The sequence below is a fragment of the Elephantulus edwardii genome, unplaced genomic scaffold (assembly GCF_000299155.1).
Source record: "Elephantulus edwardii isolate Elephantulus edwardi_28Jun2011 unplaced genomic scaffold, EleEdw1.0 scaffold00210, whole genome shotgun sequence".
NCBI lineage: Eukaryota > Metazoa > Chordata > Mammalia > Macroscelidea > Macroscelididae > Elephantulus > Elephantulus edwardii.
Window position 1 is genome coordinate 4,367,249 of NW_006399960.1, and position 71,551 is coordinate 4,438,799.

General features: G+C 47.1%; 1 protein-coding gene across 3 annotated transcripts; it reads right to left on the reverse strand.

Moving 5' to 3' along the window:
* Positions 1-26,346: 26,346 nt before the first annotated feature.
* Positions 26,347-51,984, reverse strand: BCOR (BCL6 corepressor). 3 transcript variants are annotated; one of them, XM_006897517.1, is made up of 14 exons: positions 51,859-51,984; positions 50,624-50,702; positions 46,863-49,712; positions 46,134-46,187; positions 45,455-45,641; positions 38,134-38,394; positions 37,379-37,621; positions 36,465-36,790; positions 35,906-36,160; positions 30,629-30,795; positions 28,827-28,972; positions 28,314-28,391; positions 27,934-28,090; positions 26,347-26,936 (listed from the first exon to the last, which is right to left on the reverse strand). In XM_006897517.1, exons 1-14 carry the CDS (start codon positions 51,942-51,944, stop codon positions 26,645-26,647), a joined length of 5,181 nt encoding a protein of 1,726 aa, XP_006897579.1. In that variant the 5' UTR covers positions 51,945-51,984; the 3' UTR covers positions 26,347-26,644. The 3 variants fall into 3 exon arrangements, with proteins under 3 accessions (XP_006897579.1, XP_006897578.1, XP_006897580.1); XM_006897516.1 differs by having other exon boundaries at positions 37,379-37,723; XM_006897518.1 differs by lacking the exon at positions 46,134-46,187 and having other exon boundaries at positions 26,645-26,936; positions 51,859-51,944.
* Between the last annotated feature and the right edge of the window lie 19,567 nt (positions 51,985-71,551).

A 71,551-nucleotide genomic window follows, 5' to 3' on the forward strand; every position in this document is an offset into this window, starting at 1 on the left:
CAGCTCATCTGGGAGGCTGAGCTCTATAAGGAGGAAAGTAGCATCACGACTGGATGAAGACTCATCAACAATAGACATTATGCAGATGACACAACCCTGCTTGCTGAAACTGAGGAGGACCTGAAGTGCTTGTTGCAGAAGGTCAAGGACTGCAGCCTTCAATATGGATTGAATCTCAACATCAAGAAAACCAAGATTCTCACCATTGGGCTGATTGCAGTATCATGATAGACGATGAAGAGATTGAGATTGTTAACAGCTTTAGTTTGCTGGACTCCACCATCAACACTCGTGGTACCAGCAGCCAGGAAATGAAAAGATAAATTGAATTGGGAAAATCTACTGTCAGGGACCTCTCCAGAGTACTGAAGAGCAACAATGTCAGTCTGGAGACTAAGGTGTGCTTGATCCAGGTCATGGTCTTTGCAATTACTTGCTATGCATCAGAAAACTGGACAAGGACTAGGGATGATTGAAGGAGAATTGATATCTTTGAGCTGTGGTGCTGGAGAAGAGTGTTTAATATACCATGGCCTGCCAGGAGAACAAACAGGTTAATCCTAGAGAGAGTGAAACTAGGCTGCTCCTTGGAGGCAAGGATTCTGAAGCTTGGTCTGACATACTTTGGGCATGTTGCAAAGAGGAACCAGTCCTTGGAGCAGGACATCATGCTTGGGATGGTGAAGGGACAGCACAAGAGAGAAAGACCCTCGATGAGATGGATTGACTCTTTGACTGGGGTAATGAGGGAAGGTATGTTGGAGACAATGTGACTGGCTCAGGATAGAGCAGTTACAGAGGATTGCTGAGTCACAAGTGACTCAATGGCACATAACAACAACAACAACAACGACATTTTACTTGGATCCACATTCAGCATCCTTGGTATCAGAAGTCAAGAAATCAAAAGATGTGTGGCATTAGGGAAATGTGCTGTCAGGGACCTCTTTTTTTATTATTTTGCTTTTTCTTGTTGTGTACCATTGAGTTGTATCCAACTGGCACAGGAGAAGATTGTCCCTCCATCTCCAGCGGAGTATCTGGTGGATTCCAACCGCATGCCTTTCGGATTGCAGTGCAGCTTCTAGACACTAGGCTACCAGAGCTCCCTCAGGGACCTCTTTAAAATGTTAACGAGCAAACAACAAATGCTGGCGAGGTTGTGGAGAAACTGGAACCCTTATTAACTGTTGATGGGAGTGTAAAATGGTGTAACCACTATGGAAGGCAGTATGGTGCTTTCTCAAAAAGTTGCAAATAGAAATACCATTTGACCCAGCAATTGTGCTACTGAAAATATACCCTAAAGAAACCATAACTGTCACCCAAACAGATACATGCACACCTATGTTTATTTCGGCTTTGTTCACAATAGCAAAGAGAAACAATCCAAGAGCCCATCAACAAACAAATGGCTAGAGAAGCTCTGGTATATTCACACAATTGAATACTATGTGGCATTGAAAAACAAGGAACTCATGAAATATTACACAAAATGGGTGACCCTGGAGGACATTATGCTGAGTGAAATATCTTAGTCACCAAAGGACAAATATTGCTTAGTGCCACTGTTGTAGAGTGGGACTGCCATAGGGGTTGAGGGGAAACTAAGATGGGATAAAAAATGTATACTGCATTGAAACAGATGATGGAGAGAACTGTTTAGGAGGAATATATGATTAGGTATTATTTCATGACAGGAGTCCAGAATGAAAGCTACATAGTGGAGTGGACTGGGGGGCAAGGGAGATTGCATAACAATGAAATAATTTTTTTTTTTACTTTTCAAAGAGAAAAGTGAACTGGGGGGAGGGGTTGGCAGGGGAGAAAATGTGTAACAACGAATGAATGGAAATGCAAAGTCTCTGTAAACTTTCGTCAAAATTTAAAAAAATTAAGATAATTTTTTAAATAGTGCTAATGGACAGTGATATCACTTTAAAGATTAAGGTGCACCTGATTCAAGCCTGGTTTTCTCAATTACTTCCTATGCATGTGAAAGTTGAACAATGATTAAGAATGATAGAAGAAACAATGTCTTTGAGCTATGTTGTTGGTGAATGTACTGAATATCCCAATTAATTGTCAAATGAACAAACAAATATGTCTTGGAGAAAGGGCAACCAGGATGCTTCTTAGAGGTAAGGCTGGTGAAACTTTGTCTCATATATTTCAGGTATGTAGTTAGGAGGGGTCAGTCCATGGAAAGGGACATCATATTGGGAAAGGAGGAAGAGTTGGCAAAAGAAAGGAAAACCCTTAGCAAGAAGTATCAACACAGTGATTGTAACAATGGGCTCACGTGTATCAGAGATGATGAGGAAGGCACCTAAGGTCAACAGCGGTATGCCATCTTTGTGGTTGTTCATGTTTGAGTCCACTGTCATGGCTATTACGGTTCCCTTTGTTTTAACTCACCCTCTACTTTACCAGGCGTGGTTTCCCGTTCTGCAAGTGGTCTTTCCTGATGGCATGTCCAAAGTAAATGAGCCTAAGTCTGTCATCTTCCCTTCTAAAGAACATTCTTTTAGGTGGATTTCTTCATTCATTTGGCTGTCACCAACACCACAGTTTGAATACATCAATCCTGTCTTCCTTTTCCATTGTCCATCTTTGTTGTTGTTTGGTTTTCCATTGCCCAACGTTTAGATGCCTATGAAGTTATTAAAAAGACCAGAAATTCAGTCACAAAGTGGAGAAGTTTTTGCATGTGCATAGGGATTTGATTCTTAGAAGGTCCCATTCATCTATTTTAGCCTCTCCTGGTTTCAGATTTTTCAGGATGCTTGGAAGACTGTTTATGTTGTGGATTAGGACTTCTAGAGTTCTTCCAAGCTTTTATTTAATGAAGTTTCTAGTCCTTGGTTTTAGCCCTAGGTCCGTAATCCACTTTTAATTGGGTTTTGTATATGGAGTGAGGTGTGGATCTTGCTTGAGTTTTCTGCACATAGTTTTCCAATTTTGCCAGCACCATTTGTTAAAAAGGCTGTGGTTTCACCACTTAACTGATTTCATCTCCTTGTCAAAAATCAGTTGACCATAGGGATGATTTCTGGGTTCTCAATTCAATTCCATTGATCTATGTGTCTGTCTTTGTACCAGTACCACGCTGTCTTCACCACCATGACAATGTAATAGGATATGAAATCAGGGAGTGAGATGCCTCCTACCTTGTTTCTCGTCTTTTTTTTTAAATTTTATTTTATTAATTTTTGTGCATGTACCATCAAATCAGATCTGACAGGTACAGGAGGAGATTGTCCCTCCTCCGGCAGATCATCTGGTGGATTCGAACAGTGTACCTTTGGGATTGCAGTACAAATTCTTGCTACTAGGCCACCAGAGCTCCCCCTTTTTTCTCTTCTTAAGGAGTGCTTTGCTTATTTGGGGCCTCTTTCCATCCCAAATGAAATTGGAGATTGCTTTTTTCATCCCATTGAAGAATGGAATTGATATTTGTATTGGGATTGCATTGAACGTGTAAATTATCTTTGGTAGTATTGTCATTTTCATAATATTGAGTCTTCCTATCCATGAACAAGGGATATTCTTCCACTTCTCCAGGTCTCTTTTTGTTTCTTGTAGTCTAGACACTGTTGTGGGCCATCAGGAAGTTGTGACTCTTTTTGTAATGTTGATGATCACTGTTTATTCGTTGATGTAGTTATTGTTAGCCATTGAGGCAGAACTGAACCATGAGATGCTCCAGATGGTTTTCGGAGGCAGTAAATTGCATGGAGGAGATTGCCCATCCTTCTCTCTGAAAGTAGCTTGTGAATTTGAACCATGTCGCTTTGGGATTGCAGCACAGTTTCTTACCACTAGGCTACCAGAGCTCCATTAACATTTCATCGTTGTTGTTGTTGTTAGCTATTGCCCAGCCAGAACCCAGAACCCTGGTGACCTCATGCATAACTCAGTGAAACGCTACCTGGTCCACTGCCATCCCCATGACTGATTGTGGATCCACAGAGTTTTTACTGGCTGATTGTTGAAGGTAGGTCACCAGGCCTTTCTTCCTATTCAATATTCACCTGGAAGCAACACTAAAACCTTTTCCGAGACAGACAGGTTTTAGCTGTACATGAGATGTGTAGGGCAGGATTCACACCCAGGAAAGGTGAGAATAATGCCAGTGAACAACTAACCACCTCCAATTCCATTGTTGTTGTTGTTGTTGTTGTGAAGTGCCAGACTCACAGCAACCCTATGAATAGCCAACCTGAATCCTGCCCTGTCTTGAACCATTCTCATCATCTCTGACACACTCGAGCCCATTGCTGTTACTGTGTCAATCCTTCTCATTGGAGATCTTCCCCTCCTTTGTTAACATTCCATCTTTCCAAGCATGATGTCTGTCCCTTTCCAAGCAATAGCCTTGCTAGCCACATGTCTAAAGTATAAAAGATGAGGCTTCACCATCTTTGCCTCCAAAGAGCACTCTGGTTGCACTTTCCCCCAAGACATATCTGTTTGTTCTTTTGGCAGTCCATAGGGGATTCAGTACTCTTCTCCAGCACCACAACTCAAAGGCATCAATTCTTCTTCTGTCATCCTTTATTCATTGTTTAGCTCTCTAATACATAACAAGTAATTCTGAAGACCAAGCTCTGAGTCATACACACCTTAGTCTTCAAACTGACATCATTGTTCTTCAGCATTTTTGAGAGATTCCTGACAGCAGATTTGCCCAATGCAGTGTCTCCTGATTTCCTGATTGCTGGTATCAACTGCACTGATTGTTGATCCCAGTTTCATTATGGGCAGCAAATGTATGACATACGATCATTTATTCTTCATATATTAGCTAGAACACATATATAAAGGAAAACGTTTCCTCATCAATTATTTGGTTGTCCTAACTGAGGAGAATCTGAAGCATTTGCTGGAGAAGATAAAGGACTGCAGCCTTCAGTATGGACTGCGTTTCAACATCAAGAAAACAAAGATTCTCAACCACAGACCAATAGACAGCTTCATGATAGAGGAAGAAAAGATTGAGGTTGTGAATTATTTTATCCACCCATGAACACCCTTGGCACCAGCAGTCAGGAAATCAAAAGTTGTGCTACATTGGGCAAATCTACTGTCAAGGACCTATCCAGAGTGCTAAAGAGCAACGACGTCAGTCCAAGTTGTGCCTGATCTAGGCCATGATCTTTTCAATTGCTTGCTATGCATCTGAGAGCTAGACAATCAATACGAATGACAGAAAGAGAATCAATGCCTTTGAGTTGTGGTGCTGGAGAAGCATATTGAACATACAGTGAACTGCCAAGATAACAGAAAGGTCTGTTGTGGAAAGGGTGAAACCAAGTTGCTCCTTGGAGGTAAGGATTTTGAGGCTCCATCACCCATGCTTAGGGCATGTTACCAGGAGGGGCCAGCCCTTGGAGAAGAATATCATGTTTGGAAGGGTGGAGAGTCAGTGAAGGCAAGGAAGACCCTAGATGAGATGGATTGACCTAGTGACTGTGGTAATGGGGTTGGGTGTGTCAGAGACAGTGATGTTGACTCAGAATAGGGCAAGGTTCAGAGCCGTTGTTAGCAGAGTCCCTATGCATCGTAGTCAGCTCAATGGCTCATAACATTAACAATCATTTGGTGTCAGTTTAAGTAAGGAATGCCTGATCTTTTCAGTCACCTTCCATGGTTTTTCCAACCACTTGCTGATCATCTGAAAGTTGGACAATGACAGAAGAAGAATCAATACCTTTGAGTTGTGGTGTTGGAGAAGAGTGCTTAATATTCCAAGAGCTGTCAAAAGAATTAACAAGTTTGTCTTAGAAGAAGTGTGACCAAGTTGTTCCTTGGAGGCAAAGATGTGAAATGGCATCTCACATAATTTGGACATATTGTTAGGAAAGGCCAGTCCTTGGAGAAGGACATCATGCTTGGAAAGGTGGAGGGTCAGAGAGATAGAGGAAAACCCTTAACAGGATGTATTGACACAGTGACAGCCCAACAGTGGGCTCGAGCATATGAGAGATCACGAGGGTGGCATATGATAGTGCAAAGTTCAAATCTGTTGTTCATAGAGTCTGTTGTTCATTGAGTAATCTGGTAGATGGCATCTAGCAATAACAACAACCCTTTGGTCATTCTCAGCAAGGGACAGATAAATGCTTGATTCTCTTCCTTTATCAGCCAGTTTTTAAAATAATAAACTTGTTACCAAGTTTCTTTATTTCTCTCTTCTTTTTAGATATCAATCATGAAATTGAGCATCCACAATATGTTTTGAACCTCTGCAGTTACTTATTTTGATGCTTGAATTATCCCATCTTTGGTGGGTGGTTGCCCCTGTGGACACGTGGCAGTGTCAAACTTTGAAAGTTTTCTTTCTTTCTAATGTAAAGAACTGAATTTCTAGTTTCAGGCTCTACTTGTACTTTTTCTGTCTCAGATCTAAAACTAGCCATTTCTGCAAAACCCTCTATTATTTCTTATGGAAAATGGTGTTTGATGGTTAGAACTTAAGCACTAGTATTTTCAAGTGGACACATGACACAGGCACTCAGTTTGAATCCACCAGATGATCCACTGGAGAAGGAGGAGCAATCTCCCTCCTCCTGTGCCAGTTGGATCTGATTCGACGGTACACAACAAGAAAAGAAAAAAAATCAGAGAGAGTAATAAACAGGACACAGACATATTGATGTGGAAAGATACTTTTACTGCACTGTTAACCCAAAGGTCTTGCTTGAGTCTCCAGTAGTTCAAATCCACAAACAGCTCTATGGCAGAATGACAGGTAGTCTCCTCTCTTTGTGGTTACAATTCCATGTGTGAATAATCCAGACTAAAGTCCAGCACTATTCTGGAACCTTCATTCCTTATTTTAGAGTGTGTGAATAAACCCCCAAGGATTTCTATTTGGTTTTGCAAACAGATAGGCCAACAGAGATTTGATCTAATTTGGGGATGATTTGCTTTGGCCTGATATTGTTAGTTGCCCTTGAATAGGTTCAGTGACCCTTTGTATAAGTAAGAGCTCCCCACATTAATTTAGGGCTCCTGACACGAGATGGTGCCTGTGCTAAAGTCTGAGGCAAAGAATCTTTTTTGAATGGAGAGTAGCTGCAGCATCAGAAACAGAGCCTATTGTTTCTGTGCCTCTGCACTATACCTGAGAAAATGACTCAAACAACAGCCAAGTACGGCAGAAGAAGAACCAGTGTCTTTGAGCTGGGGTGTTGGAGAAGAATACTGAATATCCCGTGACCTGTTGAAAGAAAGAAAGAAGGAAGGAAGGAAGGAAGGAAGGAAGGAAGGAAGGAAGGAAGGAAGAAAGAAAGAAAGAAAGAAAGAAAGAAAGAAAGAAAGAAAGAAAGAAAGAAAGAAAGAAAGAAAGAAAAGAAAAGAAAAACTACTTTAGAGAGAGTGTAGCTAGAGTGCTCCTTGGAAGCAAGGATGTGATACTCCATCTTTCATACTTTGAGCATGTTGTTAGGAGGGGCCAGCCCCTGGAGAAGGCCATCATGCTTCGAAAATTGGAGGGTCATTGTAAGAGAGGAAGACTCTCAACAAGATGGGCTGATACAGTGACTGGAACAACAGGTTCAAGAACGATGGATTGCGAATATGACACAGGATAGGGCAGATTTCAGATCCCTTGTTCATAGAATCACTGTGAGTAATAGTTGACTTGAGGGCACGTGACTACAATTTCAGAAAGCAATTTCATTTTGTTTGCTTACAGCTACAATTCTCAGAACAGATACTTCAAGGAAACATTAGAATGGAGCAAAGAGGGCCGCATGGCTTGTTCTCAGGCCAGGTGTACCCGATTCAAGAACTACTTTGTAAATAAAAAAATTAAAAAAATTCAAAACAATCAAACTTTAGAAGCTTATATCATCTCTTACCAATCAGATGTACCATCCACCAATTTTGTAACAATTACCTGAACATCAGCTAATCACTGAATTATTGCTAAATTCCCCTGTGTTCTATGATTCAAACTCTCAGAACAATCTCCTCCTTGGAGCCCTTGGTTCTGTAGCCTCTGGTCCCTTTGATTCTCATGTAACAAGTTACCTTGGCCCCCAACAAAACCTCTCACTGCAACCAGGTTCTGTTGTTTTGTGTTCTAATGTGTACAACAGAACAAGACGTTGCCTGAGCCATCGCCATCTCCAAGTCATCCCCATATTTAAGCCCTTTGTTGTAGCCACCAGCTCAGTCCTTTCAAGGAGTGTTTCCCATCCCTCATTTTTGCTGATTCTTCACTTTCCCAGACAGGAGGGGGACCTTTTCGAGCAATTGATCTTACCTCATGATGTATTGCTTGGGTTATGCAGGGTTTTTATTTCTAAATCTTTTTTGTTCTTATAATTTTTTTTATGGTGATTGGAGAGAAAATTTATAGAGTAAATAGATTTTTTTTCCATTCAGTCATCTGTATACATTTTGTTTTACTATATGAATTACAACACATTGTAACCAAACTCTACCCACCTCCTTCCTGTGATTCTTTCTCACATTCATCCTTCTAGCCTCTCCCTTCCTGTCTTCTGAGCTTTATCTCTGGGCAAATGTTTGCCCTTTTGTTTTTTAGGTTTGTTTTTGTTTTTGTTGGGTTGTTTTGGTGGGGTGTGTGTGTGTGTGTGTGTGTGTGTGTGTGTGTGCTTTAACTTGTTGTGTGCCTTCAAATCGTATCTGATAGGCACAGGAGGAGATTTCTCCTCCTTCTCCAGTGGAGCATCTGGTGTATTTGAACTGCACACCTTCGGAACTGTAGCACAGCTTTGCCCTTTTGATCTTGTATGTTTGGTTATTCTAAGGAGTATTATTGTTCACTTCACAGTGAACAACATTCTGTGGATGAAAGCTGAGCTACAGGGCTGAGGTTAGTTCCAGGCTCTTGAGGTGACTAAGGGCCATAGTGTGTCTCAGACTAGCAAGTGTGGCTAGTTATATGATGCTGAGTTTTGTTGCATATTTCTCTCCCACACTGCCCAGAATTTTTTACTGTGCTTTAGAGTGGTCACTACTGGCAGCTGGGCACCATCTAGTTCTTCTGTCTTCAGGGTCAGGGAAGTTGAAGTTCACATAATCCATTAGTTTTTTTTTGACTGATTGTTTCTATGTAGCTTTGTTTTTCTTCCATCTTTGTTCTGGACAGGAAGAGACTAACAGTTGCATCTTACATGGCTGCTAGCAAGCTTTTAAGACCCCCACTGCTTACTCATCAAAATAGGAATATTGTCCTTGTGGAATATGGTATGCCAATTGACTTTAATATCCCCTTGTCCTTGTGGAATATGGTATGCCAATTGACTTTAATATCCCCAGTGACTATGGTCCCCAGGCCTTAGGGTCCACATCAACGTCCCTTGGAGTGGTTGATTATGATGAAGTTTGTATCACTTTGCCCCATACACAGGGTTTGTTCAATGCCAGGAATGACTGAGAGTGTTCAGATAAAAATCATGACTACTGAATTCTCCTCTGAACGGTTGAAAAAGCTGATAGACTGGAGTCACACTGAAGCGATAGGCATCACAACCATGGGCACTTTAGGCAGGGTGCATGCTAAGCAGTTCCATACTACCCCTGTCAGTCACTCTCAGGAACTGTACAGAGATGTGCGAGCACGTGATCTCTGCCTCGCTTCTCCACTGTAAAGATCTGAACAGGGGTGGGGAGGTCGGGGGCCTAAACCCAGGTCTGAAAATTCTTTGACACTCTTCCCACAAATTGTTGTTGTTGGATGCCTTCGAATCAACTACAACTCGTAGGAACACTAGGAACAGTATATCAAAACCCTGCCCCCTAGGCAGCTCTGGTGACCTAATGGCAAGAAGCTTCACTGTAATCCCAAAGGCGTGCAGTTCAAATCCACCAGATGATCCGCTGGAGAAGGAGGAGCAATCTCCTCCTGTGCCAGTTGGATCCTGTTTGAAGGTACACAACAAGGAAACAAAAACAAAAACAAAAACCAACCTGCCGTAGCCTGTGCCACCCACTCTCTGCTTGACCAGGCTCATTGTTGCAGATACTGTGTCAGTCTCTCTCAAATGTTGTTGTTATGTACCACAAAGTCAGAACAGGCCCATAACTGACCCATACCTGAGGGTTTTCGGAGGCAAGAAATCACACAAACGTTGATTGCCCATCTTTATTCCGCAGAGCACCTCATAGATTCAAATCATGTACTTTTGCCTTGGCAGTGCAATTCCTTCCCATTAAGCCACTAGAGTTCAAACCGTTAAGATCTAATTGTCCTCCTCTTGAGTATGGGCTAAGGAGCTCTGGTGGCCTAGGCTGTAGGGAGTTGTACTGCCAACCCAAATGGGCTCGTTCAAATCCACCAACTGCTCCTTAAGAAAAAGATGGGCAATCTCCTTTCTTGTGGTGTACAGCCCACCCAAAACCCACTGGAGAGTTAGCTGTGAGTCTGTTCCGACTGAACAACATAGGGTTTGAATTGAGTATGGACTAGGCTTAAATTGTTATTGTGTGCTATTGAGTCAGATTGACAGGGGGGTTTCTGAGGCTCTTTTTCCATGGAGCAGCTGGTGGATTCAAACTGCATGTCTTTGGGTTGGCAGCCAACTCCTTACCACTAGGCCACCAGAGCTTCCTAATGGTGACATCTGATTCTCGCTGGGCTGGGTCCATTTCTTCACTGCTAATGATTAGAATGTGGATAAAGCAACAACGGCTGACTTCTGAAGATTGGTCATAAAGATATATACAGCCTTGGGGATGTGGTAAAATCTTTCACTTAGTGAAGACGCCTGGGCCACCCACAGAGTGGAGATGCCCCAGCCAACAGCCAGCCAGCGTCAAATTCCAGACACATGAGTAGGAGGAGTCTCCGAATGATTCAACTCCAGCCCCCAAATATCATTGAGTGAGGCAGAAGGGAGCTGTATTGACTGAGGTCTGTTCAGATTCCAAGTTCATAAGCAAAGGAAATGATGTTTGAAAATCATGAAGGTTTTAAAAATGTATCTTTGTATAGAATTCACATATCATTTGAACCCATTACAAGTTGCAAAGTTTTGGTATTTTCAGGGTGGTGTAACCACTATCACAACCCATTTTAGAATATTTGTATCGATCCTAAAAAAGAAAACCTGTTCTTATTGCCACTCACTACCTACACTTTCCGTGCCCTGTTGTTATTGTCAAGTCTGAACTGACTCATAGCTGACCCTCAGCAGGATTGCATGGAAGGAGTTTGTCCATCTTTCCTCAAGCAGAACAGCTGGTAGATTTGAACCACGTGCCTTTGGGTTGACAATGCGGCTCCTTACCACTAGGCCATGCCAGCTCCCTTTCTATGCCCTGGCAATCACTGATTCACTTTCTGACTCTATGGTTTTCCTATTTGGGACATTTACTAGCAAAGGAAATATACACTATGTAGTCTTTTCTCAAGTTTCTTCAATTCAGCATGTGATGAAAGTTAGTCCATGTTGTAGTACTCCATTTTTGTTTATGGCTGGGTAATATTCCATTATATGGACATACTATAATTTTTTTATCCATTCATCTGTTCTTGGGTACTTGGATTATTTCCGTATTTTTTTCTGTTATGAATAATGTTGCAATGAACATTGGTGGGCAATTCTTTGTGTGAATAGATATTTCCCTCTCATTTGGATATATACCTAGGTGTAAGATTTCTGGCATTTGATACATATGTGGACTATATGGAAGTATATGGAATCAAGAGCCAATGGTAATGAATGAAGAAGTTCAAGCTGCACCAGAGGCATTGGCAAAAAAATAAGGCTCCAGGAATCAATGGGATACCAACTGACATATTTCAACTAAGAGACACAGCCTTGGACATGCTCACCAGTCTATGCAAGGAAATTTGGAGGGCAGCTGCCTGGCTGACTGATTGGAAAAGAGAAACAAACATAACATAAAGCAAAAAAACTTCCAGAAGTTCAAGCTGGATTTAGAAGAGGCTATGGCACCAGGGATATAATTGCTGATGTCAGATGGATCCTGGCTGAAAGTAAAGAATATCCTAAGAATGCCTATTTGTACTTAATTAACTGTGCAAAGATATTTGACTTTGTGGACCATAGGAAATGATGGCTAACACTGAGAAGGATGAGCGTCCCAGAACACTTAGCTGTGCTCATTCAAAGTCTATATTAGACCAAGAGGTTGTTGTGTGAACAGAGCAAGGAAACACCGAATGGCTTTAAAATTAGGAAAGGTGTGTGTCAGTGTTGTATCTTTTCTCCAAACCAATTCAATTGCTGAGCAAATTATTAGAGAAGCTGGACTCCATGAAGAAGAATGTGGCATCAAGATTGGAGAAAGACTCATCAGTAACCTTTGTTATGCAGATGACACAGCCTTGCTTGCAGAAAGTGAGGAGGACTTGAAGCATTTGTAGCAGAAGGTCAAAAACTATAGCCTTCAGTATGGATTGCATCTCAACAACAAGAAAACAAAAATTCTCACCACTGGACCGATAGGTAACATAATGATAGATAGAGAAAAGATTGAAACTGTCAATAACTTTATCTTACTTGAATACACAATGAATACACTTGGTACCAGCAGGAGATCAGCAGATGTATTGTACTGGGTAAGTCTGCACTGGGTAAGTTAGGGAGCCCTCCAAATTATTGGGGAGCAATGATGTTGGCTTGTGGGCTAAGACCACGGTCTTTTCAATCACTTGCTACACTGCTGAGAGCTGGGCAGTGAATAAAGATGAACTGTAGTTTTGGAGAAGAATACTGAATGGACAAGAAAAAACAAGCAGATATGTCTTGGAGAAGGTGCAGCTAGAGTGTGTCTTGGAGACAGAGAGGATAATGCTTTGTCTCACATATTTTAGGCATGTTGTTAGGAGAATTTATTCATTGAAGAGGACCGTCATGCTTGGGAAGGTGGAGGGACAGCAAAAGAGAGGAAGACCCTCAACCAGATGGATTGATACGGTGACTGCAGCAATAGGCTCAATTGTGTCAGAGATTGTGAGGATGGCACAGGATAGGACAAGGTTCAGATCTGTTGTTCATAGGGTCACTATGATTTGTACTTGACCTGAAGCCACCTAAGAACAACAAAATAGAAAAACAGGATCATATAATAACTCCATGCTTAACATTTGAAAGTACTACCAACTGTATTCCAAAGTGGCCACATCATTTTACATTCCCACCAGCAATATTTGTAGATTTGAATTTCTCCATTTTCTTACCAACTCTTGTCTTTCCTTCGCACTATAGGTGACATCTCATTATGTGTGTATTCACTATGTTTTTTCTTTAAAGTTTGTTCTTGTTTGTTTGTTTGTTTTTCTTTGTTATGTATTATCTAGTCAGATCCAACTGGCACAGGAGGAGGTTGCCTCTCCCACTCCAGCGGGTCATCTGGTGGATTCGAACTGCATGCCTTGAGGATTGCTGTGCAGCTGCTTCTTGCCACTAGACCACCAGAGCTCCCTTTGTATTTACTGTGTTTTGATTTGCATTTCCCTGATGACTAATGCTGATGAACATATTTTCTTGTGTTTGTTGGTTATTTATATATCTACTTTTGAGAAATGTCTGTTCAGACCCTTTGTTCATTGTTTTTTAAGTTGTTTGCCTTTTTCTAATTCAATCGTATGTATCATTATAGACCATAACTATTACCTTTTTTGGATACAAGCATTACCCTTTCTCAAAAGTTCTCTTTACACTAATCCACTCTTATAAAAGCCCTCATTAATATCTGTTTTCACGAACCCAAAGAATTCAGAGGAGGACTTTTCACTTTTGTGAAAACAAGCAAGACTAGTGTACAGCTTTTCTTTTTAAATAAACCATTAAAGAGGCAGCGTGCACACCTAACAATAAGAGAGATGTCGCCAAGCTCCTTCCCCAGGAAGTTTGCTCAGCATCTTAGCATGTATTTTTAAATAGTGTAATTTGCAAAATCATTGCTTCTTAGTGCTGCATAGTATTCCGTTGTATGAATGTACCATAATTTCTCAATCCATTCCATTGTGGTTGAGGGACTGGAGAGTGTTATGCTAAGTGAACTCAGTCTTATACAGACAAATACTGTATGAGACCATTAATCATAGAGTCACATAATTTGATGGGTGGAGGGATAGATGAGTAAAGGAAAAGGGAAAGATCCAGCATGGAAAACAATGTATACGAACTTTATGAACTTTGTACGTAAACCAGTAAACAATTTTAAAGATAATAAAAAAGGAGAGAGGAAAAAAATACTGTATGTTAGTGTTATTTGGGGTCTTATCTAGTGGTACTATAACAGAAATGCCATGCATGGATGAGTTTCACCAACAGTAATAATTTCTCTCTTAGTTTTAGGGGTCAGTTTTCCAAATTCAGGATACCAGTTTTAAGGAAAACCTTTCTCTCTTGACTCTGGAATGAAGTCCTTGTATACTTTAAACATCTGTGGCCTAGTGCTCCTTTTCAATCTTCCCCATGGTCTAGGAGATTCTCAGTGAGGGACTCAATCCTAAGGACACAGTCCTTGATTCTTCTTTCTTGGTTTCAATAAGTCTCTCTGATCTCTGCTTGTTGAATCTTTTCTATATCTCCAAAGAGATTGACTCAAGAGGCAACCTAATCCTGTAGATTTTGTTTTGACTCATTAACATAATTGCCTCTAACCCTGCCTCATTAACATCACAAAGGTTAGAATTTATAGCATATAGGATGATTACATCAGATCACAAAATGGAGGATAATTACACAGTACTAATTATAGCCTAGACAAGTTGGGTCTTTTTGAGCCTGAGAAAGGGGAAAAAGCTTCCAATATAAATTAATTGTAATTACTTCTCAATACACCATTTCAACTTTTGGAAGGCTTCATAAGAAGCCTTTCAAATAGCAGGGAAATCTGTGTAGGATTTGCAAAGAATTGCTTTCATCTTGTGGATTATCATTTTGCTTCTTGGTGGTATAATTTACAGCATAAAAGTGTTTCATTTTGAGAAAATGCAACCTATCTATTTATTCTTCTGTAGCATTTGTTTTTGATGCCATATCTAAAAAATCATTGCCAGGGTCAGACAGATTTACTTTTGTTTTAAGAGTTTTACAGTTTGAGAGCTTACATTCAGTTCTGTGATTCATTTTGGGTTGATTTTTTTTTATATGATGTGAGGTAGGGATCCAACATCATTTGTTTGTTAAAAAGATTCTTTTTCTTTCTTGTGCTTTTGTTAAACATCAATTGTTCATTAAGTTTGAAGAACTGAAATCCAATAAATCCAGGCAAGCAACAAACTCATACATGATTTGTTGTTGTTGTTGTTATGTGCCGTCGAGTTGCTTGCAACTCATAGCAACCCTATGTATAACAGCCCTAAACTCTGTCCTGTGCCAATTGCACTGTCTCAGATACACCCATCCCGATTACCCCAGTCACTGAATCAATCCACCTCATAGAGGGTCTTCCCCTCCTGCAATGTCCCTCCATCCTCCCAAGCATGATGTCCCTCTCCAAGAACCTGTCCCTCCTTACAACGTGTCCGAAGTATGTCAGATGAAGCCCCAGAATCCTTGCCTCCAAGGAGCAGCCCAGGTTAACCCTCTCAAGGATGAATCTGTTTGTTTTCCTAGTAGTCCATGGTACCCTCAATACTCTTCTCCAGCACCACGGCTCAAAGGCATCAATTCTCCTTCTATCTTCCTTAGTCACTGTCCAACTCTCTGATGCATAACAAATTATAGCAAAAACCATGGCCTGTATCAGACGCACCTTAGTCTCCAGAGAGAAACCATTGCTCTTCAGTTCTTTGGAGAGCTCCCTAACAGCAGACTTTCCCATGGCAATGCACCTTTTAATTTCCTGGCTACTGGTGCCAAGAGTGTTGACTGTGGAGCCACGCAAACTAAAGCTGTGAACAATTTCAATCTCTTCACCATCCATCCTGATGCTCCAGTGGTGAGAATCTTTGTCTTCTTGGCATTGAGCCTCAGTTCATATTGGAGGCTGCAGTCCTTGACCCTCTGCAAAATACACTTCAGGTTCTCCTCAGTTTCAACAAGCAGGGTTGTGTCATCTGCATAATGCAGATTGTTGATTGATCTTCCACCAATCCTGACACCACACTTCTCCTCATAGAGCCCAGCCTCCCGGATAATCTGTTCTGCATACAACTTGAAAAGATATGGAGACAGGACACATCTCTGGTGCACGCCCTTTCCAATTTTGAACCATGCAGTGTTTCCTTGCTCTGTTCGGATGACTGCCTCTTGGTCCAAATATAGATTTCTCATTAGCACGATCAAGTATTCTGGGCTTCCCATTCTTCTCAGAGTCAGCCACAGTTTGTTATGATCTACACAGTCGAACGCCTTTGCAGAATCAAGATCCATCTAACATTAGCTACAATATCCCTAGTGCCACGATCCTTTCTAAACCCAGCTGGACTTCATACATGATTATGAAAGAAATAAAAAATGACCAAACAGTTTTAAACTGGACTTTCAACTAAAATAAGAGAACCTACCCTCCAGAATCCAACTGCTTTACACATAAACCTCCAAACTGGATACTTAGGGCCAAACTGACTGTTAAATACCAAGGCCCACCCACCAGGTCCTAATATTGCTACTCATAATGTATTGTACAGTACGTTGTCTTTGTGGACAATGCTATGCCAGTTGACCTTGATGCCTCTCCTTTCCTTTGATTGGAGTCCCAAGGTCCCAGGATCCACAGTGACTCTTTTCCACAAACTGGTTATGATTTAGTAGTCTACATAGCTTTCCTCCCTGTTGGTTCTGCTATATTATGTGGATTTACTTATAGCATAGACTAACATGTTGTTGTTATGTGCTGTCGAGTTGTCTGTGACCCATAGCGATCCTACGCACAACAGCCCTAAAACCCTGCTCTATCCTATGCCAATCTTGTTGTCTCTGACACATCTACCCATATCATTATCCCAGCTACTGAATCAATCCATCTCATCGAGAGTCTTCCTCTCTTGCGCTGTCCTTCCACCCTCCCAAGTATGACATTCCTCTCCATGGACTTATCCCTCCTTGCAACATGTTGAAAGTATGTCAGACCAAGTTTCAGAATCCTTACCTCCAAGGAGCAGCCTGGTCTCATCCATTCTAGGATGAGCCTGTTGGCTCTCCTAGCAGTCCATGGTATATTCAATATTCTTCTCCAGCACCACAGCTCAGAGGTATCAATTCTCCTTCTAGCATCCCTAGTCACTGTCCAGCTTTTGATGCATAGCAAGTAATTGCAAAGTTTATTGCCTGGATCAGGTGCACCTTAGTCTTCAGACCGACATCATTGCTCTTCAGTACTTTGGAGAGGTCTCTGACAATTCCTAATGCAATTCATCTTTTAATTTCCTGGCTGCTGGTACCAAGAGTGTTGACTGTGGAGCCAAGCTGACTAAAGCTGTGAACAATCTCAATCTCCTCACCATCTATCATGATGCTGCCAATCAGCCCAGTGGTGAGAATCTTTGTTTCTTGATGTTGAACTTCAATCCATATTGAAGGATGTAGTTTCAGTTTGTCCTTCCCAGTCTCACATTTTTGGTCCCCAGTCTTTGTTTGGGGGCTTTGTTAGGACTTGTACAGACTTTGCAAATCCAGCAGAGTTGGGGTGGGGGTTAGTGAAGGCAGAGTTAAACATGAAGTCAATCAGCCAGCCTCACAGTTGCCTCCAAAATGCTTTCAGGGTCAGGCTCCCACCCCCCAGCAAGATTAATCTGCAGAGGAAAGGCAGGCAGAGAAGATTAATTGCAAACTCTTATGATTTTCCTGCTAGGACTGTAGACACAGGACGTGCCTGGCGGCCAGGGGCTCTGTTTATCTCGATTATTCCAGGTCCTGTACAGGCTTCAGTCATAGGAACCTCTACTCCAGAAGTTCATAACCTTCTCTCACTCACTCTTTCTCTCTCCTTTCTTTGCCCACTCCCCTTTCCACTTCTTTTGCTGTTTCCCTCCCAACACTATCCTCCCTGTAAATCAGTCATTACTACAACCTGACGCAGGACTATAGCACTCCTTTTCTTGTTTTTAGGAGCTATGGCAATGCAGCGTATTAAGAGTCAGGCTGCTAAATGAAAGGTCAGTGGGAATTCCTGCTCCCTCCTGAAGGGTTGCTGTGAGGCAGAATGGACTAGACGGTAGCGGGTTTGATTTTTTGTTTTCTTCTTGCTTCATACCCTTAGCCCACCCATCCTGTGGAGTTATCCCACATCTTGCAAGAGCAGGCCTGCTTCATCATCATGCTGTGCTCTGTCAGTGACTGGCATGTTCTCACCAGAAATGCATCCAGAGATGCAGCAGCTGGAATCTTCCTTTCGTCAGAGCTGCCAAGCACAGTCAAAGCTTAGATCTCAGAGCACAACCACCCTCCCCAGCAGCTGGGTTCCGCCTGGCTGGAACCAGGTATTTGCGAACCTCCCTAGCTCAGGTTGAGACCTGGCTGGCAACTTTTATTTATTTCATCATCAGAAACCCTTCCTTTTCTCTTAACCAGAGGGTTCGGAAAAGAAGTGAGTGTAGCATGAGGAAACTCTTGAAGCCAGGCCAAATCCAGATCTTGTTTGGACCTGGGTTTAAGGTGAAGCCTCCCATGGATTCCCAATATCTTTCTAGAGAAGAAGACAAGGTAATAAATGTTTTAAGCTGTCTTTGTTTCATTCTGCACGGAGAAAGTAGTTTTGAGGGGCACTGAGAAAAATCTGAGATGAAAATGGTAAAATTTTTTTATTCCTCTTATTTAAAAAAAATTTCAACCTGTACAAAAGTTGAAAGAATATTCTAATATGTCTTTACCTAGATTTGCCAATTAATACTTTGCTATACTTTTGTTCTCTCTGTAATGTGTGTGTGTGTGTGTGTGTGTGCGCGCGCGCGCGCGCGTGCATGTGCATGCTCTTGAAAGTAATATTTCACCCTTAAGTGCAAAACTCATTGCTGTCAAGTCAGAACTGACTAATCACTCACCCTTCAGCATGTTTTCGGTAGGCTGTAAATCACATGGGAGGAGATTGCTCCTCTTTTCCCTTGAAGATCACTGGTAGATTCGAACTGCCAGCGAGGAGTCACCTTTGTGTTAGCAGCACAATTCCCTACGAACTGTTACGCCAACAGAGCTCCCTATTCACCCCTAAATCCCTCTAAACACCTGCCAAGAAAAGAACATTTTCTTCCATAACCATAATGCATTGCCACTGCAAAGGAAATGATTCCCCCCCCCTTTCTTTGACTGTATAGTGATACAAAACACACGAGTGATTGCATGGGGGTGACCAAGGGAGGGTGATGAAATGTTAGATTCTTGATTAGGAGTGGTGGTTACATGGGTATAGAAAATGGTGTAAATTCATGCAGCTCTGTGCTTAAAATGGGTGCTTTCATTTTATGAAAATTATACCTCAATAAAGTTGATTTTCATAAGTGTTCCCAATATGCCTAAAAGTGTTTTATAGCTTTTTTTCTTCTTTTTTTTCTTTGATCTAAGTTGCTAGCAAGGTGCGTACATTGCATTGGGCTACCTTGCCTTTTCAAAATTCTTTAATCTAGAACATTACCTCCTGATTATTTTGTCTCTCATGACACTGATATTTGTAAAAAGGCAAGGCTGATTGTTTTGCAGAATGTTCTGTGTTCTGGCTTTATCTGATTGTTTCCCATGACTGAATTTAGGTGGCCCTCTTTTGAGAAGTCTCCAGAAATGATGCGTGGACTTCTTATTCATCATGTCGAGGGGCAGATGGGGCCAGTCCACTCCACCACTGCCGAGGCTTACCTTCTATTTCTGCTATGCACTTAAAATGCAAACTCACTGCCTTCTCCCACCCCCACTGCCTTTGAGTCAGTTCTGGTTTATTATTTCCAGGGCCGTAAATCACAATGGGAGGAGATGGTCTATCTTTCTCCTATGGAACTGTTGTGGATTCAAACTGCCAGAAACTCACAGCCTCGGTTAATAGTACAATTCCCTAGACACTAGGCCACTGGAGCTCCCTGCTACACACTCAGGGCCAGCTATTTCTTCAAGCAGCCCCTGGTTCTTTATAGAGAAGGATGATATTTAGAAACCTTAAAACCATACGCTAGATGTGCCTCTTGGTATGAACAGACTGTTCTTTTTATACTCTTTTCATGTCTAAAGCCTTGAAACCCACATTTTGTTTAAATCTTGAGTCACCTCAAATTCAAGGTTCTGTCTCACATTCCATAGCCTTACTTCTCTGGATTGTTGTTGTGGACTGTTGAGTTAGAACTGACTCATAGCTGACCCTCCAGTGGGTTTTCAGAGGCAGTCAATCTCATGGGAGGAGATTGCTCATCTTTCTCCCTCCGAGAAACTGGTGGATTCGAACCACATGCCTTTGGGATAGCCGCACAGCTCCTTACCACTAAGCCACCACTATCTCCTTGGATATACTGGGCTAAATAAAAGATGCTGTTGTTATGTGCCTTCAAGTCAGAACTGACCTGTAGCTGACCCACCAAAGAGTTTTTAGAAGCTATTAATCTCACTGGAAGAGATTGCCCATTTTTCTCCCATGAAGCAGCTGGTAGATTTGAACTGCTCAGTCTGGGGTTAACAAAGCAATTCTTTACCCACTAGGACACCAGAGCTAAAGAAAAGATAGCCATTAGACATTTAAAGTCCCCTGTGTGGCTCCCATTGCACCGCACTGCTCCACACATTGGGTAAATTTCAGTATTTTGGCAAAACGTCATAGGAGATGAGATGGTTTTTCATCAGGAGGCACATGTCTGCTTGTTCCTTCTTGTATGTTATCTATCAGTTGTCGATGAGCACTGTCTCGATCTCATTAACCCAACAACAAAAGTCAAACCCACTGCCGATCTTGACATGTGATTCATTGTTAATTTCCACTCATGGTGACCCTTCATCAGGTGTCTGAAGCTGTAAATCTTAGCTGGAGGTACCTGTACATCTTTCTTCCATGGAGAGGCTGGTAGGTTTGACCTCTTGATTTTTTGGTTAACAGCTCACCACTTAATCTACACCAGTTGTTGATAGGTGCTCTTGAGTTGTCTGTGATTCATAATGACCTATGAACCCTGCCCTATCCTGAGCCAATCCCACTGCCTCTGACACACCTTCCCATGTTCCACCAGTCACTGTGTCAATTCATCCCATTCATCTCACATACTTCGTGCTGCCAGGAGGGACCAGTCCTTGGCGAAGGACATCATGCTTGGAAGGATAGCACAGGAGAGCACCTTGGATGAGTTGGATTGACACAGTACACCACCAGAGTGCCTTACTGTTTCATTAGGGGTTTTACCATTCTTGTTTAGGGAGCACTTGTGGTTTAGTGGCAAGGAGTTGTGTTGCCAACTCAAAAGGCAGATGGTTTGAATCCACCATCTGCTCCCCGGGGAAAAGATGGGAAATCTCATCATGTATGATTTACTGCCTCTGAAAACTTGCTGGAGGCTCAGCTATAGTTCGGTTCTGACTTGATAGTACTTAACCTAGCAAATATTTCTTCATATTTTGGCTTGGACTAACTCTTCATACAGAAACATCCTCAAATCACCAATCTCAGTTATAATTTGTAAAGGAAAGCAAGTGGGGGGGGAATGCTTGATTATTTTCTTTTAGTTGCCAGTTTTTAGATTAAGGGATTGTTTTCTTTTGCATATCATCATGAACTTATCTATCAAATAGTATTAATGTTCACACTCACTGCTGTCCTTATTAATGTGAAAAGTGTCCAATATGTACACAGTGTGCGTACAGTTGTCTCAAGTTACTTTTTCAAGTTTGTTACTGAATCTTTTTTCCCCCTGAGAGTCGATCATTTCTCCCAGGAACCTTGGCAATTTCTACTAAGAAAAGGTCTGTAGAGACTACAATTTGGAAGCTTGTGATGCTCATTTCTACTGTACTGATTTGTGCTTTTCAAGAACAGAGGTAGGGGAGAAAATGAATATTTCAGACAAAAATACATCATGAGTTCAAAGTAGAAATTCTCCTTTAACTTCAGAACTATATAACCTCATAAATCTCCTTTCTCCCATTCAGAAAATTACTAATCTCAATACCAACATGATTTCTTTTTCGTCTCCCCAAAAAACCCAGGATGGACTCCCAATAAAAACGGTGACAACTCACCTGAATGATAAGATCATTGGAGAAAAATACTTTTTTAGTTTCAACCTACAAGGGATTGTTGTATCAATTTGAGTTGTAAAGTCACTTGAAACAGTTTTCCCACTAACTGGGTACACAACTTTGTTTCATTTTGCCCCTCTCCTCTTTTTTCCATTGCCTTTGAGATTTTATTTATAATTACATAAATTCTAAACGCAATTATAGAGTAATATTTAGAAAAGTGTAACTTCTGCCCCTTTTACATTCTGCAACCTTCTCTCTTAAAATGTGAACTCTTTAATTCTCTCTATTTTGAAGTAAAGCAATATTGTCGTTATGTACTCTCAAGTCTGAATGACTTATAGTCGACCTTCCAGGGGGTTTTCCGAGGCAGCTTAATTCATTTATTAAAATATTTCTTAATTATTGATAATTCATTAATAAGAGATTGCCCATCTTTCTCCTGTGGAGCAGATGGTGGATCTGAACTACTGCCTTTGGGTTGGCAAAGCTCCCTAAAGCAAACACTTAAATAAGTGTTAATGATCAACTTTTTTGTTGTTGTTGAACAGTAGCATTTTGAGCTTTGGTAGTTTAGTGATAAGGAGTTGTCCTGCCAAAGGTATGTGGTTCGAATCCATCAGCTGCTTCTCAGGAGAAAGGTGGTCAGTCTCCCCCATGCCCTGTGATTTGCAGCCTCTGAAAACCCACTGGAGGGTCAGCTATGATAACAGTAACATATCATATAGACTTTTCTTCACTACAGCCGCTCGCTCATCTAGTGATAGATGATACATTCTGGGAGATCACTCTGAAACAATTAATAGATGCAGCCAACTCCTTTTAAAGCTGCAACAGACTCATTAATGAAAGTGATCCTGGTGAATAGATATTTGGGGTGTTCTCATTCTTTTGGTACTACAAATATTAGGTAAATTTTGACAAAATTAGGTGATTTACTTAAGTCTACACCTAATATGATCACATTTGACTATAATACTAGAACCTCTTAACAGTCTCTTAAATATAATAGAGGGAGCTCTGGTCATCTAGTTAGTAGGAAACTGTACTACCAACCCAGTTGCTTAGAGGGAGAAAGATGGGCAATTTCCTCCCTTGCAATTTACAGTTTCAGAAAACCCACTGGAGACTCAGCTGAGTCAGTTCTGACTGGATGGCAATGTATTGGCTGTTTTTTAATGTAACAGAGATTTCTTTTATGCAAACATAAAAACCCAAATGCAGGACTGATCTAGTGGCTTGTTTGCACTAAAGCCTTCACATCCCAGGTCCCTTCCATCTTGTTGCTCTACAGTGCTTCATCTGCAAACTTCGTGGAATTGCTACAGGCACCAGAAGCAGCACATTTTAGCCAGCAGGAAGGAGGATAGGACAAAGGGCATGCCCATAATTTTAAAACACACACACACACACACACACACATTGTGTTTCACACACTTTAAGTGGGCCTTCAGGAAGCTGAAACCACCTCTCCTTTTTTAAATATCCAGAATGAACCCATTTCCAAGTGTGGTGAGAGCCCTACATCTACCAGAGGATCTCTAGCTCTGGTGGCATAGTCTGTTGAGAGCTATGCTGCCAACCTAGAGGTTCCAATCCACTAGTGATTCCTTGGGAGAAAGGTGAGCATCTGCTCCTGTGTGATCAACAGCCTTGGAAACCCACTGTCAGCTATAAGTTGGAACTGAATTAATTCAGTGACTGAATGAATTTCACTGAGCTGCTCTTCCACAACCCTAGTGAGTTCTAGTGTTGCTTCTTTACATCCATTGTGATCTCACCTATAAAGGTTGTTGATGGGCTTTGCACCTGTTAGGAAGAGCTTTCTACCCAGTGTGAGCTCGTTTATAACCAGGATCGTCTCCACACCTTGGGGAGTATGAGAAGCTCCTTGATAGGGGGAGTGAGCACCTCTACAATGCTGAGTTTCCCTACAGCCACAGAGATCTAATCTATGCCCTTGGATCACTTAATATCCATGTTTTCCACCAACCTGAGGTTCTTATGGTAAATGGTCTAATTATCTACCAAAATGAACCAGTAACTCTCTCCAGACCTAGACACTGCTTTCCCTACGGCTTTTAAACCTGCAATCTCTCATGTTCTTTTTTTTTCTCACACTCTCTTGTTTTAACAAACAGAATAACTTTCATCTAAGCTAGAAACCTCAGTTAGTCACAGCCTTCCCTTAGTCTCCTGTCAAATGAACAGAGACAAATATTGTAAAGGGGTGGGGGCTTTTTTGTTTTAAATTTGGGCTCTTAAAGATGGTGTCTCTCTGGAGACTAAGGTGCGTCTGATACAGGCCATGTTCTTTGCAATCACTTGTTATGCATCAGAGAGTTGGACAATGACCAAGGAGGATAGGAGAATTGATGCCTTTGAACTGTGGTGCTGGAGAAGAGTATTGAGAGTACCATGGACTGCCAAGAAAACAGATGCATCCTGGAGAGGGTCAAACTGGGTGGCTCCTTGGAGGCAAGGATTCTGAGGCTCCGTCTGACATACTTGGACATGTTGCAAGGAGTGACCGGTCCTTGGAGAGGAACAACATGCTTGGTAGGGTGGAGGGACAGCACAGGAGGGGAAGGCCCTCTATGAGGTGGATTGATTCAGTGACTGGGGTAATCGGGATGGGTGTGTCAGAAGCAATGCAATTGGCACAGGATAGAGCAGGGTTTAGGGCTGTTGTACATAGGGTCGCAAGCAACTCAACAGCACATAACAACGACAAAGGCACCTCCTTCAAGCTCACCAGTTTTCTTTTGCTTAAATCATTTGTGCAGGTTTGTTTTACTTGTCTTCCTATCTGGCCTTTTCATTTCTTCACTCTCACCTGCTTGATGTTAACTTCCAAACAAAAAAAATGTAGTAAAATTATTAATAGGGCTTAACTCTGGAGTTGGGGAGGGGTTCTGGTATGAGATTATAATGAGTATTTCTAAGGTTTGGAGACAGAGTATTGGTTTTTGAAAACAAAAATTATTGGCTGCTTTGTCTTCAAGACCGTTTCCAAACTTCATTTGGTACTCAAATGAAGTACTACTTTAAAAAAAAAAACCCAAAAAACCCACAAATAAAACCAGCGCTAGTGCTCCCTCCCTGCTCACACCTACCTTCTACCTAATCATCCTGGATGACACCAGTTCCAACTGTACCTCGTTTACCCCATATGCCACACAACTACAGTATTGCAGGCCCCTTTCTGTCAAAGCGCTCTAACTGCACAGTATCTAAAGTATTGAGCCCAAACAGAAAGGTCAGAAGTTCAACTCTATCAACCTCTCTGGGAGAAAGATGAGACCGCCTGCTCCTATAAAGATTTACAGTCATGAAAACCCTGCAGTATTACTGTCCTCTAGGGTGGCTGAGAATTGGAATAGACTCAAAAGCAGTTCTCATCTCTCTCTCCCCTTTTCTCCACGTATTTCAAGATCCAACATGGTCTCCATGACCTCTTCCTGTGTTCTTCCCTGCCTTCCTTTTTCAGTACTTTTTTTTTACTTTAAAATTTTTTTACTTTTTAGTATAATTCCTCTGGGACTCTCTAGTTTGCTTTGGTTTATAGAAACTATAAATTGCTGTCAAGTTCACTAGTGGGAACTTGATTATCAACATCATTTAAAACCAAAATCAGTGACAACAATATGTCTCAGGAATACATAAGACACAAGGCACACTTCAAGGGTCTCCTTTCCTCAACAGGTTTATTGCCTTTTAAGAAAATTTTGTAAAATATAAATACAAAGGCAGAGAATTTACTTACAAAGTTAAAACACAGATTTCAAACATAAACACACAATTCAAAAAATTTTAGTTTTATGTACATTTTTTTCAAGCAACCTCAACATATTATTGTTAGTTTTCAATATTTTACAGGGTACAGAAAAAAATAGCTCAAAGTCTTCTTTAAATAAGAGCATAAAATGTTTAAACATATAAACAATCCGGTTTGATGCGTGAAAACAAATTTCACAGCTTTTAAATTAGGATATAAAAGTTTCATACAATTAGTTGTTGTGTGTGGATATGGTTTTAATTTATATTACACACTACTGGATTACATCCAATAGCAGGTACTCTGTAAACAAAACATAAAATTACAACATCACCAAGTGCCTTTCCCAGATTCACTTCCCCAAACCAGCCACACCATCCTGACCACACTTCGAACAGTTACAAGCTGTCCTTTGACTTTGTAAGAATAAATGTCAATGTGTGGATTACTGTGTCCTCATTTCTTCCCCTCCTTAAAAAAAGATGAAGGGAAAAAAAAGTTCTAGGTAAAAGCAAACATATCCAAAGCATGTGTGCATTTAAAAGTAAAGAAACATTATAACAACTTCATAAAAACTGACTGATGTGTAAAAAGGAAAAAAAAAATAAATGTTTGTAAGTCCTTCCAATTGGAGTCATTTCTCTTATATAAAGAAGAGATATTTTCATATGTAATAGTGTCCTTTCTTTACAGAAATAGTCGTATTATGACACATATGCACAAGGATTAACACTATGACACACTGTACATGGTGACTCTGGTGCGCTCACCAGTAGTCATCCGAGGTCACGTCGCTGTGGTGCAGCCACTCCACAGATGAGCCCAGCAGAGTCTGCAGCTTGCTGGTGAATTCGACCAGATCTAACAGCTCCTTGCTCTCGGGGTTGAAGGCTTCTAGGTCTTTGGAGCAAGAGAACAACAGACTTGCTGAAACCTGCCGGTAAAACTCTGCCTCGGCAATTGTGACAATTTCCACATTTGGAAAATTGCAGCGGAATATGCGAGATGACATTTTCAATTTCTTCAGCACGTCTGAAAGTAATAGCCAGTTTCTGGGCCTGCAAAGTAGAAAGGAGGGCAAGTTATGCTTGGGGAAAATGAAAAGAGCTCACAGCCATCAACTACCACCCAAACTTAAACTGATCCATGGTGGTTGCCAGGGCTGGGTTCTTTTCCCTCAAACTCCCACCCCTGACATTTCTCCATGTACTCACTCCCTGTCTGAACGGACTTATCCAGATGAAGGGGAAATCTCTACTTCTGGTGGCAGGGGAGTTGGACTCTTACAGCTTTGCTAACAGTACATCTAGAGAGAGACAAGCCATTCAGGTGGAGGCAGAAATCTCTCTGAAGGGAGGAGTTCACAATACCCCCTTCACTGCTGAGTCTCCACAGATACTCGCCAGGTCTGGGCATATTCACATCATGAAAGCTTACATTCTTTATATGCCTCCTGCACTTCAACTTTATGATTTCTGTCTTGAATACAATGTGTCTATGTGGAATGATATATGTGTTTCTAGATTCAGAGCCTTCATTGGTAAACAGTAGGTCTCTTTATAAACACAGTCCCCAAAGGATTGGTCCCTGGGTGAATGAGAAGGGCAAGACATGGACCTGAGTCTGCTAACCCATCAAGAGTCAAGGGACCACACATAGGATGGAAACCCTAATTGGAATAGAAAAGGGAGAATTTCCGAATTGCCAAGATCTCCTGAAGTATTGGGAGGGTCCCCTCTGGTAGTGTCCCGAGAGGGGGGAAGCCCTTCAAGAGAAGTCACCTCCAACCTTAAAGTTAAGTGACCGAGCGTGCCAACTCTTGCCTGACATTCCAGGGAATGACTCAATGCCTGATGGAGACAATTATGAATGTTCTGGGCTCCTCTACCCCCACTGGTTTTTAATTAAGCTTATGTACCCTTTTGGGGAAGATTCCCTGCATTAAGTGAGTCTTCCTGCTTATAAGGAGCTCACTAGCTTCAAAGACATTGCTAATCCTGCCACTACCCCAAGAGCAGCCTAGCTTTTCCCAATCGCAAGGTGGTCCATGCTCACCCCTGAGAGACAGACACTTGGATGTTATAACACGGTAAGAGGGGACTTTCAGAAAATTCAAATTCAAACACATCGCTATAGGAATCCTCATCATCGTCCAGGTCCTCGGGTCCAGGGGGGTTTGCCAGAACATCATAGCCACTTTCCTCATTTGGTTCTAAGATAGGAAAAAAGCAATCAGTGATCCAGGACGAGGATGTGGTCGTCACCCAACAAGGCTCTCAATAAAAGAAGAGCCACACCAACCGAGTCCTGGCTGGCTCCAGTATCCAGCACCCCTCAGCCCTCACCCTCACCCTCACCCTCACCCCCAACTGAGCCCGAGCCACATTCTGGGACTCATTAATTCCCACTGAGCTAAAAAGACCAACGGTGCTCACCACACACAGAGCTGCCAAAGAAGTCCCAAGAGCCATTAGCATCATCATCGCTGCGCCCCTGGAGGTCATTTAAATAATCTGGAAATTGAGAAAAACAAGATAAAGTCAGCTGACGAGATAGTAAATAGCAGTCCATGTTTTTCCTATAAAACCTGAATAGGTTGAGATGTCCCATTATGTGCATTCCCCTAACCTCTGCCCTCCTCAGGGCCCCGAAGAACCCACACACCACCCAGCCTATGGTGAAAGGCATTTTTATAAAATGCAAATAATTTTAGGAAATGTTTAAAGCATTAGGATAATGCAACATCAACGCAAATACTGAGCTTCTCTATATGACAATTTTTCAACCCCTCTCCCTGCCCTCACCAAAGGCTAAACACACTCCAGTTGCCTGAAAAATAGTACATCACTAGCTTTTTACCGTTTCTGCCTAAGTCGAGTCCCCATGTAATTTTCTGAACACCAATTATTTCTTGAACTGGGTCATTTCTGGTTCTTGAAGGGACTTACCTGTTAAGAACCTTTCCATGAGTTCACTGTGAGTCATTTTCATGATGGTTCTACCTGAGTACGTAGCCAAAGTGGGGTCAGCACCATATGAAAGGAGCAGGCGGACAATTTCCAAGTGATCATTCTCCACGGCGTCATGGAGAGGCCTGTGGAGGAGCACTGGGGTAAGTATGCTGGGGTGGTTGCTTCCCCCACAGCCTGCTAGCTACACAACATGGCCTGTGGGCACCCCATTCCATTTCACGCAGAAGGTAATGCACAGTCACTGCCATTCCAGACCAGGGAAACAAGACACAGTGACATCCTTAGGCCATAGATTATCCTGCCATTTCTACACTCAGGTCTTTCCAGCCGAATTCTCCAATGCACACAGACCTTAATCCTAGGCCAAAGGAGGAATTCCCAATAAACAGGAAAGTCTTTACAACTGTACGAGGACTGATGATCATTTACAGGTGGTGGGGCCAATACAACAAGCAACTTTTTGACAGGCTAGGAGTTAATCCAAAAATCTACATGTGGAGAAATGCATAGTGAGGACTGTCCTGTAAGCTTGCCCAGCCCAGCCCATTCTCAGGAGGGTACCAGGCCTGCTGCCTGCAGTCTCTTCTGAGGGAATGCTACTTAGAAACTGTGAAAGAGGAGTGTACAGATTTTCATAACTCTCCAGAAAGTCCTAGTGACCTGCGTGGCAATGACATCGCACTCATACAACCAGAAGGATGTTCAGGCTGACTCAGACCTGAGCCTTGAACCAACAAAGGAAGGTCAAGGATAGAGGGAGGGTCAGGGATGAGGGACAGGTGTAGCAGGCTCTACACCAAGCAGGTGGCCATGGCCTGAGGGACTGGAACTTTCAGATCACCTCTATGTTGAAAATACACCAATATAATAAAAAATGAGGAAAAATCTTAAAAACTCAACAGCACTGATTGTTCGCAAGGCCTGGACATTTTCAGGGGCATTTTTCCACTGAGCTTGACAGCCTGAACAACCAACCACATCCACCACACAAACACATAGAGGAAGAGATGTAGCAAGAATGAGGGCTCTGATAGGGAGGCAATGATGAACACAGCCTCTGAGCAGGAAGGCCTCTGGGACAGGCTTCAGGGAGCAGGAAGTCACTTGGCTTCGTCCTTTGGGCTACAAAGTTATGCCAATTTGGAGAAAAACTGATTTAGAAGCAGCAACATCCTAGCTGTATGCTATTTTCTTGGTTTTAAGCTTTAGGATAGCTTAGCCACTGAAACAAGGAAATAAAATAAAATCCAGAAATCAAGAAGTAAAGCAAAAAGGCCAGGTGTTGTTTTTTGTTTGTTTGTTTGTTTTAAAAAACTAAATAAAACAAAACACAAAACCAACAAAAACCCAAGAGATATTCTACAAAACTAGAACCACAATAGATGTTCAAGCTTAACACTGAAGTGTACCCTACCTGACCCAGGCAGGCAGACACACACATGCACGCACACACAGATAATCAATTTAGAAGTCAGAATCAATCCTGCTAGGGTGACTACATGCTGCTCTCTTTCTTTTCATTAAAAGAATTAGAGGTCATAGTCTAAAAAGCCCACAAATGCTTCCTAGTAGCAGCTTTGGATAAGAGGAAAAAGAAAAGGATGCAGAAACCCCAGGACATGTCATACACACTCAAAGTTCTATTTAATTTGCCAGAAACGTATGTCTGATGAATCCAGAGGATTTTGTCATTAATGCAACATGCATCCCTCCCCTCTTTCCTGCAAATTCCGAAACCGCAGCCTGTGGCCAGGCCGAGAGCCAGACCCATCACTAACCTGGTTCCGTCTTGAGCACTGCAGTTAACATCAGCACCATATTCCAGGAGGTGCCGCACAATGTTGAGCCAGCCCCTTGCACAAGCTTCGTGCAGGGCACAGTAACCTGCATTGTCTCGGTGATTCACGTCGCAAATCTTGTTCTCCAGGCAATACAAGACTACTTCCTGTGGAAAGGGGATAGAGGACCACCATCAGGTCACTGCCAAGTGCACCACCTGAGTGAGAGTGACCTCCCACAGCTCAGCAGAACCTGCTTTCAAAGTCATATCCTCAGGCCAGGGTAATCTAGGACTATGTTTAAAACCTGGTTCTGCCACTTCCCAGCTGGCCCGAAGACAGAAAGAAAATTTGCCAAGCTTCTACTTCCTTTTCTGTGAAGGAAAAAGAGGAGAAACACAGATCTACCTAAGGGTGTTCAGAGTATGTGATGAGGGAATCCTACGAAAGTCCTTAGCCTAGTGCCTAACATTATGGGTACAGAGAGATTCTTGCTCAAGTTTAGATAAAAGTATGGCTAACTGGCTCTTAGAGAGATTCAATGAGCTGGAGAACACCTCAACTCAAGAGAAGGATGCCTGTTTATCTATCAGTAGCCCTTTCAGGACAAAGAATCTTGATCCTAGGTGGCAATGCTTCTAAGTAGAGTCAAAGAGAAGTTTCTCCACCAATGCCATAGATGTTGTCAAGAAATAATGTCACATGCTTCAAGTAGTCAGGGTTAGGCTTGGAGCTATAGCAAGAGAAGATTATCTTAAGGGGGTTCTGGTGCCTTAATGCTAAGAGCTGTGCTGCCTATCCAAATCCACCAGCTGCCCTGCAGGAGAAAGATGGGCAATCTCTTCCCAAGTGATTTATAGCCTCTGGAAACCTGCTGGAGGGTCAGCTATGGTTTGGCTCAAAAATGTATTATGTTACTGACAAGAATCTGATACACTACATACAACAACTGAAACATTTCAAGAACTAAATAAAATACGGCTACCCTTCCCCCCTTCAGAATGTCAACAGTTTGCTTTGGAATCGTTGTTATTAATCTTACTTCACTGGTGTGTTAAAATATTAACATGAACCTCCAGCAGTAAGCAAAGCAGTAATTTATTCAATGTTTTATTACCTTGATTAACAAAGTTTCCAAACACAAAGATTATGTGCCACCAGAAAACATGGCGCACCATTTCCCTGAATCATACCCAGCAAGAGCTATGGGGTTCTGAGGATGGCATCGAGGGACCCAATCTATGGTCCATTTGTTAAAGGGGAGATTGTTGGGGTGAGAGTGGGCTGCCCTTTGTTACAATTCTTAATAACTCATTTGTTCAAACTAAAGCAGGGGTCATTCTCGCCTGCTCATCAACTCGTGGTGGGTTCTGGAAACCATATGCCTTTCTGGGACACGTCAATCAAAGTGCTCACTCACTTGAGTGCTAACTAGAACGTTCCATATGTGCACCCTGTGAACCTAATGTTCCATTCTGGTAAGCCTCCATCAATGCCCTGTTGCTTCAGGCTACAGTAGGCAGCTCCCTTCCAAAACAAGAGAGAAAGCATGCCCATAAATTCATTTCTTCGTTCAGATCCTAACCTGCCAGAAAGCCCACAATCCTCTGGGCTCCCAGGCCACCTGCCCTGAGCGCTGGTATCCAGGATACCGCATGAAGCTGCTGCTCTTATAGCAGGCCCTCACTAGCCAGACTCAAGTGGACGGCTGCAAGCTAATGAGTTGTGTGCCCCAGCCAGAGAGAGAGGCCCTGTCACGTGACTATAGGATCAGGCCTGAGCGCCACCGACTGCTGAGCACAGATCAATTTACGCGGATCCCAGAGGCCTGCCTGCTGTCCTGTCAACTCAGGGTTTATTTGTTCTGACAATCATGGCCTTCACCTGGAAACCTTCATGGCTACCAGGGCTGATTCCAGGGGTAAGTCACCTCTCTGCCTGGAGGACAGCAGTAAAGGCATTAATGCCCAGCAGCCAGGGAAGACTTTTGTCACAAGCTGTCCTAACTCAATAGTGTCGAAATCACTGTTTACATGGCACTTCTCGTGTCCTCATGTGAGACTCCCCTAAGAAACTGGAAGATGCCAGATACCAGGAAAGGACAGTGGGGTGGCTCTCACTCAACATCTGGGGAAAATGAGGCCCAAAGAGGTTAAACTTTAGGTTTGGATTGACAGGAAGTACTAAACCTGTAACTCACATCGCTTGGTACATGGTCCACTGTGAAAGTTCAAAAGGCACTATCAAGGGGCTGTAATCCACCCCTCTAACACAGCATTCCTAGGCTCCCTCTCTAGGGGAATCAAGTGGCTTAACCACACCCTCGGAGCTGGGAGGAAAGCGAACTGTAAATAGGTGGCAAGCATGTCTGACAACTGAGAGACAATGCCTAAGAGGTCAGACAATTCTGTCCACCCAAGACACTGCTCAGTTTATTTTCCACACTTGAAATGGGAGTGTTTGTCAGGCAGCCCACCCATTCCCACACAAAACCGCACTGTTTTTGTTGGACAATTCTCTGTTAAGCGACTATAAGCCGAATGCCATTAACCGCAAAATGTAACCATAAAGGCCATAAACCCGACATTGTTAATTAATTAAATGCCTCATTAACTTTTGAAAAAACATGATTTATTCAATTCATAGAAAATTTAACCATCACCACGAAATGCACAAGCATGTGGCTGCATATTCGCATTTTCAGCTAAAACAGCGGCCTTTTTGCAGGCAAGGCTTCGGTGTCTCTGGCCATTCAGGTGTTCTTTTGGTTGTCTGGATGAAGACTAGGGGCTTCTCAGCCTCAGAAAGCAGGTGAACGTGACACCTGGCCTAGCCAGCCTTTCCTGGCACATAATACGCAACAGCAGTAAAGACTAACTTTGGGAAAACACTTATACATGCTGGGCATGCCACCTGCACTTCCACCAGGGATAAGCCAAGTGTCCTTCCACTGTCCAAGGCTTAAATCTCCACACCTGACCCCAGCCACCACTCAAACACATTATATTGGCAAAGAAAGCCCAGCACTTTATTCAGTGGTTACAAAGTTAGGTGTCGTGACACCCGTGAAGCATACATACTGAAACTGACATTCAAAGACAACACCAGATATCCTCACAGGTTTGGCCTCTGTTCCAAAGGTCTAGTAGCCTAAAATAAGTATGGAGCAAATATCTTAATTTGTCTTTCTTGCGCTTACTTATTAATCTGTAGTGAACAACTTCACCATGTGCACTTGTCTACTACAGAGACCTTCTTGGGCTCTTAGGGCTAAAATTAAAGCGGGGGTGGGGGTGGGGTGTTTTAGGTTTACTTGTCCTGTCAGGGCTTATTGTAAATTTGAAAACAGACTTTGATTCTGTCGGAAGGCACTGTGGGGTTGGGAGAAAGTTGGAAGCCAAGCATGCCTAGAAGCAGAATCTTTGATGGTAGTGGAAAAAAGGGAGACTTGTTCACTACAGCTTAGTAAGTGAGCACAAGTAAGCTCATGGCTACCCTGCCTGCTTGCTGGGTAATCAGACCCTGAGTCGAACTGATGCCAAGCACAGAGGTGAAGCCACGGCGCTGACAAGACAGGCCTATAAGCCTGTGTTGTGCAAACCCTCTAGACTTCGTTTCCGTCCGCTCCAGTCCTTGAAAGCAGCAGAAGCCTATGTTCTCAGCCCGATCAGCCATTTGCAGAAAGGAATGGCTGTCTGCCACATCCACCTGTCCTAGGTGCTGCTGTCTTCGATCATGGAAAAACACTTAGATTCTTCTTAGATTAGTGGCCACTTAGATTCTATTCACAAGTAACCCAGCTAATGATACAAAGTCATTCTAGAGAGTTGTCTCCAAGATAATCAAGAGAGCTCAAAAATACAAGGGGCATGATGATATGAACCACAAGCAAAAAAGACGCTGAGCTAAGAAAACGCCTTGCCTTCAAAGGACCACCCCAAGAGGCAGGTGCGTTAGCCCACTGCCAACTCCCCATCCACATAATCACTCCACAGGGCCTCACCTCTGTGTAGTCCACTGGGAAGGGCTCAGGGCATAATGGACAATAGCACAGGTCAAGGAGTGAGAGCAAGGGGTCCAGCCTCGATCCAGCCACCCCGTACTCGTCTCACTTCCGCACCCAGCTCACCCAGTCACCCTCTCTTTTCACCCTCTCTTTTCACCACTCAACTCTGGAAGGGCTAATGGCAGCATGACAAAACCAAAATCTCTTTGCCCTATGGACTGTTGCATCACAATTTCAAGTGACAAGTGGTGGTGTGAGGGGAGTCGCACAGGGCAGCAGGAGCCATCTCTCTGGCAGAGGGTTTGGGAAGGGGCAGGTCTTGGTCTTACAGAGAAGCTGGGGGGGGGGCAGTGGAGGAAGAGCTCCGAGCGGCAGAGACAGACTGCAGGGGCTGCTCGGGACTCTTCGCTCACTTCTTGAGCAGTAGTGAATGACATCATTTAACCCTTCCGGGGCTGTTTCCTCATTGGAAATTCTACTAGCTGTTACCACATGAGGTGCTTAAAAGGGTTAAACGGGTGGCTCTAAGGCCTGGTAGCTTAGTGGTTAAGAGCTCAGCTGCAAACTGTAAAAGGTCAATGGTTCAAACTCACCAGCTGCTCTGAGGGGAAAAGATGTGGCAGTCAGCATCTGTAAAGATTTACAGCCTTGAAAATCCCGTGGGACGTTTTGACTGTCCTATAGGGCTGCTATGAGTTGGAACAGTAATGAGATAGGTTTTTGATGGACTGTAAGGGCTTCAGAAAAGCACACATAAGCTATTGTTCTCACAGGCTGTGCTTCAGGGGAGGCTAAGGTCCAGGAGCCCTCTTGGGCTCCCCTAGCCTCTCAGAGAGAGAAGGCTTGGGCTTGCCCTCCCTGCGACTTCCCCACCGCACACCTCTCCACCCAAACAGCACAGGCAGCCCCCAAAATCCTGCCAATCAGCTCTCTCCCCCTTGCTAATCGGAATCCAAAAGGGCTCATTAAAATTCCCCCAGTTGCCAAGCCCTGGGTTATGTCAGATTTTGTATCAGAGATAAGTGAGCGAGACTGGAGGATGCCGAAGCAGCCTACCTGCCTGAACACGAACTGAACATCAGAGAGGCCTTTCTTTTCGCACCACGATTGAACGTGCCACCAAAGACAGCAGGGAGACAGCCTAACACAGCATCCTGCTGACGAGCCTGGCCCAGCCCTCCCTGGAGGAGGGAGACACTGCTGTCTCCGAGCCTTCAGGTGCCCCCTCCCACCAACCACAGCTTCTCCAAAGCACCCATGGGGAGACTCACTTCATAACCAAGACGGGCGGCCCGCTGCAGGAGGGTCTCGCCAGCATTCTTATTGACGATTAGTCTCCGGGCTTCAGGCGGCATCGGGCGAGACTGGGTTGTCTCTTGAGGGGAAGTTGAGCGTGGCAACTGTGAGGTCTGGGAACCTGGGAGAAATTGCTGCAGGCGGTCGAAGGGCTTCTGCTCCTGCTTGGCTGGTGACAGTTCATACTCTGAAGTAGGTTCCGGCCGTTTCCGGAATCTCCGGACAGTTACCTGTCCCAAAACCACACAATGCACACAGGTCAGGCCTTGTCTCACAACACCTGCTCCATCCCTGCATCTTTCTCAGATTCTAAACCCCAATGGAAAAAGCTCTTTTGTGTTGTTTATGTTTTAAGTGCAGGCAGTGGCTCATCAAAGAGGAAGGCTTTCAATTTTTCTAGTCTGAAATTCCACACTACCCCCGCCCTGAGAGCCCTGGCTCTATAAGACAGGAAAATGCTGTTGAAGGGGGCACCTGGGGAAAGCAGCTCTGGTGAGCAGCAGCCAGGCAGGGTGTGGGGGCATCAAGGGTTACCTTGCCATCAGTGTTCTCCACGTAGTAGTCTCCCGTCAGGGACAAGCCCCGCCTGGGTTCCTGAGAGATCAGGTGTTTGGTTTTGCACAGTCTCTTCCCGGATGGCTTCTCACCAGCATCGGTGTATTTCTGCAATGGGGAGGCGGCCTGGCAATCCTCGTCTTCATCTGTGCACACAACATCTGTCTTCTGGCTTTCTTTAATTTTCTGCTGTTTGGCAGGCGGCCTCGAGGCTGGCATGCAGCTTGGCTGGGTCTGCTTCTTGCTGTTTGCATTGGTGGGTGAAAGGCTCTTCATGGGCGGAGAGCTGGGGAACGCAGGCAGGCCTAAATATGGAGGGGTGGCGGGAGGAGAAGAAGCGGGCGTTACACAGTTGTAGCTGGTGCAGAAAGAAAAGCCTATTGTTAAACTCTGATCACTGGAGTGGCTTCAGTTTTTAAAGATATACCAATTATGTTTTCAAAGCATTAATATTTTAATTATCCCATACTCAAACGGCATAGAGGCTAACCCACAGAGTACTGAGTGCGGAGCTTCATCAAAGGGCTTAGACAAGCCCGCAAAAGCCAGCTCTCCTGAGCCCCACCACCCGCTGAGGTGGGGGCACTGTTTTTCCCAGGCAAAGCCAACCTAGGTGCTCAGGGACCTGACAAGGCAGAGCCTAAGACAAGCGACCAGGCCCATGTCAACATCACGTCCAGCTGTGTGAGGCAGTATGGCATTCTAGATGCCTCTCTCCACTACCAAACCTCACAGTAGGTTTGGACAGAAGTGGAGAGGGAGGGGCAAGGGGGGTGAATACCATGGAGAAATGCCCCTTCCTACCATATTTCAGTTTAGTCACTACTGTGGCCCTAAGATATGCCCACAAGGCCCTTGCACCTCCCTCCACGAGGGGGGACATGTTTACATACCTTGTTCATTGTCATTGGATTTGAGGGACTCTTCAGACCAGCTTCTATTGCCTTTGGCCTCTGACCTTTTCCTGCTGGGTTTCTCTTCGGTGATGTTATTCCCCTGGGCAGTGACCTCAGGCTGAACTGCCTGGGTCACTTCCTTCCTGTTTTGTCGGCCAGGTTTGCTCTCTGCTGCTGACACTTGCTGCTCCCAGCGTTCTCTAAGATGCAGCAAGTGGCGCTGCTTTTTAGGATGGAGCCCTGTTAATTCAATGCACACCTTCAGGTTGGTCAGCTCATTATAATGTGGGTCTTCTAAGTGGTTAGAGGAACTGTTTGTCATTTCCCTCTCAGGCCAGTCATCTAATGGAAAAATAACTACAAATTAATCAAAAAGCCCCCTTGGGGAACAAAACTGTCTTATGCAACACTAATGGGGAGGGACAGGGGGAGGGACTTGGTCTCAGCTCTGCATGTCACAAGTCTCGCAAAGTAGGCCTAGTTGTCTTTGGCCATCCTTGGGCTGGAGCTCCCACACCTGGCTTTGGGGGAGGGGAGGGGTAGGGAGTTCCCCCCAGGCTATAGGTATCCAAATCCCTGGGGCTCCAGGGTGGGAGTCTTTGGACTTGAGCTCATTCAGAGGGTCAAAGGGACAGCGCCCTTGGTCTAGGATGGGTGGCGTGACAAGCTTCACACCCACACCTACATGACCGGTCCACCTCTGGCTGCATGCACAGACCCCCAAGCAGACAGCCGAAGTTGATCTAGCTCACCTTTGGAGACCCGTCTTCGCTTAGCTTTCAGCAGAGGATCCTCTGGTATGTCTTCCAAAGTGGCCTCAGTTTGGCTGCTGTCACCTGAGGCTTTACGTTTCCTGTCCAGTCGGAGGGTGGGGCTGTGCGGCATGTCCACAGCCACCGGCTCAGTGGGCGGCTCGCTCAGAGGAGGCCTTTCCACGAAAAACTTCTCTACAGGAAGATCTTTGTCCTCCTGGCCTTCAAAGGGATCGAGTTTGTTCCCAGTACTATACTCGCCTGCGGGGAGGGGAGACAATATATGAATGAAGAGCCAAAAGGTCACCATGAGAAGGAAGGACCCACATGCCCAAGGTAATCTGCTATTAATAAGGCCTTCTGTGGAGTTAAGAGTCAAGTAAAAGACCCTCAGAAACAGAACTCCCCAACGGAAGGGTATGCTGAAGACAGCCAGGAAGTAAAGCAGGATGTGTTTCTTTTGCTGGGGGGTGGGGGTGGGAGGGGACATAAGCCAACCACCAAGAAAGGAGCTGGAATAGCAACATTCTCTCTTCTTCTGTTGTTGTTAAGTGCTGTAGTAGGTGACTCACATCGACCCCATGAACGAAAATCCTGGACACCTGTATAACTTTCATCCTTTCTGCAGGTTCATAGGGTTTCCAGAGGCAAGCTATTACGGAAGTGGATGCCACTCCTGCTTCCAAGCTTGTTTTAATCAGGGAGCTCTACCTCTCCTCTTCTACTTAAAAAAAAAACTGTGTAAAGTGCTTTATTTAACAGCTACATCTGTTGGCTAAGATCACTATGTCAGAATAAATGGGAAGCTGATGATGTAATAATGAGACCCAAACCACCAAAATGGCACCTAGACAAAGGACAACATCTACTTGGGTCAACAGAGACAAAGCCAATGGGACCTGTCCTTGCTGGCTTGGGACGGCACCTTCCGGAGGGCTCTGGGCCCACAGGACAGGGGGCAGCTGCCTTCAAGGAGGCAGGCTGAGTCGACCAAGGGTGCTGGGAAGAAGGGGCCTAGAAAAGGCCAAAGGCCAAGTTGTTCCAGCCCATGCACACGTTCAAGAAAATTGTCAAAGAAATTGTCCCTGCACCTCTCCTGTCCTCATTCTCACACATGTGAAGGGAATGGCTAAAGGAGGGAGCTGGCCTCACTTCCTTGCCAGATGAGGAAGGCCCTCCAAATGCCAGCACTGTGGGCCCACCGTGAACACCCACAGGGACATGAGCCACTCCAGCAGACACTCCTCTTTGCTCCTGTCTTCACACTTCTGCATCCAAGAGACATCTACAGACAAGCTGTGATCCCTTCCCTGCTAGGTGTTACCTTTCACAAGCTAAGTCAGCACTCGCTACCTCAGCTCACTCTAGCACCCTCCCCACTTCCATCTTCACTGCCCATCACTTCCTACTTCTCCTCCAGCCAAAAAGAACTACTCAGCTTCCTTGCTGGCTGCATTCTAACATACAAAACAACACTAACAATAACTTCCTTCATAAACTCTGTAGTATTGAGATGTTCACCCATATCCTGCATCCCCAGGACAAGGGCGAGGGGTTTACTGTGCTAAACAAATTCATTTCTAGACTAGATACTAAAACCTGTGCTGCATCTGCCAGTGTCCAGTCCTCCCAACACTCCCCCCGGGGAAAAAGCTTCTCTTGGAGGCACCCCCAGCATTTAGGGACAATCATTTCTGTTAGTGAGCTCCTCCAGGGCCTTGGTTGGCCAGTGCTGTCTACCCCATAGTGCTCACTCCCCTCCTCAAGGTGGAACAGGATGGGTGGGGCCAAGTCTACTCCTGCAAAGGAATGATTAGTCTCCCCATGGTTTCTCCTTCCAACTCCCACTGGTCCACCATATAGACTGGGTGTGTGAATCCACGACTCAGAAGCCAAGCCCACCCTCCTCCACTCCAGGTCTGAGGTACACCTAGCCCTGATGGGCATCAAACAATAGGTCTTTTTTTCTTTTCTTCCTATGGCCTGAGATGTTGGTTCTACCAGACTCTACCTGCGATCAGGAATGAAACCTGAACCTGGGATCTGTGGCTCACGAGACACCATGCTCTACCATTGAGCTACATCTCTAGGCACAACAACAGGTCTTTCATCAGGACAGGGATCTAACACAACCCTCAGCAGCAACAGGAGAATAACTGAGTCCTTCATATCCCAACGGGAACCAAAAAAAGTGGTGGCCAGGAGACACACACAGACAGGCTGCAGGTTCTCATCTCATCCCCTCTGTGACCTTCTTAACTGCTCTAGCAGTAACCACATGACTTTACATCTCGGCCCCCAACAACTGTAAATCAGGAATATTGCAAACCTCCTCCCAGGGGCAGACTTCATAAACACGGGCTCAGCTTTGCCAACAGGAAAGCCAGAGGAATGGACAGAACAAAAGGATACTCTAAGGGAGCTCTGGTGGCCTAGTGGCAAGGAGCTACGCTGCAATCCTGAAGGTGTGCAGTTTGAATTCACCAAATGCTCCACTGGAGAAGGAGGGGCAATGTTTTCCTGTGCCAGTCAGATCTGATGATTCAACAACACACAACACACACACACACACACTCACACGGATACTCCAACTCTCAAACCAGAGGATCCAAACCCCTATGTATATAATATTTCAAGGTGTGACACCTCCTAATTATGTCATCTCGTTTCCCCAATCTTGTGATGAGCCTTTTCTGCACACTCATGGAAGTGGGGGGGGATGATTTTAGAAAATTAAGAACCGAAGAACCGATGTTGCAAGGTCAGAAAATGCACTGCCTTTTCTAAGCAGAGTAAGAACTCATTTTCAGATTCAACTTCGACATTTCATATTTGGACTCCAGGTTCCATAAGCTCACAGCCATCTAGTCGGCATATCCCATAGTGCTCCTGAGGCTGTAAATCTTTATGGGGGCAGAGAGCTCATATTCCTCAGAGCAGATAGCGATTCAAATAGATGGTCTTTTACATAGCAGCCAAGCACTTAAACAGCGCACCACCAGAATTCCTTAAATTCCATAGTATCACCTCCAGAATAGTCTAGGCCACATCTCTCAGGGAGAAGGTTCCACTCTTGTTTTCCTTTCAGAGTGAAGCTCATAGACATATCGCACATACATGACATTTGGCCACAAAAGCTACCACCCTTTGCCCCTAAATTTTGCTTGGAGAGCATATTTCACCTGAGTGAGCTGGGGACCCCACCTCCCTACTCCACAGGTCATTCACTGCTCCTCACCAGGCAAAAGTCTCCTGGGAGTCGCTCTGGCCTCCCTCCTTTTCCTGCCTGGTCAAGAATGAGTCAAGTTCGATGCCTGTGGTTGCTCATCCTAAACTATTATCAGGAATCCTCCAGTGCTAATTTTGTTGCTCATTGAAATCACGCCCGCCCACACACATAGTTTAACTGCTTTCTTTTCCATTTTTCTGAAAAGATCTTTTCCCAAACTAGTTCTACTCCCTCTCCTAACCACCCCCACCCCCACCACTATGAGGAAAAACATTAAAAGGAGCAAGAGATTTTCACACCGCAACTTGGGCCTCCAAACATGAGGTCATTTCAACCTCTAACCAACCACAGGGTTACTGGTGAGGGGCCAAGGGGGTAGGCAGGGCTCCTAACCACCAGGCTCTACCACCACTGCTACTTCTGGTTGTTCTAAAAGTGAAAAGCCATGTGCCCCTGATCACGCGCTCTCAGCAGCTGTGAACACGGCCAAGTCAGCTGTGGTTTAGCACTTGCTCCCCACAGTACACAATCATGTAACTTGCAAGCAAACGCATCCCATAGTTGATCATGGGTGTACCATAGCAGCACCTTACAAAAGCATTGTCATGGCAACATTAACAAGTCACTGTGGCAACAAAGAGACTACACCACTGTGGTAACCGTGCCCACTTGAGTCCCAAACAAGCTTAAAGGAGCATAAAGACATTTGAGGGCTCCCCATGACTGAAAAACTCCTCCACTGTAACTATGACTTCAAGCAGCAGCTAAACTTGTTAAAGTTTACACCTACTATGGAAGGAGCATCGAGAATCTCCCTTCTCCAAATCAAAGTAGTTGACAAAACACACAGGTGCTCTCCATGAAGGTTCCTTAACTAGATTATGTGAAGCTCCTCCCCTAAACAAGATGAGCTGTCCTATCGTTGTTCAGCTCCCACCCCAGTAACAGCACTGGGCTGGGCCTGGGTCCAGTCAAGCCAAGTAGTTGGCAGTGAGAACAATCCACTCAAGGCCCAAAGCTTTTCCATTTTCAAAATGCCTCTGGTCATTCCTAGTGACAAATGGAATCAGGAGCCTTTCAAGTTTGAGGCTCTTCCAACTCATCTGTTAAACTTCTAATGAAAATGAAAATGTAATTCTGCTACATATACTGTCATGAAGCATAAAGGAAGATCCTGATCAATGTGCCCTCAAGCTAACTCATTTTTTCCTTAAATGAACCTGCCCAAGGAGACACCCACTCCCCATCTGGCAAAAGTGTCTGCCCATCTCAGGTGTTCTTTGGAGGCAAGATCAGAAGTCACTAGTGCTCCAGAGTGGAGGGCTGCCTCACATGGGGGAAAGGCTCCTGGGAAGCCCTGTGAGCCTTGCATAAGTTTCCCCACCAGCTCACATCTGCTCACCACTCGGTTCTTTTGCCACATGACACCTAAGAGAGAACATGGTGGTGGCCAAACGACAAAAAAAGATATGAAAAAAGTTCACACCACAAGATAAAGGTAAACAACCCATTTGCAAAATGGCACAGGATATAAACAGACACCTTACCAAAGAAGACATTCAGATGGTGAACAAAGACATGAATGTTCAAAATCCCTAGCTCTGAGAGAAATGCTAATCAAAATAACTACGAGATACCATCTCACCCCAGTAAGAATAGCAAAATTTCACAGAACAGCAAGCAACAAATTCTGGAGAGGTAGTGGAGAAACTGGAAGCCTTATTCACAGTTGGTGGGAGTGTAAAATGGTACAACCACGATGGAAGGCTGTATGGCATTTTCTAAAAAAGTTACAAAGAGAAATACCATTTGACCCAGCAATTCCACTACTGGGAATATACCCCAAAGAAACAAGAACTGCCCCCAAGTAGATATATGCACACTCATGTTTATCGCAGCTTTGTTCACAATAGTAAAGTTGGAAACAACCCAAGTGCCCATTAACAAAGCTGAAGAAATAAAGCATTAAAAAATAAAGAACTCATGAAATATTATACAAAATAGGTGACCATGGAGGACATTACAGTGAGTGAAATAGCTCAGTCACAAAAAGACAAATACTGTGTAATGCCACTGTTATAGAATAGGACTGATGTGGGGGTTGGGGAGACACTAAGAAATGAGCTAAATAATGCACATGGCATTGAAACAGATGAGGGAGAGAACTGTATAAAAGGAATATATGATTACGTATTATTGGCATGACAAGAGTCCACAATAAGAGTTGCATAGTAATGTGATCGGGGCAGGAGGACTGTATAACAATGAAAGAACTTTTTTTCCAAAGAAAAAAAGAGACCAGGGGGGAGGGGGGACAGGGAGAAAAAAGAATAACAATGAATTAATGGAAATTTTTAAAAAAGAATATGTTAAAACCTGTTAATACCAAGTAAAGTACACATTTTTCTAAAAATAAATGAATGAATGAATGAAGTAAAAATAAAAATCCAGTTCATTTGCAGCTGAACTGATCGAGCACCAGGGGTCCAGGCAAGGATTCAGGAGTACCAGCGGCAAGCCTCACTGGGCCTATTATGGGTGCTCGGGACAGCTATTTGGACTGAAGTTCCCAGAGGATTTGAGAGAGGGAGAAGAGACCTCCCTGCTCCTCACTGGTCACATGGAGTTTTCTTCCCTGGCTACAGGAAAGATGATGGGGAAGGGTACAAACTTCTCAGGGAAGAAGGTAAGGGAGAGAATATCTGAGGCTGACCTATTTCCTGCCCTCGTCCTCCAGTTTCCCTCACCAACCATGCGGAACATGTTTTCCCTCTCTTAGAAGCAACTTTCTGGCAATCTGGCCTTGCCCCACTTCCACCAAGTCTCTGAGAAACCTTCCCAAGGGTGGGGATGTTAGGAAGCAACTCAGATGGGAAAGGTTGTATGTCTACAGTAAGCATCAGAGGAGAAAAGATTGTTCTTTTCTGCTTCACTGTAGGATGACTGGGACTGCCTCTCCTTGTATCTCTTTGTCCTCAATCCTGAGGTGAAGAAGAGTAAGGAAAACTTATTTTTACACCGAGAGTCCCATGCACCCCGGCAAGGCCACCATGGATTACCAATGACCTTCTTTGAGACTCACTTTGGACACATGGTTTGGCTCTAGGAGAGAGAACCATGGCCAGTGACCTTTCTTTGTGACCCCATGGAAGGGCTGGAGCCTGAGGGAGCCAAGTGGGGAGTATGCTTTCCTGACCACAATTCTCAAACTCCGTTGGCCACTGAAGAGATAAGTCCCTCCCTCCTAGTGAGATGGGCAAATCGAGGACCTTTCCACTGGCACAGCTTGCTGATGAACCCAGAGTCTGGGACCAACATAACAGAGGGATGTTTTACATGCTCTCTCTCTTCAACGTCCACCCAGAAACCTTTGCCAACAAGGTTTCCAAGAACCAGCGCAGGCCTCAGGCCTAAAACACACACATTTCAGAAGGGAGGACTGAGGTCATCACCCTTTGCTGCTAACACATTTTGTCAGTTGCTAATTCTCACAGGCAAACCCGAAGTGGGCCAACGGGTGACCTGCTGTTTGGAGTGGAGAGAGTGACTTAAAAGTGCTAGCTAGCTTTCTCTCCACATTTCAACTCCCCAAACACAATCCACCCTCTGTCTGGTGGAAAGAACGCCTTCATTTATGCCATGTTCTCTTGGATTCTGTTGCCAGCTCACAGTGCTCGCTTCATGGTGCCTCCACCACCCTTGATAATGAAACCTGTCCCTCTGGAGGGAGAATGCCAGAATGGTCCAGCCTGTACCTGATTGCCACGAGGCTCAGGGAGGGGAAAGTGAACGGAAGGCCAGGTGCCTCTGGTTGCAGGGCAGACTTCCTTCCACTGCCAAAAGTCGAGACCACACTCCACCTCCTACATTCTGATAACCTCCCACCATAGAGTGTTAACTTCTAGATGCAACATTCAAAAGCACATGTCACAGGTAACGCAGCCCCCTTCTACAAGCAGACGCCAACTGGATCTCGGGCTGCCGGAATCTCCCCCTGACCCCTTCCGGCTTGAGCACATTCTCAGATTAACAGCAAGATTGCCCCTTTCTCTCCAATATGGGGACACACACAAATCACTTGAATTTACTCACATCTCTCACTGTCATTCTGGTCAGCAATGGCCTCCTCCAGGGCAACCGGCTTTGGCTTTTTGTCCTGGCTTCCTTTCAGCCTCTCCCAGTCTGTCGGGCTGAATTTGCACCCCTCGGAGTCTTTGGTTGCTGAATGGCCACCTTCTCGCTCTTTCATCTCCAACTCCGAGAAGCGCATCATTGCACGCTAGAAAGAGAATGGAGATGAAAAAGAAAAAAAAAAAAACACCAACACAAAACAGCAAGCACCTTTCCATAAACACTAGTCATTGGCCTTACCTTAATGGAAATTTTTTTCAAAGAAAAGTTTGCCCAAAACCAACCACATTCTATGAGATACAACTCAGATATTTTAAAATTTTAACAGATAAGATGTAAGAGCATCTATATGTAAGGAGTCACACATCTTTTTATATGTGCAGAGATACATGTGGTGTGTATGTATGACCATACATACACTATTGCAAAGAGATAGACATTCTCTTTTGAAGGTAAATAGAACAAAACAAAAACACAACGCAAAAGAAAAAACGAAAACAAAAACACAACAGAAGAGAAACAAAATGTACAATGAATAAAGACGACCATGGCCCACAAACTTCCCTTTGCATATTTGGAAATGAAATTTAACTCAAAAGGTTTATGTAAGATTCTAGTAATAAAAATTTGAAGAACTGACCTCACAGTAAGCAGCGGGTAGACATAAAATACTGTCCTCTTGTAATCCTTCCATCTATGTAATTAAAATGGGCACTCAATGGATCATTTAGATAATTTCATCCATTTTTATAATCATAAACCAATTTTTTTTCTTAACATTGCAAAACAATTTGGCTTTATTAATCTTTTAATTAAAAGTAAAATATCTTAGGAAATTCCTATACAACATCTATCATAATTCACTAGTACGTTAAACACATACTCTATCCCTTTAGTGAGCTTTTTTCCTCTCTTTTTTGGGGGGAAGGGTGAGAAAATTGCACGAATCCCACAGACATGCGGCTGCTAGTCATCTCCACTAAGTATCGCATAAGGCATTTTCAGCAGCACTGTTCAGCATATTGTATGGCTATCTTATAATAAACACAGAGAAATCAAAGCAATTGATAGGTAATCATCATGCAGTCTTTAGATATCCTTCAAAATAATTACAACTTCCTTTCATTAGCTCTCAGTGGAGTTCATTTAAAAGCTACAGTATAACTTAACGTCTCCATAGACACACAAACTTGGTAGTGCTACCACTCACATCCCCTTACTGGGCACATTTTTTACGTTCAAATTACTGTAAGCTTGATTAAGTATATCTGACTGGGGCCCTGCCCTACCACACTCCCCCAATCCTCTTTACACATTAAAAAACCTGACAGCTGGTAAAGTATCTGGGCTTGGGGCTGGGGGTGCTCACCTGCAGTGCCCGCTGTTCTCGGCTGAGCTGACTGGAGTCCGCGTACAGTTCAGTAGTGACACACTTGAATCGGTCACCAACATAACCAGCGGAATTTGCGATCCTTTTCGCCAGTTTGGATGGCTTCGGTTTTAGCACTTTGCCATCATTTGAGTCAGCATCATCAGATCCATCTTTGGTATAGGTGGGAGTGCCGTCCGCACTTGATGGGGGAGCACTGCCTACACAAAATGCTTTGGGCTCCTCTTGGGTTTTACCAAAAGTTATGGCAGAGCCATCAGCCCCCAGAGTAGTCGGCTCAAGGAACGAAGTTGTGACAGGCACCGCTAGGTTCTCTTTGTTGGTACCTGCTGGAACGGTCTCTTTGCTTAAACTGAAGACAGGTGGGCCTGAGGCCTGTTTGAAAGGATAAGTTTCATGGAAGTCACCGGCACGCCCTAGCTCGTCATTCAAGGCAATGAAATCCCGGTGCGGCTGCAGGCCTGGGTCTGCCATGGGCTTGCTGGTCTCTGTGCTCTGGCCAGCACTTTCAGATACAAAGCCAGGTTTGGACATGTTTGTGTCCGTTTTAGCATCCTGCTCTTCTCGGAGAAGGTCTACATAGACCAGCTTGTCACTTTTGACAACAGTTTTCCCTTGATTCCAGTTGGGGTTTGGCTTTAGGTTCTTGTCTGTGGGGACCTCGGGATGTAACTTGGTGCTACTGGCTTCCAGCATCTCAGAGAACCGCGTCCGAAGGGCTGGGTCCTCATAGCGGGCTCTCTCGTGAGACCGGGAGCGCCTCTCTGGCTTCTCCTCCTTGGCGATCTCTATGGGCGTATGTGGAATCAGCATGGGATGCACCATGCCCAGCCCCAATGCATCCTGGTAGGTCACAAACTCTGGCCGACCTGTGGGCAGTCCATAGGGCAGCCCAGGCTTTGGGGCCAGGTGCCCAGGAAAGAGGCTGCCATTTGGTAACAAAACCGGGTGAGGGTACACAGGCCCTTTGCCATGCAAGGAGAGGGGGCTGATGGCAATGCCCTCTGGTGCTGGGTAAGGGAGGTAACTCCTGGGGTAAGGGATCGGTGGGGACCTGAATGCCTCATTTGGAGATAGAAATATTGAACTTGGCGGGAGGCCATTCTCATTTGCTTTGAAGCTCGGTTCTGGGTTGCTGGCTTTGGCGCCCTTGCTGCTGGTACTGCCACTGTGCTTGGCAGGCGTGGTCGGGGGTTGGCCCACGTGCTGAATGACGGATGGCGTGGTGTCCACAGAGCTCCGGCTTGTCTTGGTGCCATCCGCGTTGGCATTCGGGGCTGGCGAAGCAGAGGCTGGACGGCCTGCACTCGACACTGCCCCTGACACGCTGCTGACCACGGCATCCGTGCCGCCCATGCGGGGACAGGAAGAACTCCGCTGCTGTGGGATGGCCCAGTCCAGCGCCTTGTTTTTCAGTGGCATGCTTTTGCCATTGTTCTCTTCGTTAGGACTTGGCCCGGGCACCACCCAGGATGAGGGAGCAGTGCTAATGATTTCAGATCTATAGATAGCACAACCATTTCCTGGAGGAGATAATGTTTCTTTCGGAAGCTCACTTCCAGAGAGCACTAAGCCACTTCCAGCTCTGCTGTGAACGAGGACTGTGGGAGCCATCTTCTTCATGTGGTCAGCTTTGGAAGCGTCTACATCCACCACTTTAGAGGACAGGTCTAGTGGTTTGTCCGTGACGTCTTTGGTAACTGCCTGCTTCTCTAACAGGGGAGGTGAGCTGCCATCTTTTCGGTCTTGAGTCGTTGTTTTCCGGGCATGCCCGGGACCTGGCTGGGTGCCTTCACCTCCCTCCGGAGCCTTCGGATACTTGCCATTGGAGACCCTGGCCACAGGGAACTCACTGCTGACCGTCATATATGGCTTCGACAGGGTAACAGAAGGAGAGGTGGAGATCCTGGCGTAATGCTTGTGGAAATCAGAGTAGGTGTCTGCAGCAGGCTGCGTGGGCAGGTGGACGCGGGGTGAAGGCCGAGGTGAGGGGGGCAGCAGGAGAGCTGTGTCCCCTGGAAGCCCGCTGGAAACCGCTTTGGCGGAGGGCACCCTAGGCTGTTTACTGTTCTGGATATGGGGGTAGGCATGTGACTCCACAGGGTTGCCAGGACTGACCCCCATCTTCCATGGGAGGCTTTTGTCTGCACAGTGGACGAGAGGTGGGATGGCAGGCGATGCTGATGGCGTGGAGAGCCTCATGGGTGAAGCCAGGGATGACGGAATGTGGGGACTGACATAGTGTGGCGGCGGCAGGTAGAGAAAGCGCTCCCCATTGGTGCAGCCGGGAGAGTACAGTGGCTGAGCTAAGCTGTAGGACTGCTGAGGTAGCAATGCCTTGTACATGTTCAGTGAATATTTATTTGGTGAGTCAAGGAAAGGGTAGATGGCTGGGGTGGCCCCCTCCATGTAAGGGTTGACCCAGGGCAGCCGCAGGTAACTAGCACCATTGATGTTGAGAGGGCTCTGTTTGTCACTTGCAGGCCTGTCCAAGCCCAGCGTCTCGGCCGTGGGCACGGCGCTTTTTTGTATTCCTGGTGGTGTTTTGTATATAGCACTGAAGCCATTTGGGGGTTTTCCGGAGACAGTGGAAGCCTCCACTGCCTCAGGGGTATTAGGTTTGAACTGCATCTCTGGATTTCTTTCCGAAGAAAATCCAAGACCACTGAGAGTGCTCGTGGCCACCTCGCGACCTTTCTCAGAGCCCAGTCCGCACAAGCTAGAGTAGACAATGTTCCCCGGGACACGGAGTCCCTCTCGGATCAGGCTGCTGCGGTCCATGCTCAGCGCTGCCAGGCCATCGATTCGATGGGCCGTAGTGGCATCCACCTTTACAGAAGAGGAATATGAGCATTACTAAGACACCTCACACCAGCAATGCCCCATCCTCACGCAGGCATTCCTTTAAAAAGACATCACACTCTAGATCAGGAACAATTAGCCTTTAAAATCTGAGCGAAGCAGTTTTTAAAAAAAAGGCTAACAGGGCTTTTCCCCTTTGTCCACAACCCTTTCTCAGGGTGGTTGGCTGCCTGCTCACGCCTCACCTCTGTTCAGCTAGTATTGAGAACACGCAAAGCGGCAATCCCTTTAGACTCAAGGCCCATACGTTAACACAGCCATCTATTAACTCTGGAAATTTCACTTCCTCAGCAAAAATTCCTTGCTGCCACTGAGAAGACACAATCCCAATCTTCTCAGAACCACCCTGATGGGAGCCAGGGCACCCTCTTTGCCTTTCCTGGAGAGAGAAGGCATTCGTTAACATAACAAGGAACAATCTTGGATGGGACAGAGGACTTTAGCCTGTCTCATTTCTAAATCAATAAAGAGGCCAGGGGTCAGACCCGCAGTTGTGTCCTCTTTTGACTTCCTCTCCCTGGTGCCTGAAAGGCAGTCCTGTTCTATGTTTTACTGGCAAGGTAAACCCTAAGGGTCTATTTGGAGGCTGGAAATGTATCCATTTGGGAGCATCAATGTGGCTGGGGCATATCAAAGGGACTGTAGCACACGTGCCACCAGTAAGTAAGAACACAGACGGAAGTGGCAAATATGTGGACGTGAGCACACCACTAAGAAGGTACAAGAGAGCTGTGAGGAGAGCCTCCCCAGCCATCTCTCAACTCAGCCCCGCCCTGAGCCAGGGATAGCCCTTTAATGGTATGCAAAATAATGCACCATTGATTACAGATCACTGACATTCAGATATAGCGTCCAACACGAAGCCATTAATCTCTTACCACAGTGTGATTCAAGGGATTTTCTTCCCTCAGTTCCAGTCTGGTTTTTGAAGCGTCCCCATCACTTACAGGGATTTTCCTGTTTGAAAGGATACACCAACTTCATGAAAGCATTCTTCACACAGTGCATCTCTCAGAGATCTACACCCCCCCCCCCAAAAAAAAAAACAAAATTCCTTCCCCGTAGCCTGCACTGAAAGGGGCCCCAGGGGTGATTCAACTTGTCTGGTAGGGCAGAGTGGGTGGCCATGAAATCACACATCAGTCTCTGACTTGGGTAAGGCAGAAATTTAGTGCAATGCTGTCTGCTGAGCAACCCATTTCTCTCTCGAGAGGCCAAAAGGCAAATAAACAAGCCAACCTGAGTTCTGCTGCCCTAGCCAGTCTACTCAGGTAGTAAAATGGCCAAGGACCAAAGGTGGGCTGGCCAAGATCATAAGGACGGGCTTTCCAAACTTTCTCCCCAACAAAATAGTCAGACACCATGTCCCACAAAAACTGGTTTCCATGGTGATAAGGAAGCTGTATTTGACTGCCTTTATCAAATTGATAGGGAGTACACACTACTATCATCAAATGTCAGCTTGCTCTAGACTGGAGAGGAAGCTGCACATCTATGCCAGGCTGGTGCGGCTGCCCTGGGACTTGTTATCAGAGAGAGCATCGATAAAGAAAGTGCTCGGTGCCAACTACCAAATCCCAAAGATGAAACCGCTGACATGCAGCGCAGGAAAAGTTTCATCATTACTCCAAAGAGCAGCTTCAATCATCTTATGCTTAACTGACTCTACCACACGCTCCAAAATCACCACTTAGGAAACCTAAGAGAGTGGTTGGGTGACAACAATCCAGGACAACAAGAATCCCAGGGTTGCAAAGAAGCAAAGGGTCGCCAGCTCCCCGTTTATTACTGAGCAAACTATTTGTTTTAAAAGCACATCGAATGCCGATCCACCTGGGCCCATGCTCCTGACATTTAGAGTTAAAATAAAGCAGCATATAGGCTAGGATTAATTCTCCTTCATAAATATGAAATAATAAATTAAGGATGAAAGTGCACTGAAAGGCCGCTTTAGGGGCTAATCTTTTAAAGGGCGGCAATGCTTCGCTGAGCTGGGTTGCCTGTTAAAACTGTAAATCAAGGGCCGCCAGCTAGGCGAGAGAGGGTTCTCCCCACCCTTTTTGGACCAGCTCAGGCTTGAGTGACTCTGCCCAAAGCAGACGGACACACTCACCTGTCTTCGTTGATCCCACACATACGGACTCTCTCACTGTTCATCCAGCTGTGAACGTTCCCATACAGGGGAGTTGCAGAAAGCATGTCGTCTTCTTGGATAACAGCTTCTCTTCAAGCCTCTAGTCTGTTTAAAAAGAAAGAAATAAATAAATCCCAGGAGATTGAGTAGCTCCCCCTAAAAAAAAAAATTATGCCAAACTCATTGCCTTGGAGTCAATTCTGATTTTGGTGACTCCATTTAGACAACTGCCTCGTAAGGTTTCCAAGGCTGTAAATCTTTATGGAAGCAGGTGGCCATATCTTTTCCCCTGTAGAGCAGCTGGTGGGTTCAAACTGCCAGCCTTTCAGTTAGCAGCCACCCAGTCAGTCAATGCGCCACCAAGGCTCAAATGGAGAATGAAAAGGTGTCTAGCTCCAGGCAAGTCACAAGGAATGCAGGATGGTGCACCGTCCTGGGTGCATTCTACAGATAATGAGATAAAAGGGATGCATGTGACCCAAACGTCCAGGTGAGAGGAAAAGGCCTCCCCAGCAGAAGGCCCCAGGGTGGGTAAGAGAGGGTTAAAGCCGAACCACATGTAACTTAGTACAAGATACAGTCAGCCTGCTCCTCACCTACCCGCTCTGCTATTTTCCAGACTTTTGAGACGGTAAGAACAGGGTGTTAGACCTCAGGGATTTGAACACTGACCCTCCTGGGGGCTGAAGGCTTGGAGTGTAGAAGCCACTACAATCAAGTGTGCTGGCACATCTGGGACCAGCCAAACGCATGAAGCATTTGCAGGACTGTCGTACATACAACTTCCAGAATGAGGGTTAAAAAAGAGTCTGCGGGCTGGAGAGCTGCCCCACCTGAGGCCTAGATTAGATTAAGCACCTAACCCTGGTGGTTTTGCCTGGGTGGTTTTGCCTGGGAGCTGCAGAGAGAAGGGGCTGAGTAATTCAATGTCACCCACTCACTGGGGACAAGAAATCATTAGCGCACGCACAAGTCTTAGCAGCTCAGGCTGATGGGCTCTGAGCACCTGGGACTGGGCAAGAGTCACCCATTTCTACCTCTGCAGAGGGGAACATGGCTGAGACAGAGGAGCAGAGACAACCACTCCCTCTTCCTTACCTTCTCTGCCCACCGCCCCCACCCACGTCACATTCTAGTTTGCTGCATGAGTGAAGGGTCAGGACAAGCTGCATTTTATTAACAGGATTATCACGGCGCGTGATTTATCCTCGTGCAGGATTTTAATTGCTCTTTGGAGGTTGAGCCGTTTCTTTTGACTGCGCTTCAGCCCATATCCTGCTGTTAAATGCTGGGTTAATAAGTAGGGGAGCCTTTAATGCCTGGGACTGATGGCCCTCAGCAATTCCCCACTCACAAACACATCTCGGTCCCCCCCTTGTCCAGCCCCGGCCCCAGCTTCGACTTGGGACCCAAGCCTTGGTGTGAAATAATTGGTGTGCACATCATCGGAGGAACTTTTCTTTCTCCTCCCTCACACACCCACCCACACAGTTTCCGAAACCCCAAATGTTCCCTAAGTCGACACATTTCCTTTGTTAGCAGGAAAAATATGCAAATGCTTGCTTTTACACTTTAGCACTGGAGCCGACTGCCAGGAACAGGCTGCCAGGTCACAGCTGACTGCCAGGTCGGATGTAGGCACCAGGTCCAGGGACTCTAGCAAAGCAACTGCGGGTGGCAGGTGAATCCAAAAGCCAGGTGATCCTGCTGCCTTTCTTTGTCCTGAAAACAGCTTTTGTCTACCTTCAGCCCCCTGGCACCTAGACCTTGTAAATCAAGATCCTCACGCATGTACCTCACATGGGCTCAACGATGTTGGAGAAAAGGGACTCAAGGGAGGCTCCAGAAACCCCAGGTGCAGAGTGGGGCTCTCAAAAAATACTGCCCTAGAAAGTCTCATTCCTCAGACAGACCCAGGGACTTCCATGGGGTGAGTGACCAAAAAGGTGCTGTGGGGCTCAGGGGTTTGTCTTCCAATTATACAAATCAAGTTGAAGGAGGATCACCACTCGTGCTGGACAGAAACACCCCCCCACCCCCCACTGTATTCACCAGATGTGCTCTCCCTAAGCTCTGGGGCCCAATCTGACAAAAGACATTCTGGGGGCCAAATATAATGGGGCAGCCTTCTGGGGCTCGAGCGTATCCCTGTAATGGGCTGCAGCAGCAGAACAGCACCTCACCATTCCCTTGCCGTTTGTCATGAGGAAAAACTGAAATTACATTAGGAGCTAAAGGGTCACTCAATCAAACCCCCAAGAGAAGGATGAAGGAAGAAGAAAGCATATGCTGAAGAAATCTCAATCTTCCGGTCTCCATAGCCTTTTAAAGATTGGCCTCCCCTTAGACTAGCCACATCTTAGAGTGGTTATCTCATGAAAAGGATCCCCTAGCTTCTTACTAAGGAAAACAAAGGGTGCTGTCAAATAACTCCCCCAACCCATCTTGTAAAAAAAGGGCCAGTGTCCTGCCTTCCCTGAAAAGGGCTTTTTTTCTGCAGCCTAGATTTAGGCAGAAGATAAACACAGCACTTTCCAGGCACCTAGGATGTTGGGTGTTTCAAAGAGGCTCCCCTTCTCCTCCAGGGCAGGGCTCACACTGCGAAGTTTTCAATATTAATGCTGCGTGGATAAATGACACCAAGTGTCGGAATGAAGCGTTCTCACATGCACAAGGTCAGATGGAGTGTTGAGGCCCAGAGTGCTTTTCGGTGTCCTCTGTGGGGAGTGGGTGCGGGTAGTATGGAACAGGGCTGAACATAAGGCTGCAAAAGGCGTGGGGGTCCGCTCTTGGACCCTGCTGTGGACTATACACAAACACACACATTTATAATCTTTAGCTGCCCCATGAACTTTTTGTGAACTGTTTAAAAGTGGAGGTCTGTTGAACAAACAGCGGCGCCACTGCCAGCCATAATTTCATTGCAACAAGCTGAAGACTTTTAACTCTTCAGGTTCCTGGCAAAAGACAGAGAGCAGAGAGCAAAGGACCAATGAAAATGGGCCTGCCTGGCAGGAGGTCCTTCCGCGGAGTGACAACAGAGAATGAGACCATCCTCAGAGGTCCCTTAGCAGAAGGCCATACCTGCTAACATCAAGCCCTAACTGAATAAAAAGGACCCCTCTCCCCATTTCTCTGAGATGTGAGACGAAGAGGGGAGGGGAAGCAATGCTCCAATCCTCACCGTACTCCTCTTCTAGAAGCTTCTAGGGAAGACAGTGGGGTATCTCTGGTCCTCTAAGGTACATTGCTTCAAAACTGACTTTGCCGATGATCCCCAGCTGTGGGGCATGGGGGAGGGGGCTAAGGATCGGATTCAATAACAAAGAAAGCACCTCAAAAGTTTTTGCTCCTAGACAGAAGAAGATGGGCACCCTGATGTCTCAACGCCCCCTCCCTTCCTTCCACATTCAGGCTATGCTTCTAGAAGTGCCAAGATGTGTGAAGTCACTCACAAAAAGCACTTTACAAGCACCAACCTGTTTCCATCATGTGCTGCTAAGCTACAACTTTGCTCTGGGCTTTAACCTCTTTTTCCAGTGGCTAGAGAAGGGACAAGCCCAGGAGTGATGGCTGAGAAGCTAGCTTAGAGAAAGAGGTGGGCAGACAGCGTCTGGTTTCTGGAAAGCAGGCTGGGAATACTAGTGGCATCGGTTGGAATACCCAGTTCCGGGGAGACCTGGCTTGTGAAGTCCAAACACACACACTGCATGGTCTCTGGCTCCCATGCAGTGGGAAGTGGAAGCAAAGGAGTTTGGATCTGCCACAACAGACCTGGGGCAGTCATTTGCTGCCAGGAGCCAAGTGTTACACTAGGGAAGGCCTAGACACCGAGGAGAAGGCCTGACTAGCCTAAGGTTCCAAGGAACATGGTTAAGAGCTTCAATGGTGGTATCCCTCAAGACATGGGGACCAGGGGAACACTCACTGCCACTGGTCTGCCATAAAGATACCTTTTCAGGACTGAAGAAAAGGAGTTTGGGACTCAAAGGTCATTCACCTCAGAAGACAACGCATAGGTTCAGTGGAAGGGGTAGTGGCCATGACAGTCTTGGGGCAGTGCCAGGTCACTCTTGGCACCTTTCCTTTGTCTCCACCCCAGCTCCTCCTGGCACCAGGCCACTTTCCAGTGCCACCGCCCATGAGAAGGCAATCAGTTAAGGTCTGCACACCATGCTTGTTGAGTGGCACCAACAAAATAGGAAGCATCCCCACCACACCATAGCAACTCCCAGAAAGCAAACATCACCTCCCAGCTTTCCAAGCAAGCACATAGAGTGACCATTTCTGAGGCTTTATGTCCCTCTATGTTTGACCAGAGGGTCTCTCTCACTAGGTGACCCCTGTCTTCCATTTAGGCAGTTACTCAGTTAGTGACCAAGGAGGGCTGGACAGATTTGTGGGGATGTCAACCAACGTGGACTGGGAGTCCCACTCACCACACAGCTTAACAAGGGTATCCTGTTAAATCAAGAATCATGAGAACATATAGGCGCTCACTCACAGTGGCCCTGGGCAGGTGGGCAAACCTCTCCAACCTTGGTCTCCTTATCTATAAACACCTGTAATTGTGTTTTCTAGGGAACTCAACCACACTATGGACTTGCAGCCTGGCAAAAACTGAACTTGTCATGTCAAACCCCAGTGAAACTGCATGTGACTGCACTGAACACACTGGCAGACAAACCCCAGAATCGCTATAGTGGAAGCACCCGACTTACCCCATTTGGAAAGACAGCTGAGGCAGGGACACAAGAGATGGGGGTGGGACGACCTTCAGCTGAGTTGTGTGGATTTCACTGAGCCCTAAAGCTAACCACACAGCCCTTCCTGGGGCTGCTCCAAGTGCTGCACTGAGTCACACTCAGCAGCGCTTCGCTCTTGGTGTCAAGGGAGGGAGGGGTGAGGAAGCGCCTATTTTAGGATGTTGAGGGGAGTGAGGAGAAAAGAGAAAAAGCTCTTACGGATGTGCGATGCTCTCCTGGGCTGCTGTCTTAAGCATGTAGGGGACCCCAAGGCTGACTCTCATGGAGTCTAGGCCTTCGAGGTGAGTTGCTGGGATGATTCCTCCCTCCTCCCCCACGGGTGTCTGCCCAGGGGATCTGAATGGTTGGGTAGGGGAGTGATCTAACTTGCCTGGCAGTACTCACTAGCATTGCCTAGGGGGTGTTTCCACCCACCCTCCCAAGTTTTGCCTTAATAACAGATTGAGCCAAGGAGCAGAAAGGGGAGAGTGTGTGTGGACAGAAGAGTCAAGCTGCCCTGACTCTTCTAAGCACCCAGAAACATTCCCAGCCTCTTCTGGGGGAGCCTAGATCAAGGGTGGAAAAAGCCATGGGGTAAAGCCACCAGCCAGAGTGAACTTGGCCCTCTGCAGAGAGGGCTGTAGCTGCAGGAGGGGGAGAGGCACTGCATCAGGTCAGCAACAAAGGGATTATCTCAACACACACACACACACACACACACACCCTCTTTGCAGCTCCCCAACACAGGCCCAAATAGGGATGAGCCATGGTGCACACCTACACCCTCTCAGCCTATACCTCACAAGCCTTCTAAGAACTCCAGAAGCCTTGACCCCCACAATCCTCGACCCTAGTTCCCCATTGGGGTCCACCCTTCCCCACCCCCTTCCACACATCTCTGCTCTTGCTCCAGAGTCTACGGTGAAAACAAACTTGGGGTGGGCACAGGGAGAACCCAAGCTAACCTAGGACTTCTTGGGAAATATCCCAGAGGCCACCAGGGAGTGAGCCCTGTAGACCTCTCCCCGGCAAGCCATCTGAGTGAAAAGTGCAGGCGATTCTAAGAGGGATGGCTGTCGGGCCTGGGAGATTATCACTAGGAATCCACACGCAGAGTTCCCCATGCCAGGGCTCCAGCCTGGGCAGCCTCCACCCCCAAGGCATAAGCAGAGGTCTGAGCTTAGGCCCAGCTTTTCCCAGTTTGAGAACCACTGAAAGCCACTTCCTCTTCTCCTGTCATGGCCTCCCTCTCCAGACTACTGGGACAGTTTTTTGGTTCCTTTCACTGTATTTTACGGTATGTCAGAGAACCACGTGTACGGGAGAGGACACATTTGGCAGCTGGTATCCTTCAACAGAAGATGCCTGAGTACTTGAAACCTAAGAAACTTTCCTTGTGCCTCCCCAAACACACACATTCTCTCTCTCTCTCTCTCTCTCTCTCTCTCACACACACACACACACACACACACACACACACACACACCCCCCTTTCAATCTAGTCCCTGGAGAGCTGAGAATCTACACAACCTAGGGGCAGATCCAGAATAAGCACTCCACAGGCCACCTGAATGTACCTCCAGCAGTGTTTTGTAGAAATAAAACACTTTGAATGGTATCCCCTCCTCAAGAGACAGGAACAGGTTCCTCCATAAGGCTAAGGGCAACTGCTCCCATTCGTGTACCCAAGAAGCACAAAGGAATTTTTTTTCTGCCTAGTAGATGAGAGCACAGAGGCCCTGCGGTCCCACACACAGGCTTCTTGCTAAGCCTGGAGTCCCAGGAAGACTGAGGACGTGGGCCAGAGCACGACAGGGGAACCCACTTTCTATATCAGGAACAATAGGAACCCTACGTCTGCTTCAAGATCTTGGAACTCCAAAACAAAGCCGTGAGACAACTGTGGTATAGACGGAGCCCATGAATTTTTGTAGCTGTTCAGAGCTTAATTACTCCTCCTTGATCCGTGGGACTAGACACGACACCGCCAAGGTTAAAATGCCCTGAACAGCGCCGAGCAGATGTGAGCGAGCTGGCAGACGAGCAAATGAGGCCTGCCTCGGAGCACGATAACAAGTGACTAATACATTGCATATCGTTGAAAGAAAATTATTTTTCTCTAATTTGCATTTGCTTGGGGGGGGGGAAGCCAACACGAGTCCCTCCTCACAAGCACGAGTATAATCCTGGAAATACAGCCCGGCTGCTTTAAGAGAGCTGGAAGGAGGGAAAGACTGCCAGTGTTTTGGCGTTGCAGGCTTGTTTATCTTTCCGCCTTTCCTCCAAGGCGAAACTCGTTTTGCAAGCAACATTCCTACAGAAAATGGCACACGTCATAAATAGAGACCAATTTATAGAACTGGCACCGAAGTTCATGCATCACTCCAGAAGCATCTCCCAGTTTCTCACTAGGGAACCCGAGTAGATGTCCAACTCCAGGTTCAAACTCATGGAAGTTAGATTTGAGCGGAGGAGGGGCCTCTGAGCTGCAAGCCTGGGAACCCCAAGGACAAGGTTGCCAAGGCATCAGCCTTGGGGTGGGGATTGTAAACGCTGGCACTCAGCTCACCCCAGGGCAGCCCAGAGGCGGGCCTCAACTTTCTGGCTGCCCTAAGCCCACCTGCTCAGGCTGGCCGGCCGGGGATCGGGGATCTCAAGGACTGAGTATTCAATGGCAGTCACCAACTGCTCTCCCACTTGCCCGCCCCGGCGCCTCCCTGCAGCGCCTGGCTGGGTACCAGGAACTCTGAGCAGGCCTGTGGCTGTGGGCATCTAGTTTAATAAGTCACAGAGTGGGTGGTGCTGCAGGCAGATCTCTGTGTCCTGCCACAGACAACAAATGCAAAACGGAGAAAGGGAGTATGGGCAATGGGGAAGCCAACCTGCAATCCCCTCAACATCCCCTCCCCGGGGTCCCAAAGCCTTGCATTTCCAGTCCTGGAAACATCGCTAAGGGCAGCCCAGCCCCCGCCTGTCTCTAACTTGTATGAATAACAGGGCCATTTCAGAGGTGAACAGCGGCCTTCAGAGGCTTGCAATTTCCAGAAAGCCTTCAGTTAACATCACATTCTTTCCAACAAGCTTACTTATGGTACAAGTAATTTTCCCGGAGAGTTTAAAAAATCCTGTCACTAGCAGCTGAGGCCCCAGGAACCCCCAGACAGTGACATCCACGACCCCACGGGCCTTCTCCTGCCACCTCTGTGGAATAAATTCCCTAAACTTCAACTTACAAGTCACCCTGCACTCCTACATCCCTGGGAACTCCAAAGGTGGGAGTGAAGGAGGGTGGCTTTCTCTCATCTGAGGACGCTGAGGCCAGAAAGTGGCCGCCACCTCTGCGGCTCCTCCGCTGGCCTGCATAGTGCGCGCTTTGTGTAAGCGCCGAGGAGGCGCAGCGCTGCTCGTGCGCCAACAGCTGTCACATTATTTGCACTCGCTGTAAACAGCCTTCACATTCCCCCCTTACCACATAGTTAAAGCCAGACTAACAATCCACAGTTAGAGATCAAACCAACAACAGCAGCATTGTGTCTGCCTTCGTTGCCTTCGCACCAAGCCCAGCAGCTGGCAGGTTTCTCCGGAACAAGGGACCCCCTCTCCCCCCACCCCCACGTCTCTAGCCCAGGCTGGCCAAGGAAGCCTGCGTTTGTCAGTGCTGATTGTTCAAGCAAAAGAGCACAGCCATTTCGCAGAGATTTCTGTGTGGCTTAGCCGCCCTCCCCCAGTTTTTTCCTTCTGCTAGCTCGGGGAAGCACCCCTCCCCCAGCCCATTTCCTCAAATGGGAATAAAGGGTGTTCTGACTCCGGGTGGGGGTGGGGTTGGTTTCTAGCCTACCCCAAGTGGAGGGCCGCCTGTCACACAGGGAGGCCCACAGCCCCGTGTCCCTCAAAGGCTTGCGGGCTGCAGGGTGCCTCTTTAGTTTCAGGAGCACCCAATTCACTGACTACTTACTGGTCGCCCCACTGATCAAAATGTCTCCTTTATGATTTTTGGTTAAGTTGAACATTTCCATAATCGTCATTATTAGTGCAAATTACACGCCTAATCGGTCCTTAAATAGATTTTAATTAAATAATCATACAAGGCTCATTTTATGACTTAAGAAAGGCATTACTTTTCGTTTTAAACTTTCCACCAGGATACAGACTAAGGATACCAGACAAACACTTTAGTCCTTGAAAACTACCAAGAACCGCTGGGCAGACTCATGAACACACCCTGTTTCACCTTCTGGAATGGAAGATGTGGCCAGACACATGCTGTCTGCACAACTTTCCTCCTCGTGGCCACCTGAGAAGGGCAAGCTTCTCGAAAAACATTACTTTATCTTCTCTTGGGCCAGCACTAATAAACCCTCAGTGCTACCTGTCCTTATTTGCCTGGAAAGAGTTTGCCAGAACCTCCTTCCCACTCCCCACCCTTCATTCTGCTGGGAGTCACCATGCAAAGCAGGCAGGCTGTGCCTGTTAAATGCTGTGTAAAACGCTGTTAATAAAATACAAAGGCGGGAAGCTGCTGGTTCCACGGGTGTTGTGGCTGGCAATGCCTTGGTACTTGTCGTGTGCTCATGGGAGGGCAGGCTAGGCTTGTATTTACATAGTGTGGACATTTTTGTGCTTCATTTCTTCTTGCCTAGATGACGTAGGCCTAGAGCTATTTCAAGTTTGCATTTGTGCAGAACTGGTAAATGCTTAGGAGTTTCTCTCATTAAGCTAGGTCTTAAATAAGACCCAAAGCTGGAACCCAAGTTAACTCGCAGACTTGCCCAACCCCTCCCTTTGCCTCTGGAAAAAAAACAAACAGCTCCTGGAAAATCAGGCCCTGTTTCTGCATACCCCATCTCCACCCCCTCTGAGGGTGCCTAAGGCACATCATCAGATGATAGGACGGTCCAGGCCAGCCACTGGGGGCCACATGGCAGTCAGGAGCAGATTTCTAAAACTGGGTGCTGGGGGTGGTGATGGCCTGGTAAAACCTACTGTTCAACAAAGATGAAGGTTAAAAAAAACCAAAAAAACACAAAACACCACAACACCCCCATACACAAAATTGTCAGCAAAGGCTGTAAGGCATTCTTTAGAGAGGGACCAGGGATTCGTGCCTACAGAAGCTCTTTCAGCAGCACAAAGGCTTTTAGGGGAAGAAGGGGAAAAGAGGGAGGGGGCAGAGGGAGGAGAAAAAGGGAGGGCTCCTGTTTCAGAGCGGGCATCCCCTGAGAGTCAAGAACCAAGTGTAGCTTCAATCAAATGCTGACTTCCCCTCTGGGAGTTGAGTAGGAAACCTGATCACAGTAGCTTACTACCGGCCTGGATCCATACAGGTCTGGTTTTCTTCTCATGCTAGTAATTTTAAAAAATATCTATCGATATAAAAGACACAATCCATGGTAGACTTTATTGAAAACCACACTGAGACCTCATAACATCCGGACTTAATCCCTATCAAACAAACCACAGCACCTCTGGCCGCTACAGCAGGCCACCTCCTCTCACCTCTTCCAACCAGGTCTCTCCCCTCCAACCATCGGGTTCCCTCCCTCTGAATGACAGGAAGACTGGCCAAAGAGCACCCAGATAACAGTTCTGGAATCAATTCCTAACCATATAATGATCTCACTTAGTGGGGGAAAATTCCGAGCCCTCTCATATGGAATCCTTTAAAAAGCAGAAGAGGACCCATGGAGGTAGGCCCAGAGGAGTCCCAGGCCATGAACCCAGCAGGTCTCCTAGGATATCAGGCTCAGCAGGGAATGGTGGCGGCAACCTAGGGAAACATGGCCAGTCAGTCAGGCAGTTATTAATCCTTGGGGCCTACTATGTGTCAAGTGTTCTTCTTTGATCCTAAAGGTGGATAATTATCCCCAGTCTGACAAATGAAGAAACTTACTGAGGCTCAGAGACCATAAATAACTTGCCCCCAAGGTCACACAGCTAGTAAAAATGGGCCTGGGTAGAACTCAGTCCTGGAATTGTGGAGAGGTGCCAATTATTGGTCAATTGTTTCATGTGAAAGTCTCCCGCCGCCTGCCCGTCCCCTCCCCACCCCATATACTATACTAACTATTTCCTTGGAAAAGTTCAGAAGCCTTCCTCAGGTCTCACATCCAAGGGCACAAGTAAAGTGTAGGTACAATTCAACTCCTATGCAACTCTGTCCATAAGGGGCCTTGAACTTAGTTTTTTCTACACCCAGAAAACTTTTGGTCTATTTCTATTCTTTCACAATTTCCCTCTACATGCTACCACTTTCCCTATACTGGAATACCCTGGGGTGTGAGGTCAGCGCTCTGCAACCCAGTTAGACTTGCCCTCCTCCAGCAGTCCAGAATAGGAAAGGATAGGTGGGCCACCTACTTCGAGGTCAGAGAGAAAAGAGCTGACTCTTGGTGCTTGGAACCAGGATTTGCCACCCTAGTTTTGCCACAGAAAGCAATAAATCAAATTGCTTAGATAGTATACTAGTCTTTTGAAAGGAGCTTCAACACCTTTGCTAGGGTTTAAACAAAAATCTTCAGGGACCAAAGGGGAGTGGCAGGGAATTCGTAAGTGGAAAGCATCTGGCAAGGTGCTGGGCCCAGAGGAAGGGTCACAATAAGGGGGTGGGGTGGAGCAGGGGGGGGTATTCTTCCCTCGCCCCAATTCTCAGCGCCCAACATCCTCTCCCCCACTTTCCAAGCCAGCAACCAGCTTTCAGAACTTCCCAGATGTTCTGGGAAGTAGTCACCCTGAGGACAGCGACGGCGCGAATACCAGAGACTCTTGGGCCGTCGGGGCACTGGACGGATCGCGTCCGTTAACGCTGAGATTCCTCTCGACGCCTAGACTCCGGATGTGCGAAATGTCTCCGCGGAGCGTCGCGGCCGGGCAGGCAAAGGCCTCTGCTGAGGGAGGGACTTGTGGCGATGGCGGCGCCGGGCTCCCGCCCTAATACGCCCCACAAAACCTGGCTCTCCGCCAGTTCTCTGCAAGTGGCTTTCTTTTTCTCTTTTTAGAAACTTTCCGGCATCCGCGATCGATTAGGGCAGGGTTTCTAGTCCCCTTCCCTCGATCCCAACCTCCAGGAAAGCTGACCCCCGCCCCGAGCCCTGCAGTTCGCTTCGACACCACTCCCATCCACCGTCCCAGAAGACACCCCCATCCTCGCAAGATGAGGGCCCAGACTGATACACGATCCCCGCACCCCACGGGACTAGTTGGTTCACCTGGAGACTCCAGCTTCCAGAAGCGATCGCCATCCAGCTCAGACCTGGGACCCTTGTGCCCGGACGGGAACTAATGTAGCCCACAGGGGCGCGTGCAGAGCGCCCGACGTACCCAGGCTTTCAGTGAAAGGTCTTAAGCCTTCAGGAGGGGGAAGGCTTGGAAGGGGGCGGGAAGGGGGAAGAGCTACTTTAAAAAAAAATTAACTCTTCATATGCAAGTTTTTGGTGTCTTTGGCAGGGCTGCAAGTGCTAGTGCAGAACAATAGAAATGGGAATGGGGGTACCGGAAATGGCGCAGGAAGACCTCGATAACCCTATAAACCTCCCCTTCCCCCTACCCCTGCAGAGTAGTTACTGTTAGCGTTAAAAGACCCCAGTGCCTTCCACGCAGGCAAGACACTTTACAACTTTTTTCCTCTGGGTCTCCATTCCCTAAACATGCACCCCATCCCACATTATGAAAATACAAGGGTGGCTCCTAAAGTGGTGACAACCTCCTCCCCCCAGCTCTTGGTATGCTCACCTGCTCTTCCCAACGCACACTGACCTGATCCACCCCCTCCCCAAGCAGTTCCTCTGGTTTGCACCTAGACAATAAATTTAGTTTAATTTAGCTTCCGGTCTTTAATTTTAGCAGGTCTCCTTTTTGCATGCAAATCAATATGGCAATTACCATCTAAAAGCTCGCCCAGCCCCGGGTCAATGTAAATTGATCATTGTCCGCCTTCCACAAAATAACACCGGGAGTCTGTGGTGCATAATGAGATTATACTGGAAACTGTCTTTTAGATCACAAATTATATTTTATGCTGTCAGGATCTTCTCCAAGCGGACTTTCCCCGCATGTCTGATCACGGGGAGCAGAATGTAAGTGAGGAGGGGCAATGTTGGTTGGAGAGGTGCAGCTTTCAAAAAATAATCAAGACTGCATTTCTGCGACCCCCAGGGGGGAGCTGGCAGAGACGAGCTAGCGTCCAAAAAAGCCGCTATTAGAGAAAGCCTTGTTAATTAACTCCTTCCCCCACCAAAAAAAGTCAAATACCTTCTCCTAAGGAACACCTGGGGGACAACCAGTGAAAGCCACTGGGCCAGGTGGAGGACTTCTTAGGAGGTCGGCAGGCTCCCTGATCAAGAGCCTTCGAAGAGAGCTGCTCAGCTACTACAGGGGCGGCCTGAGGACCAGACACTCTGGCCCAATAGGTTTCTACTTCCGGCCGCTACCACGCAGGCATCAGCTGCGAAGCCGGCTTTGCAAACAGACGGATCCCGCCAGCCACAAACACTGGCAAGAAGCTAGGGCCCTCAGCCTGCCTACCAGCGTCAGGGCGAGACGTGAGCCTCATGCGCAGGTGGTGTGGGCCGAGTGAGAGAGGGAGGCCAGGCTCCCTTGGCCCTCTGCGGCCTGGGGGCACGGGTGTGACCTCGAAGTACAACAAAGGGCCTTGTGAGCTCCCTTCGTCCTTGGGTAGGCTGGGGAGGGGTGGGGCGCATAGACCAGAGTGGTGCCAAGCAATCTTCCACTCTGAGGTGCCTGGTTGCCCCTCCCGGGCCTGGCATCCTCGAGGAAACCACCTGGGTAGCATTTCAAAGCTGCAGGGTGCTCCCGAGGAAGGTACTGGCCATCCTGGAGTTCAGGAAGCACTGTGCCAGTGAGCCGTCTGCCCAGACCTCTGCCTGCCTGGCCCTGCTCCGCCTGGCGCTGGCTCCACCTGAGTGCAGGTCTTCCCAGTAAAAGCTGGACTTCCCGGTTGGGCGCAGACAAAAAAAAGACCATGGCAAATCCACGCTGCAAGCAAACCAAACCCTAGCCAGAGTTAGGTGCCTTTCTGGGGTCATAGAGGTGCCTGCTAATCTAACCTACACAGGCCATTCCTGAATAATCTCCTAGTAGGAAAAAAAAATAATAATAATGGAGCATACCAAAATGAAAGCATAAATCCCTTTTGGTTCCTTCCAGATGCCACCCTGCCCCACTAAGGCCCTATGAAGGGGTGTCCAAAGGGTGTCAAGCAGTGTGCCATACACTCCTCAGGACCAGAGTGGAAAGCTAATCCTCTATCTACTCAAGGTCAAGAACTCTTAAAATCTTCTTTCATGCTCAACGCATCCATCCCTTTTCCCCCACTCCAGAAATGAAGAAACTAACCAGAAGTGCAGTTCTAGTCATTGAGAGGCATCCACTAGGCCAGGTTGCTTTGCCCTCAGTTTCCTTCTGGCCCCAGATCCATTGTTTTCCTGTGAATACCCTCTCCAAGGTGGTTGTGTGGTCCACACTAGGATACAGTCTCTCAGGGCAGGAAAGTCTTCTTAGGCATTGAGGAGGTTTTGTCATTCAGCCTGGGTATCTAAGCACTGATGTGTGCATGTCAATGCTTTTTGTGTTTCCAAGTGACCCTCTTCATACCTTTAAATGGGCTTTTGTCTCTGGAACGCACTAGCAGAATTTCTGCCCCACTTTCCAACTAAGTCTGAGATTTCCCCCTAGAATATTTGCATACCCCTGCTTACACTCTTCCTGGCCAGTTCTTTTTCTCTTACGTTGTCTGTGTTCCATGTGAGTATCAAAGCCCAAGTATCTTGACTTGTTTCAGCACTTGTCATTCAGGCACACATCTTAATCGTATCTCCAAGACATACACACACCTCCCTACTACTTGCATCCTTTTTGCTTTCCTGATGCCAGCCAGTATAGGTCCTCGGTTTAGTGTACATTTTTCAGATTACAAGCCCTAATGGAAAGCAAAGGGAGGGGGGACACATATAGGTATGAACGTCTGGCCTGTAATCTATCAACAATTGCAAACTCTCTGAAAGAACTAGACAAACGTCTGCAGAGTTGTACTAAATTATTAGACCAATCCAATATCCAGTCCCCACCTCGTGTATATACAAATAACAGATCTCATACATATCAGTGTCCAACTCCTGTTTGGAGTCTGTCTTCGTATTCTCAATTCTCTCTCCCCATAAGTTCATGATTTCAAGTGGATCTATTTATTCAGACAATTCAAAGGTTCCCTCAGCTATCTCCAGCAGCAGTCTCCCTTAGGGACCCCACCCCACACTAATCTTGGAGCATCCCTGCCAGTATTCAACGCCCACATAAATTCTCTCTGGGAACGCTAACGGAGCTTTAACACATCTGTGTCTTCCAAACTCAATTCCTTAAGTCAGGGTGTCCATTGTGTGTGTTCCAGCTCCCCCACTGAGAAGGACTGGGGAGGGGGGGGTGTCAAAGGACATCAACGCAGCTGGTCCGGGTTTGTGGAAAACCAAGCCCTCATTACCAGGATGTGAGCGTGCACAGGAGAAAGAAAACCCTAGGCCCAGACTCAAGCCCTCTCCCTTCTGGCAGCTACTTGGCCTCCAGGCATTTCTACTAGGCTTTCTGGGACCCCTCTCCCCATTACATTTCCCCATTCATCTTTAAAAGAAACCCCAGTAGCCTTCCCTCCACCCTGCTTGAAGGGCCCGCTGGCTGGCTAGCTGTAGCTGGCTCACTCGCGGCTCACGGGAGTCTGCTGCCGCCTCCGCCCCCGTCCGCCTGCTCCCCTCCCCCCCGCCCCCCCTCGGTCCTTCAGCCAGGAGGGAGCCTACATGCCTGTCTAGACCGATCTATCACAGGCACACCAAAAGCACCCGCGAGAGCGCGAAGACCCTACCCAGGTCCCCCCGGCCCGCACGGTTCACAGCGGACGGAACCCAGGGAGCGTGACAGTGTCAGCGGGGGATGGGCCTCCGGGCGCCGGCCGCCCAGAGCGCACGGCCAGTCCTCCCGACCCTGGTTCCCCGCGCTCCAGCCAGCTCCGCTGCCAGGGCACAGTCACAGCTCTCTGTGCGCTGGGCAGTCCTATTTTTATCTTGTCTAATCCCGAACTGGGAGGGGAGCACAGGCGTCGTGCTTAGAGAACAAGAGATAGGCGAGGGAGGAGCAGCCAGGCAGCGACGCGAGCGGGAGTGAGTTAAAGACACAGATGAGGCGACGGCGAGCAGGAAGAAAGAGCGGGCTGCGCTGGGCTCGCGGCGCAGCACGCAACGCGACGCCCTGCGAAGTTACACTGGCCTCCCTGTCGCCCCACGGGCCCGGCCCCTCCCCACTTCCCTGAGCTGCTCTCCGCAGCCCCGGCCCGCGGGGCCCCGGCCTGTGTGGGAGGCGGAGGCTCTGGCCGGCCCTGCAAAGGGCTGGAGAGAATCGCTAATGAGCTGTGCGGCCCATTGATCCGGAGAACACTTCCTAATTAACTCTCAGTCACCTACTGGTGACAGCGCCTCAAAGGACAGCGCTGGGGCCGGCAGAGCCCCAGTCCCGACCTGCCCGCCGAGAGCCTGGCGTCCAAACCGTGCGCGCTCCCCTAAATATCCCAGGCAATCTGGGTGTGTAGTGGTGTATAATACCCGCACGCTACGGCCAGCCTTGAATTAAACCTGGACGGCATATTAATCATCATCACCCTCCTCCCTCTACGCGGTCAAATCATGCCCAAAATAAACACATGAACCAACACTGCAAAGCCCAGATCAGATAACAGGTCAGGGGTGGGTAGAGTGGGAAGGGTCGAGAAGGGAAGTATATTACTCAAGTGCCCATGTACAGCAGACTCCAAGGTCGGCAATTAAAATGCCTTCCACACAAGCAATCTTGTTGGCAAAACCGAATCCAACACCTCTTAAGGATTGATTTCGGCCCGCGGTGTCTGTTTCCAGAGCCACAGGAAGTGTCAGATGGCCAGAAATATCCAAGCCGTCTATGCTCACCACCCACCACCTCTTGGGGTGGGCCTTTTCTGCTCCTTTTCACTCTTAGGCCATTTTAGGGATTTCTCTCCAAGAGGTTATCCCTAGAACCAAACACCATTACCCCTGTTCAACCTTCTAAAACCCGACCAAAACATACAAAAAACTAATACCCAGAGCTGTCTAGTCTAGACGCAGTGAGGCTGTGATACGTATTTGAAGAGGGCTGGTTTCTTTTTAAGGTTTGTTTTTAGATACACACAACCTTCCTTCTCCTTCCTTCCTCCCTCTTCATTCCCCAACCCCCACCCTCCAGACGTCGGCAGCGCGCGCCCCCGCGCACGGGCACTCACAGCCTCTAGCTGGAGATCGCGGACTTTCTGGAAAAGATTCATTAACAGCAAATTAAGCCTCGCCCGGCCTCGGACTACACGCGGCCAGACTCTCGTCTCGGGACCCGGGAACGTGCCCACTCGAGCGTGTGAGCGGCAGGGAAGTCCGCCGGGAACCATGCATGCCTCGAACCGCCCCACTCCGCACTCGGCGCCCCAGGGCTCACTGGTAAACAGCAGGCTCACGTCCGCAGCCTCCAGGAGCCCCCGAGTTGGCAGAGTCTCTCTGCAGCGAAGGCGCCTGTCCACTCTGAGACCTGGCCCCCAGCGCGTCTGCGCCTCGCCCTCCCCTCTTTGGCCAAGGATCGCGCCCGGGTGCGCAAGTTCTCTTAGTCGCACGCCCCCCAGAACCTCTGAGCGGGATCAACTTCCTCTGGCCGCAGATATGCACACGCCCAACATAGCTTCCTAGCCGACTCCCCACTGCCCAGCTGAGGGCCCAGGGCGCCAGTCTCGCCTCTTTCCTTCCTTCCCGCTGCCGTCCTCTCACATGCTGCCCCCATTCCAGGGGCCCCCAACTTAACACCGAACCCGCAATGCCGAATGAGTGGAGCCGGGGAGGCGGAGTGTACTGCAATCCAAAATGAACATTTACAAAACAAAGCCTCTGACCTGGAGGGCGGATGGGCCGAGTCAGAACCCCCTTGTCTCTAGTAGTTTGTGTATATGTGTTGTTGTTGTTAAATCCACGTGATTCGCGCTTTGGAGCAAGCCAAGAAAAAACCTGGGACTCTCCTCCCGAGTTGCGCTGCGGTGGCAACAGCGGCAGGTCGAGCTCGGCTCGGTCCGGGGCGCCCGCCACACACCCTCGCGCGCACACACGCCGTCGTTTCACTTGGAGGAACCGCCGGCCCCCAGAGAGGCGAGGCGGCAGTGGCGGGTGGGGGTTTTTTACAGTTCTTCCCCGGGTCGGAAAAAAAAAAAAAAAAGCAGACGGGAACCCGCTACCCTCCCCTTCCTGCTCATGAGCGAACGCCGAGCCGAGCTTCCCGGCTTCCAGCCCGACGCACCCCCCTCCCCTCGACTCGCGGCGCTCCGCGGCCACTGCGCTCCCGCGCACAGACACACATCTTGCAAACTTCCACTCTGCCAACTCCCCATTCTCTTCGCAGGCCCCCGGGAGGCTGCTGACCTTCGCACCCTTCCTCCCTGCTGCCCACGCGGAGCTGCTTAGGTCCACTGCATTTTTCATAACTTAAGAGCTGTGAGATAAAAACGAAAGCGAGCAAGGCAGCCGAAGGGAAGCGCGAAGGCGAAAGCTTCGCAGGGTTAAAGCGAGCGAGTCGCAGGAAACACCCGCGGCGAGCGGGGACCCCAAGGGAGGGGGCCGGTCGAGGCCAGCGGCGCGCCCGCTCGCAGCCTCCCCCGGGAAAGGTATTCCGGGCACTGACCTGAAATCCCCAGCGGGGGAGTAGACAGAGCGCCCGCAGTCCGGCGCTTCGAAGTTTTCCCCCCCAGTAGAGTCGAGGTGAGGAAGAAGAGCAGGGTGGTGGCGAGGCGAGTGGGGAAGAGGTGCGCGGGGTCGACGTGGAGGCGCGGAGGAACCAGATCGGGCAAGCTCGGCAAGCAGCAAAGTTTGCTGTCCCCGGCTGCCCGCAGCCCGCTCGCGGCGCAGCGCTCGCTCGCCTCCCTCGCTTGTCTGCTGCCAGTCGGCTGCCCTCGGGGTCGGCCCCGCCGAGGGGTGGGCTTTGGATCGGTGGGGGCGGGGCGGGGCGGGGCGGACTCGGCGCCTCCGGGCAGGTGGCGACAGCCCGGAGCGATCCTCCCGGCTCCCGCCGATGCGCCGGGCTCGGCCGGGCTCAACAGCTCCGGCGCCGCTGCTGCCGCCGCCTGCGATCGGGCAAGAGCCCCAGCGCCATGTTGACGGTTCGCCGCGAGCGCCCGCTCGGGCTGGGTGTGTGTGAGTCTGTGTGTGTGAGTGTGTTGGCCAAGTCGTCCCTGCGCGGCGACAGCGCGGCTCGGGCTCCCCGCCCGGTGGCTCGCGGGCTCCCCCTCCGCCGCCGCCTGCCTCGTTCGCGCTCTCGGTCGCAGTCTGGGCTACGGCGGCGCGTCTTCCCCGCAGCCGCTGATCTCTGCCAGCGTTCAGCGAGGAGCGCAGCTCTGCCTCACCTTGCCGCTGGGAGCCCGGGCTCCGTCTGCCGCCGCACGCCGCGATCCCAACGCGTTCCCCTCCCTCGTTCCCTCCTCTTCCTCCTCCCCCTCCCTCCGCCCGCCTGCCCGCCCTCTCAGCCTCCCTCCCTCCCCTCCCAGCAGACGCCTCCCATCCCCCCGCAGGCGCAGCGCTCGGGCGACAGCCGCCCGCCCGCCGCCGCCTCCAGCCCTCGCAAGTTTGAGCTCCCCCAGCCTCCGCTCACCCTCCGCTGCGGCGCCTAGGCATGGGGCTTCGGGAGGGGTAATTCCCCAAGAAAGGTCTACCCGACTTTCCCTGTCCGTTTTGGATTCCCGGCTGCACGCTTTTTGCCTTTCGGGGTCCGAACCCCGGACCACTCGAGTGGTTGCCCATGCGCCCCTGACCTCCCCTTCCCCTCGCGGGCTGAGCTGGCTGCGACGGCTGGGCCAAGGCACGCGTCTTAGGTGAGCTGGAGACCGGCTTGGG

Excerpts from the sequence above, each read along its gene's own strand:
- BCOR (XM_006897516.1), bottom strand. The coding sequence starts at position 51,944 with ATGCTTTCTGCAACTCCCCTGTATGGGAACGTTCACAGCTGGATGAAC. Across the intron at positions 49,713-50,623 it reads ATCCCTTGAATCACACTGTG|GTGGATGCCACTACGGCCCA; the intron begins GTAAGAGATTAA and ends TCTTCTGTAAAG. Across the intron at positions 45,642-46,133 it reads TACCCGCTGCTTACTGTGAG|CGTGCAATGATGCGCTTCTC; the intron begins GTCAGTTCTTCA and ends TTCTCTTTCTAG.